Here is a 72,089-nt window from a genome sequence, read left to right as displayed (position 1 = left end):
ATGTTTGCTGGCCCTAAAGTGCTCCCCCACTGACACTTTCGTCACCTGCCCTGCCGTATTTCACAAGAGTAGGACAAGCTTCGCACCTTTTCTAGTAGGTATAACCACATAATGAAAGAGAAAAAAAAACATATTGTACACACTTGACAAATTCCTCTCCATCTAAACCCTTAACACTATGGCAGTCCCAGTCTATGCTTGGAAATGTAAAATCCGCTGCCATAGCCACCCTATTATTCTTGCAGAAAGCTGAGATCTCCTTACAAGTTTGTTTTTCAATTTCCCTCTGACTAATGGGGGGGGGGGGGGGGAGCGGTCTATAATACAATCCCAATAGGGTGATCATCCCTTTCTTATTTCTCAGTTCCACCCAAATTATTTCTCTGGATGTATTTCCGGGAACATCCTCCCTCAGCACATCTGTAACGCTATCCTTTATCAAAAACGCCACTCACCATCCTCTCTTGCCTCCCTTTCTATCCTTCCTGTAACATTTGTTTCATGGAACATTAAGCTGCAAGTCCTGCCCATTCGGGAGCCATATTTCTGTAGTTTCTGTGATCTCCCTGTCCCATATTACTTACCATGCCCTCAGTTCACCTGCCTTCCCTGTTAGGCCCCTTGCCTTGAAATAAATACAGTTTAATTTATTAGCCTACCTTGTCACTGCCTGCCCTGACTGTTTGACTCGCTTTTACTTTCAACTGTAAGAGTCTCAGATTGATCTCTTTCCTCACCATCTCCCTGGTCCCACTTCCCCCACCCCACCTTAATCGTTTAAGACCGCCCGAGTACCACCAGCAAATCTCCCTGCCAGTATATTAGTCCCCTTCCAATTTAGGTGCAATCTGTCCCTCTTGTGCAGGTCATTTGTGTCTTCCTTCACATCTGATGTTCTGATTTCCATTTGCCTGATCAGGACTGCTCGATGAAGGGATCATCAATTACAGGTGCTGGTACAAGGTGTTCTTGATGAGAACTCCTTCCTGTAAAAATCCGTATTTTTATGAGGGCTTTTTGTTGTATTAAGCTTTAATTTTCTCTTGGTTAATTCATTTTCTGTACCCTTTTGGCGTGTGACCACGGAACAGCAACTCATGTGGTTGGATGACCAAGTTCCCGTTGCCACCTGTATTGGATGATTGATTTTCATTCATTATGAGAACAAAAACCTTGTTAACTTTGAAAGTAACGCACTTATGATAGTGTACATTTGGCAACAGGTAACTTATTGACGACAGTTCAACGAGCAATGTGAGCATTACGATTGACTTGATTCTCGATTTGTTTTCGCCTGTTAGGATTTTACATATTAAATAGCTGATAAATGAGATTTCATACTGTACAACTGTTATCAGGAAAATCATGTCTTTTCAAAAGGAGCACCAATATCCAACAGTCATTATGTCGTTCACACTTTTCCTCCCAGTTCTATTCAAACTATGCTCGTAGTTCAATGAAGCAGTGAGTTATAGTGTAGTCAAGAAACAGAGGGCAAGAAGCAGAAGGACTGAAACAAAGGACGAGCAAAAGATTATTTGAAACAGAGGGGCTGAAACAGAGATTGTGAAACAGAGAGGCTGAAACAGAGAGCGAGAAACAGAGGGGCTGAAACAGAGGGGCTGAAACAGAGGGTGAGACACAGAGGGTCTGAAACAGAGGGTGAGGAAGAGAGGGGCTGAAACAGAGGGCGAGAAACAGAGGGCCTGAAACAGAGGGGCTGAAACAGAGCGCTAGAAACAGAGTCTGAGAAAGAAAGGGGATGAAACAGAGGGCGAGAAACAGACGGGCTGAAACAGAGGGGCTGAAACAGAGGGGCTTAAACAGAGGGGCTGAAACAGGGGACGAGAAACAGAGGGATTGAAACAGAGAGCGAGAAAGAAGGGGCTGAAACAGAGAGCGAGAAATAGAGGGGCTGAAACAGAGGACGAGAAACAGAGGGGCTGAAACAGAGAGGCTGAAACAGACGGACTGAAACAGAGGGCAAGAAACGTAAGGGCTGAAACAGCGTGGCTTATCAGAGGGGCTGAAATAGAGGTGCTGAAACAGAGGGCGAGAAACACAGGGACTGAATCAGAGCGGAAGAAACTGAGGGCGAGAAACAGAGGGGCTGAAACAGAGAGAAGGAAACAGATGGGCTGGAACAGAGGTGCTGAAACAGAGGGCGAGAAACAGAAGGTGAGAAACAGAGGGACTACTGGATTCGTATAACTATGAGAAGAAAGATCATCTTCATAATTGAAGAAAGATGCGAGCTGGCATTTTAGTAGAAGCACGTTATAAACTATCCCAAATCACGATTTGTTACTAATCTTATTTCCTAAATAATGTAATTTTTTTAGAATACAGAAGAATTCTTTTGTGGGACTGAAGGTCTTTGACGAGCGGTGTCCCACAGCAATCAGTTCTGGATCCACTTTTGCTTGTATTTTATATAAGTGATGTCGGTGATAATAAAGAAAGCTCAGTTGGCAACCTTACAGATAACACTAATATTGTTGGTACAGTGGACAGTGAAGAGGGTTACCTAAGATGAGAAATAGACCTAATGATCACTTAGGCCAATGGGCTGAAGTGTGACAGATTGAGTTTAGTTTGGAAAATGCGAGGTATTGCATTTTTATAACATAAAAAAGGGAAGCCATATCCAGATCAAAGTTCGGCTTTCTGTAATATTATTGAACAGAGAGACCTCAAGGATCTGGTACATAATTCTTTGAAGCCTCTATCACACACAGATAGGGTAATTAAGAAGTTTTTAGCAAGCTTGCCTGCATTGCTCAGATGTAGGGTTGGAACGTCATTTTTAGGTTGTACAGGATGTGGGGTGGGGGGCGGGGGTCCTCTTCTGAAGTACTTTATGCTGTTCTGTTATCCCGTTTTACGAAGGATTTCTCAAGCTAGAGAGTGTTAACAAGAGATTTACTCTGATGTTACCGGGAATTGGGAAATTATTATAGGTGGAGACTGGATATGCAGGCACTAATCCACTGAAACATGGGAGGCTCTGACTTGACATTAAAGAGGTTTAGAAAATCATGATGCGTATGGATGAGGGGAATTATAAATTCATTTTGCCCAGCGTGGCGGAGCTCAAGAAAAGCGTGTATATTTTTAAGGTGAGAGGAGAAAGATTTTTAAAAAGGCATTTTTAAAAATTTTAATTTACACAGAGAATGGTTCGCTTGTGGAATGAACTTCCAGAGGAAGTGGTGGGTGCGGGTTTAGAACATACCACATAGAAAAGTACAACACAGAACAGGTCCTTTGGCTCACGGGTTTAGCTACAACGTTAAAACACATTTGGCGAAGGAACAGAATTATATGGAGGGATATGGGCCAAGCAAAGGCAAGTGGGACTAGGTTAGTTCGGGATGATGGCTGAAAATGTGTTGCTGGTTAAAGCACAGCAGGTTAGGCAGCATCCAAGGAATAGGAAATTCGACGTTTCGGGTTATGGTTGGCATGATTGGCTGGACGGAAGGATCTGTTTCTCTGCTGCATGACTCTGTGACATGTGACCATGCTGTAATGCTCTGAGAGCAAACGTTCATTGAGGATAGTATCTGCATGGAAAGACGTGCGAGAATAACTGGAACTGCTCTTCCTCCACCACAAGACACTTCATTAACATATTTGGTATTCCCACAACTTCATCAGTTAAAGGCGAAAGCACACCGCAATTTCCATTGGGCAAAATGGAATGGACATTGAATATTGCCTTAGGCAGTGGCTGAAAATTAATGACATTGAATCAAAAATGAAATATTGGGATTTGCATCAAATAAACTAGCATTTTGTGTGAGAGCAAAACTTAAGGCCCATCAGATTTTCCACCATGTTGCTGCGAGCTGGAGCTATGGTTCACTGTCTAAGATGCGATAGGATATTTATGACTGAGATGATGAGAGAGATTTCATACACGGACTTTTTAAATGTCTGTCACGGAAATCGGTTGAGCTCAAATCAGTGAATGCGTTCAAGAAGTAGCAATATGTATTTCTGTGGGAATAGTCATCAGAAGAATACGGAAAATAAATGTACTGAGTTGGGCGGTCACTCTTATTTTTGATATCTCTATGAATCTATTGTTCATAAGTGTACTCATCACTTAATTTATTAGGCATCATACCTGTGTACACTGTCGGCTGATTGACAGAGGTTATTTGCTACACCTAGAACATAGAACATAGAAGGATACAGCGCAGTACAGGCCCTTCGGCCCTCGATGTTGCGCCGACCGAACCCTACCTAACCTATACTAGCCCAATAACTTCCAAATGCCTATCCAATGCCCGCTTAAATGACCATAAAGAAGGAGAGTTCACCACTGATACGGGCAGGGCATTCCATGAACTCACAACCCGCTGTGTGAAGAATCTACCCCTAACATCTGTCCTATACCTACCACCCCTTAATTTAAAGCTATGTCCCCTAGTAACACCTGACTCCATTAGCGGTAAAAGGTTCTTAGTATCTACCCTATCTAAACCCCTAATCATCTTATACACTTCTATCAGATCTCCCCTAAACCTTCTCTTCTCCAATGAGAACAGCCCCAAGTGCCTCAGCCTTTCCTCATAAGATTTTCCTACCATTCCAGGCAACATCCTGGTAAACCTCCTCTGCACTCGTTCTAAAGCTTCCACATCCTTCCTATAGTATGGCGACCAAAACTGCACACAATACTCCAGATGAGGCCTCACCAGAGTCTTATACAACTGCAACATGACCTCAGGACTCCGGAACTCAATTCCTCTGCCAATAAAGCCCAGTACACCATATGCCTTCCTCACAGCACTATTTACCTGGGTGGCAACTTTCAGAGATCTGTGTACATAGACACCAAGATCCCTCTGCTCATCCACACTACCAAGTAGCCTACCATTAGCCCAGTAATCCATCATCTTGTTATTCCTACCAAAGTGAACGACTTCGCACTTAGCTACATTGAATTCCATTTGCCACATTTCCGCCCAGCTCTGCAACTTATCTATATCCCGCTGTAACCTACCACTTCCTTCCTCACTATCCACAACTCCACCGACTTTTGTGTCATCCGCAAACTTGCTTACCCAGCTTTCAAGTCCTTCCTCTAGATCATTTATAAAGATAACAAAAAGCAATGGTCCCAAAACAGATCATTGTGGTACACCGCTAGTAACTGCGCTCCAAGATGAACATAATCCATCAACTACTACCCTCTGTCTCCTTCCAGCCAGACAATTCCTAATCCAAACCTCTAATGTATCCTCAATGCCATACCTCCGAAGTTTTAGCATTAGCCTACCATGGGGAACCTTATCGAACGCCTTACTAAAATCCATATACACAACATCTACTGCTTTACCCTCATCCACTTCCTAAGTCACCTTCTCAAAGAACTCAATAAGGTTTGTGAGGCACGACCTGCCCTTCACAAAACCATGCTGGCTATCCCTGATCACGTTATTCCTACCCAGATGTTCATAAATCTTATCCCTTACCATTCTCTCTAAGACTTTGCCCACCACTGAAGTCAGACTCACAGGCCTATAGTTACTAGGGCTATCCCTACTCCCTTTCTTGAACAATGGGACCACATTTGCTATCCTCCAGTCCTCTGGTACTATTCCCGTAGACAATGACGACATAAAAATCCAGGCCAATGGCTCTGCTATCTCCTCCCTAGCTTCCCATAGGATCCTGGGGTAAATGCCATCAGGCCCAGAAGACTTATCTATATTCATCCTTTCCAATATTCCCAAAACCTCCTCCCTGCATATTTCCAGGGCATCCATTCTAATTATTTGTGATTCCATATTCACATCAGCAACAGTGTCCTGTTCCTGAGTGAATACTGATGAAAAGTACTGATTTAATGTCTCTCCAATCTCCTCCGCCTCCACACACAACTTCCCACTACTATCCTTGACTGGACCGATACCTACCCTAGTCATCCTTTTATTCTTGACATACCTATAGAAAGCCTTTGGGTTTTCCCTAATCCTACCAGCTAAAGACTCTTCATGTCCCCTTCTCGCTTCTCTTAGCTCCCTCTTTAGCTCCTTCCTGGCTACCTTATAACTCTCAATCGCCCCAACTGAACCTTCACGCCTCATCTTTACATATGCCGCCTTCTTCCCTTTCACAAGGGACTCCAATTCCTTACTAAACCACGGCTGCCTCACAAGGCCCTTTACACCATGCCTGACTGGTACATACCTATCGAGGACACACAGTAGCTGCTCCTTGAACAATCCCCACATCTCATTAGTGTACTTCTCTTGAAGCCTGTTTTTCCAATCCACACATCCTAAGTCATGCCTCATTGCATCATAATTTCCCTGCCCCCAGCTATAGCTCTTGCCCTGCGGCACACGATTATCCCTCTCCATCACTAAAGTAAAAGTCAACGAGTTGTGGTCACTGTCCTGTTGACGAATCTTTTTTCATATCATGCAAAAACCAGGTCGGCAAGAATGGAAGTTTTCATTGTTTGATTTGTGCCTGTTGAAAGTTGCCGAGGATGGCGTTTCAGTATGTAGTCATGTCAGAGAATCAAATGTCTTTCTCGCAAAATTAGCACAAAAATAGCCAGTTTCTCATTTTGAGGCAGTAATATCTTTGATTTTCTTTTCCAGACAACGGTAGAGAGAATGACGATTTCAACCTGACGAATCTGATCACGGAATCAGTAATAGATTCATATATCTGTTTAAAATATCACAGCTCAAGACTTTTTTGTTAAACGCTGATACCTGAGTTTGAAGATGTCACCTTTTAAAGGACATGCAATTTGTACAATTCAACCATAAATCGTACGAAACAGAAATGATTGCACATGTCAAATTTCGGTTCGATAATCTAAGGAATACCTACGTCAAACATTTTGTTTATAACTGTTAGGGGATGAAGAGAACTCAAGAAAACAAGAAAACAAGATGAAATTAGGACTCAGCTAAAAAAAGATTCCCCTAAAATGCATTTCCCTTGTCCACGTTTTTAAAAAGAAATCTGAGAGTTTGTCTCAATAGCGATTTCACCACATTCTTCAGCTCTTCTCTGTATTTGTTCTGGGTTGCTGCATAAATACATGGGTTCAGGAAACAGCTCAACAACTTGAGAATATTTCCCGTTTCAGTTGCGATATATTCAGGGTCATTAAAGTCACCTCGGTAATAATTAGGGTTTGACAGCCTGGTAATGACCAAAGTAGCGGAACGTGTCAACCAAAGCAATATGAAACTGACAGATACCGAGAACAATAAAATGATTGACTTCCTCCGGTTTTCCAGCTCTGTATTGCTTTGATTCTCCTTTCTGTGTCCATGGAGTTTAATACGAGTTCTATTCGCCATTACAATACGGCGGATGGTTAAACAATTAAATGAGACAATTAAGATAAATGGAAGCCAAGCAACCCAAGTGCTGTAAACCCAGACAAACGCTATCCCTGTAGATGAAACAAGGAAATTTACGCTTGACTGGCAGCCCCATTGGATTTTATTAAGGATTTGCTCTGACTCATATGCAAACAAAAGTGGAATGTTTTTTAACAAGGTCAGGACCGAAATGGTTATTAATACCACCGTTGCGGTTCTCTCTGTACAATATAGTAATTTAAACCTCTGGCAGCAGATCACCACAAATCTGTCAAATGTGAAGGAAACGGTGAACCAAACAGTTAAATCGAGACTGGTAGCAGCTATGTATATAATGAACTTGCAAACAGGTGTGTAGGAGAAGAAGGAAAGAGGAAAATGATAATGCAAAATGCGATATGCGATAACATCATGGATAATGACCAATAAATCTGATGTTGCCATGGCTACCAGATAGGCCGAGATGCATTTAGAAAGACCACAGTTTCCTTGTAAGATAATTATAACGGTCATTGTGTTCGCTGAAAAAGAGACAGAGAAGGCCGGTAATATTGCAATGCATGTTTGAAATAGAGTAGAAGATACTTATTAAGATGATTTAAATACATTCTGAGTGATTTACGAAATAGGAAATTTACCAATAGTTTTAATGCTGTTGTCATCACTCTGTATGTTATTGTCAGACTGTCGAATGATCAACAAAAGCCATTGCATGCGACACTTTTATGGGGGTTGTTATTGGTCCAAATAAAACAGAAAAGTCAAAGTGTTCAAATACTGCTTTTGACATTGCTATGTGAACACTGACAATGGGAAATATATGGTATGTAACATTAACTCGGATAAATTAAAATCAATTCGAAAGAAGCAAGTTGAATGGCTTACCTGGAAGACAAACAGCTGCAAGAAGTGGATAGTAAATCTCCTTCAACAGCAAAACCAGTGGTTTCCCCATTTCCGAAAATGAATGACTCTGCAGGCGTTAAAGTCCTATGGCTGCAGTATGACCAACATAAGGGAGAGGAAATCTGTATTTATACATGCATCACATCTCCAGAGAGTCAATTATGTTAACTCATCGCTTACATAAGTTACAATCGTGTAGAATGTGTTATTGCCATAATACACTAAATAAAATGAGATCTGATCCTGGCATTCTAGACTTCACTTTCATTCTCTTCTCTATGCGTTGGACCCCAAGTATCATGTATTTTAACTTATTTATGCATTTAAACAATTGTCCTTTGCTAAAAAACTAAAACAATGCCTGGGGAATTATAGAATATAGAACACAGAACATTACAGAGCATTACAGGCCCTTCGGAGCCACCCTGTCATACTAATCTGAAGCCCATCCCACCTACACTATTCCATGTATGTCCATTTGCCTGTCCAATGACGACTTAAATGCACTTAAACTTGTTGAATCTACTACAGACGCAATAGTAGAATTTATTACCCTTACTACTCTCTGAGTAAAGAAACTGCCCTGACATCTGTCTTATGCCTATCTCCCCTCACTTTAAAGTTGTGCCCCCTCGTGTTTGCCGTCCCCATACTTCGAAAAAGGCTCTCCATGTCCACCCTATTTAACAGTCTGATTATGTTTTTTTTAAAAGATTAGATTACTTACAGTGTAGAAACAGGCCCTTCGGCCCAACAAGTCCACACCGACCCACACATTTGCCCCTTACCTAACACTATGGGCAATTTAGCACTGTGGGAGGAAACCGGAGCACCCAGAGGAAACCCACGCAGACACGGGGAGAATGTGCAAACTCCACACAGTCGGTCGCCTGAGTCGGGAATTGAACCCGGGTCTCAGGCGCTGTGAGGCAGCAGTGCTAACCACTGTGCCACCGTGCCGCCCACATGTTGCATGCCTCTATTAAGTCATCTCTCAACCTTCTTCTCTCGAACGAGAACAGCTTCAAGGCCCTCAGCCTTTCCTCATAAGACATTCCTTCCATACCAGGCAACATCCTAGTAAATCTCCTCTGCACCCTTTTCAAAGCTTCCACATCCTTCTTATAATGCGTAGACCAGAACTGTACTCAATACTCCAAGTGTGGCCGTACCACAGCTTTGTACAACTGCAGCATAACCTCCTGTTCCGGAACTCAATCCCTCTATTAATAAATGCCAAAACACTGTATGCCTTCTTAACAACCCTGTCAATCTGGGTGGAAACTTTCAGGGATCTGTGTACATTGACAGCGAGATCTCTCTGCTCATCTGCTCTCCCAAGAATCCTAAAATTAGCCCAGTACATTGCATTCTGATTATTCCGGCCAAAGTGTATCATCTCACACTTGTCCATATTAAACTTCATTTGCCACCTCTCAGCCCAGATCTGCGTCCTATCTATGTCTCTCTGCAACCGACTACATCCTTCACCACGATCCACAACCCCACCGACCTTAGTGTGGTCAGCAAATTTACTCACCCACCCTTCCAAGTCCTCATCCAGGTCATTTACAAAACTGATGAACAGCAGTGGACACAACATCGACCCTTGCGGTACGCTGCTAGTAAATGGACACCAGGATGAACATGTTCTATCAACTACAACCCTCTTTTTTCTTTCAACAAGCCAATGACTGCTCCAACCTGCTATGTCTCCCACTATTCCATTCCTCCGCATTTTATATAATATCCTACTGTGGGGAACCTTATCGAACGCCTTGCTGAAATATATATACACCACATCCACCGGTTTACTCTCATCTATCTGCTTGGTCAGTTTGACCAAAAACTCAATAAGATTCGTTAGGCACGACCTACCCTTCACAAAACCGTGCTGACTGTTCCTGATCAGATTATTCTTTTCTAGATGGTTATAAATCCTATCTGTTATGATCTTGTCCAACAGTTTACCAACAACTGAAGTGAGAATCACTGGTCTGTAATTACCAGGGTTGTCTCTACTAACCTTTTTGAACAAGGGAACCACATTTGCTATCATCCAGACCTTAGGCACTATTCCTGTAGACAATGATGATTTGAAGATCAATGCCAAAGGCTCGGCAATCTCTTCCCTTGCTTCCCAGAGATTCTGAGGATATATCCCATCCGGCCCAGTGGACTTGTCTATTTTCACACTCTGCAGTATTCCTAATACCTCTTCCTTATGAAACTCAATCTATTCTAGTCTAGATGCAAGTATCTCTGTATCTTCGTCGGCAACATTTTCGTTTTCTATAGTCAACACTGTCGAAAAATATTTATTTAGTGCTTCCCCTATCTCCTCTGACTCCACACTATTATCCTCGATTGGCCCTAATTTAACTCTTGTCTTTCTTTTATTCCTGATATGTGTATAGAAAGCCTTAGGGTTAATCCTGATCCTATCCACCAGCAATTTATCATGTCCCCTCCTGACTCTTCTGAGCTCTCTTTTTAGGTCTTTCCTGACTTCCTTGTAACCCTCAAGCGCCCTAACTGAGTTTTCACGTTTTGTCGTAACATAAGCCTTCTTCTTCTTCTTGACTAGGGATTCCACTTCCCTAGTAAACCACGGCTCATGCGTTCTATCTCTTCCTCCCTGTCTGACAGGTACATACTTATCTCGGACACACAGGAGCTTTTCCTTGAATAAGTCCCACATTTTTAATGAGCACATCCCCTGCAGTTTCCTTCCCCATTCTACTCTTCCTAAATCTTTCCTAATTGCACCGTAATTTCCCTTGCCCCAGCTGCAACTCTTGCTCAGTGGGGTACACCTATCCCTTTCCATCACTAAAGTAAACCTGACAGAATTGTGATCGCAGTCTCCAAAGTGCTCACCTACTTCCAAATCTAACAGCTGGACAGGCTCGTTACCCAGTACTAAATCTGAAGTGGCTTCGCCCTTGTAGATCTTTCTACATACAGTGTCAGGAAGCCCTCCTGCATACACTGGTCATAAACTGACCCACCTATAGTACTCGTACTGTAGTGATCCCAGTCAATCTTTCGATCGTTGAAGCCCTCATGACAACTACCCTACCTCTCTCACTCCTATCGAGAATTTTTTTTTTGTCATTCATCATTGTAGTCTGTAGTCTGGTCTTCCCAACTGCTAAAACTTGACTCCACACCTGTATTGTAGCTCATCACATTCGAACAATTGTCCAATTTCTGAAATTGCATACTCAGTTGCGAATAGTGGATAAAGGAACATGACTAGATTAACAACTTTGGAGAATTTTGTTTCGACATCCTACCTAATTTTACGTGGATGTTACCGTACTGCATTCCATCCTCCCAGCCAATAAAACGTTCTTGACAATCTGGAAACTTACTGTTGTTCATCTGAAAGCCTGGGAATGGACACAGCACGGAATGGTTTTTAGTTTTCATTCCAGATAAGACTAAATATCTTCAAGCAAGCTATTAAAGATAAAAAAAAGAGGGCGGGATTGAGGATTAATGCCATCGTTGGAGAAGTGGTATAAAAAATGCATTGAGTGTGTGACGATGCTGTCAGTTTGAAAGGTTATTTCGTTCTTGTTTGTGGAGCGGTCCAAACAGCAGAGGTGCTTTAGCGTCTAGTTAAATAATGGCATGGAAGTGGTCAGTTCTCCCAGTTCAAGTTTATTTCTCGACTTAATTTTAGCTATCCTGCTGGAGTGCTGACGAGTTGCAAGCTTCAGGAAAGGGTTATTCTAACTTTCTATTGAAGTCTCTTTGGATGTTGTTCCCTCCGGCTGTAAGAATCTGTATTTGAATTTACCTTTTTTTTGCCATTTATCGACTATTGCTGTATTGGAACAATTAACTATTCATTGTTACTGCGTCGGATCGGTGGAGTTTTTCCACTGTTAGGTTAATTAGCATCCTGCTTTCTTTTGATTGTGCTTCCAGTGTAGTGTTTAAATGATTTTGTTTTGCTTAAAGCTGAGAGATTTGACGAGTTGTATCAGATCGGGAAAACCCACTTCACATCTTCCTTTATAATTAGAGCCAGACCACCTTTTAAAAATATTTGGACGGCGTCTGGCCGAGTCCATAACGGTTCTTCCCATGATTGATCCTACCATTTTACCTTGGGTTTAGCGTCGTTGAACTCAAATACGAGAGGTAGGCGTCAGTGTCTTCTGCTCTGGTTGTTCAATTCGATTGATTTAAACAGTGTTTTGTGCAGTAATGGCTTTCAGTCACTGACAGATTTCTGGGGGGCAGGGGCGGGGAAGAGATATGCTGGTTTTACAAAAGGCAAGCAAGGTAAAGCTATTGGAAGTCAGACTGTGGTGCTGGAAAAAAAACACAACACAGCATGTCAGGCAGCATTCGAGGAGCAGGAAATGCAAGCTGGAATTGCCAGACAGCTGGAGTCGTGTTTACCTTCGTCTGAGAAAGGGAGAGAGAGGCAATTACAGAAATTGCCCAACATTTAAATTTGCAGCAAAACACCATCAGAATTTTTGGAACTGATGAGATTTCAATTGGATATGAAGCATTTCTAAGATAAAAAGTAACTGCAACAATTTTAGCTACAGTTAATGCAGAGGAAAAATTAAAAAGGAAAGAATAATTCTCGCAGAAAAGGAAGAAAAGGAGAGGGATGCCCTAAAAAAATATGGAAAAAGAAAGAGAGGAAAAGGAGAAAGCGATAGACTTTGATCTTCACCAATTGGCAATTAGAAGGGAAAGTCAACTTAAAAGTGTGGAGGGGAAGGTGGAGGAGGTAATCTTAGCGAGGACGATAGTGATAATGCGCAAAACCATCATAGACAGGGGCATGGTGTTAATCTGTTTAAATTTATCCGTGCACTGTCGACATTTTATGAGAAGGATGTAGATGCCTTTTTAATTTCTTTTCAGAAGCTGGCTAAGCAAACGAAGTGGCGAGTCACCATATGATCTATTTTCATTACTATCAGAAGAGGGATTATGAGCGTATGAGATGGTGAGAAAGCCATATGAAGTGTATATGAGCTTGTACCGACCACTGACAGACAATGTTTCAGGAATATAAGGATGGACCCTTGTCAACCATACATTGAGTTTGAAAAGATCAAACAAAATATTTCTGTTCAGTGGACGAAGGCGTTAAAAATAGATCCAACCTATGACGATCTAAAAGACAATAATTTATGAGGAGTTAAAAAGATTATCTCTTGAAGTCTTACGAACTTGTGTGGAAGATCAGAGAGTTAAAACTGAAAGGTTAGCAGCTGAAATGGCTGATAGTTATGGATTGGTTCATAAATAAAAAAATGGCTACCAACATCAATTTCAATTCATAACGAATAGAAATTAACCTTAAGCGAAATCCTCAGGTGACAAGGGCAAACTAGACCTCATTGAAGGTAATAAAGATAGGTTTCCACAGTTTATAATGGAAACCCATAAAAAGGAAAGAGAGGGTAAAAGACAAAGGTGAGTTTACTGCAATGAAGCACACCATCTGAATTCACAGTGTTGGTGGTTTAGTAAAATAAATGGGAAGACGGATCTAGGAAAACTGGATGAACCAGCGAATTTCATTGGAGTGATAACAAAAAGCACAATGGAGGCGAGAAAGTTGCACCAGAATGTACAGGCACATTGGAGGTTGGTTGAGAAGGAAGTGCCAGAACTTCATAAACCATTTGCTTGCAACGGTAAAGATCCTCGCAGGGCTTGTACACGTATTGGTCCGAGGGAGTGCTGCTGAACACAGAGACCTTGAAGTGTATGTTCATAACTCCTTTAAAATGGACAGAATAGCGAAGAAGGCGTTTGGTATGCTTTCCTTTATTGTTCAGAGCATTGATTACAGGAGTTCAGAGGCCATGTTGCGGTTGTACAGGACATTATTTAGACCATTTTTGCAATATTGCGTGCAATTCTGCTGTCCTTTCTATCAAAAGGATGTTGCGAAACTTGGAAGTGCTCAGAAAAGGTTTACAAGTATGTTGCCAGGGTTGGAGAATTCGAGTTATAGGGAGAGGTTGAATAGGCTGGGACTGTTTTCCCTCGAGTGTCAGAGGCTGAGGGGTGAACTTATAAATGTTTATATAATCATAACGGGCATGGGTACAGTGAATAGACAAGGTGAAAGTGGGTACTGCAACTGCTGGAGATTAGAGTCAAGATTAGAGAAGTGCTGGAAAAACACAGCAGCTCAGGCAGTATCCGAGGAGGAGGAAAATCTATATTTCAAGGAAAAGCCCTTCATCAGGAATGAGCCCTGATGTCCTTTCCCTGGAGTGGTGGAGTCCAGAACTAAAGGGAATCAGTTGATGGTGAGAAGAGAAAGATATAAAAGAGAACTAAAGGGCAACTTTTTCAAACAGAGGGTGGTGCGTGTGTGGAATGGGCTGCCAGAGGAGGTGGTGGAGGCGAGTACGTCGAAGACAGGACATAAAAAAGAACAGCACAGAACAGGCATTCTGTCCATGATCTTGTGTCGAAGATTAATCCTAACATAAAAGAAAATAACCTACGCACTCCTCAATTCACTGCTGTCAACGTGCATGTCCAGCAGTAGCTTTTTTATCCCTTATGACTTTGCTTCCACCACCATCGCTGGCAACGCATTCCATGCATTCACAACTCTCTGCATAAAGAACCCACCTCTGACATCCCCTCCAAAGTTTTCTCTTAAAATCTTTAAACTACGACCCCTCTTGCCAATCAATCCTGCCCTGGGGAATGGTCTCCGGCTATTGACTTTATCCATGCCTCTCATTACCTTGTATACCTCGATCAGGTCACCTCTCTTCCTCCTTCTCTCCTGAGAGAAAGTTCCGAGCTGAGTCTACTACTCTTCATAAGGCAAGACATCCAGTCCAGACAATGCCTTGGTAAACCTGTTTTGCACCCTCTCCAAATCTTCTGTATATTTCCGATAGTACGGCAACCAGAACTGGACACAATATTCCAAGTGTGATCTCACCAGTGACTTGTAGACCTGTAGCAAAACTTCGTTACCCTTAACCTTGAGCCCACTATTTATGAAAGCCAAAACATTATATGCTTTCTTAACAGCCCTATCCACTTGGGTGGCAACTTTGAGGATCCATGCACTTGAACATCAAGATCCTGCTGTTTCACCACACTGCCAAGAATCCTGTCTTTAACCCTTTATTCACTATGTAAGTTCGACATTCGAAATTGCATCACTTCACATTTATCCATGTTGATCTCCACCTGTAATTTCTCAGCCCAGCTCTACATCCTGTCTAAGTCGCGCTGCAGCCTGTAATAACCCTCGATATTATCAACGGCACCTCCAACCTTTGTGTCATCTGCAAATGTACTAACTCCTGTTTTCCTGTATCCCATTGTTCTTGACTTTATGAATGAGCATACCATGACAACCTTAAAAATGTCTTGCTGAAGTCCATATACACCACATCAACTGCTCAATCTTCGTCGATCTTTTTTGTCACCTTTTTCAAAGAACTCAATAAGATTCGTGAGGGAAGCCATGCTGACTGCCATTAGTCATGCTATGATTTTCCAAATAATCAAAAATTCTATCCCTCAGTATTCTTTCCAAAACCTTGGTGATCACAGACATAAGATTGACTGGTCTGTACTTGCCAGGGATTTCCCTATTGCTGTGCATGAAAAGAGGAAGAAAATCGCTTCCTTCCATTCGTCCAGTACCACTCCCACGGAGAGTATGGATGCAAAGATCTTGGCCAGTGCAATTGCAATCTTTAAAAGGCTTCTGGATGGGTAGATGTATAGGAAGGCTTTCGAGTAATATGGGCGGGGTGCTGACAGGTGTGAATAGATTGTGTTGGGATATCTGGTCGGCATGGATGTGTTGAACCAAATGGTCGGTTTCTGTGCTATATATTTCAATGACTTTAAGGCCGGACAGACCAGGAGCAGCAGGTAAAGAAGTTACATGAAGCAGGTGCAGGATCGCATCAGTCTTTGATGTTGATGAATGAAGAGATTTGTAACGTGGAAAGAATATTGCTGGGAAATGTGCGAGTCCGTGGAATTCATGGTATGACGAGAAGTGATCCATTATGAAGAGTGAGAGTGGAGTGTCAAGGGAAATGTGGAGAAGTGTTGGCATGAATACTGGAGATAATCAGCTTCAGGAATGCAATTTGCACTTTATAACGATATAGCTGTATCACAGGTAGGAGTTCTGTCTAACGTGGTTGAAACACCAGTGTAGAATCAGGCAACTGAGCTCTAAAAGGTATAATGCTTTGATTTTTTTCTTGACTGTGTGATAGCAAGGTCACAAAGTTACCAGTTTAAAAAAGAGGAGAATTCAATAAATAAAGAGAAGTATGTTAAAGTAGAGATTTCAGAAGCCATGTTTGATCGAATGTTTGAGCCAAATCATGAATAGAAGGAAGACAAAGTGGATATTTTATCTTTTATATATTTATATGTGTTACAACAGAAAGATGGAAAACTGCAGCAGTTTAATAAAAAAAAACGTACGCAGAAGAAGAATCTGCGTGTATTCCCGAATGTTACAAGCTTAAGATGATCTCTTGATGAGGAAAGGGATACCATCATACATTCAGGCGGATGAGAAATGGTCAGAAGTTCATCATAGCGTATTACCAGTGGGTTATAAAAATGCACGGTTGCAGGTAGCACATGAATGACCAGTAGGAGAAAAAACATTTTTGTACTGCATAATGATGTCTTTAATTTTTTTCTGGAAATGTCATACGTGTCAGGTAATTGGCAAACCTCAGGCAATAATAAAACCAGCATTGCTAATAAACATTTTTGAATTTGAGGAACCTTTTTCCAAGGCTCTTTATTGATTGCGTAAATGTCCCTACCTGAAAAAAATAATTGATAATATTAGCACACATGCATGCAGGTTGATGCTGAACACTGAAAGCTTCTGATTTAAATATTTGAATCGTTTCATGAGACAGCCAAGAAAGCAGCTTGATTTTCATTGTTTCAGAAACTGAGATGACAGAGCAGGCAAAACCATCAGTACCCTTCAGCTTGTCCCATAGAAATGGAAGGAGATTGCTCAGTCCCTCTGATCTGTTGTCAGTTAGACGAGATCATTATTCCACACGATCTTGAGAAACAGCAAAAGCTGACATCACCGAACTCTATTTGGACTGCAACACAGAGACAGAAGGAAAGCGTTTAACTCCTTAACAGTGACAAAATAAATCTTGACAATAACCACTTTACACTTTATCCTGTCACAAAGTAATGGGAGAATGGTCAGCAGTTCCTGAAACCTGCTCCAGACAAACAGGAGAACACTAGCCTGCTCCATTTGTTTGTCACTAAAAGGTATTGAGGAAACCATTATACCTTTTACAGAAGGACATTTGGTCTCTGTTCAGCCTGCCTGCACTGACTGCATTGGTGAAATAGGTGATGGCATGTTTATAAATTAATTGTTGATCTACTCAGAGAATACTTATTGTCTATTTGCCTTATCATTATCTTAAAAAAAAATGAACCGGCAATGTGCAATTTTCCAGCTTGAACAGCATTTATTGGTAATCTGTATTTGTGTTGGAGAAAGACATGAATTGATGCCGTCCTTATGCTTTTAGTGGACTCACACTGCTATTCCAGGATTTTAACTCAGCGAAAGAACGGTGAGAAATTCACAATCGTGTACAGAGTGCGTCGGAGAGGAATTGAAGAAGGAGGTGTTCCCATGCCCATGCTACACTGTGCTTGTTAATGATGGTGGGAACAGAAGTTGATTACTTTTGAATATAGTGATTTTCTGAAGGGCATCTTGGAGATAGTGTCTGAGTGTTTTAATTAGTGTTGCCGGGAGCCAATATGGTGCCAATAATTGGAGATGATTTATTTTGGAAGTGGGCTAGCCCATGTCAGACGTAGAGCATTTTTTATGCCTATGGTTTAATGGCCAGCATTAATCATTTCATTCCACTCACACATTGAATTCAAATTCCACCACTTGCAGTTGTGAAATTAAAGCCTAGGCCCACAGTGGATTATCTGGATCTGTGCATTTGTCATATTGTCATTGATTTCACAATGCCAGCATCACCAGATTATTCAAACATCTGGTGTAACCCTTTTGTTGAATTTCCCCATTAATCTTCCAACATTATAATTCAATCAACATGACTCAAAATGTTCTAAGACACTTCTGAGAGAGGTGAAACTTCAACTTAGACTTCCAGAGATGTTATGACTACTCCACGATTACAACGAATGCAATTACCTGGTTCAAACGGGCAGTGATGCACCTCCAGGGAAGGTGGGATTTGAAGACATGTTTTCCAGCTATAAACTACTGCTATATCAAAAGGTTTTCCACAGCCGAACTAAATGCTTATGTGTTCCATGCAACATGCCCTGAATATTCAAATTGTTTAACAACCGTCCTGCCCACTGTCATTAATCGTGATCGCTGAAATATTTAATTCACGAGGTAACCATTCAGACTAATAATGGCCATGTCCAGAGGAATCTTATCAGATTCGAACCTCCTCTGATCTTTCCAGATTTTGGCGACTGTGTGGCATCTGTCATATTTCCCAGGTTCTGCCTTATTTCCCCCGTCTCCCCCTCCTCTGTTGTATGATCAGGAAGTGACTTGGTTTTGATTTGATTTCATTTCATTTGATTCATTACAGAATTACATCTTCAGCTCCAGAGAAGTAAATCTCCATGTTCTGAAGATCTTCCAGGATAGCAGTTATTGAACCTTCATACGATGCGATAATGAGCTGGGGAAGAATGTTGTGATTGATTAACTGGGCGTGAACGAAACAGAGGTCAGCATTGACCAGCAGAGTAACAGAACAAGATTTCTTTCCTAAACGAAGATCAGTGCAGATGTGAAGATTCAGACAATAAACCAAATGATTTTAAAATCGTAACAGTAAATGTTCTTCTAACTCCACAATTCTAAGAACGTGCAGTATCTGGAATCCTTCTCACTGACTGATTACAAACTGGAAAATATCGAGAACTCCCTCTCAATATTCGGTCCCCTAGTTTTGTCAGTTAATTGCAACCTGAATCGATCCACCCTGTATAAACTCAGACGTAACTGTTCGAGTCTTTGATAATGTAATATTTCGAGGATTCTTCATTCCTGAGACAGTAGTGGTCCTCCGATCAGTTCATACCCTTCCTTCTGCAAAGACAGCATTTCACATTCAGTGACAACAATTTGTTTAGCCCAGACCCAAATTATCTGACAGTGGTTGCAAGTTTCAGGTGGTAAAGCGAAAGGGAGCAAGTAGTCATTCTCCACCCATTCTTTCTAAATGAGTTGGCACACTTCCAACCTCTTGCCATTCACCAGTATGGTGATTTTGAGACCAGGCGCTGCTACTTGAGTTGGGAGGCCCTCTCTCTAGAGGTCATTTAAGAGTGAGAAAAATCAACCGAAAATAAAAAAAAACATTTTTACTGGCCTCAACTGCCCAAAGATGTCGGTGAAGAACATTTTAAAGGGGTCTTAGTTGATTGTGTAGGGCTTCTGCATGAAACAAACAATTGGAATCAGTATTTGTTAACAATAGTGGATGTGCCCACTGTAATTCCAGAGATCATTCCATTATGCAATATCACAGCTGAAAGGATTGTCAAGGAGTCACTCAAATTTTTCACTGGATAACGTTACCACAGAGATACAATCAGATCAAGGGTGAAAGTTCATATCAAAATTATTCAAATAAGTTATGGACAGCTTAAGAATACAACAATTCAAATCTACTGCATACTGTCTACAATCACAGGAAGCGCTAGAAAGGTGGCATCCGATGTTAAAAACCCTGTCAAAGGCATGTAGTCAAGATTTCCTAGATGATTAGGATAACGGAATTCCATTTGCAATTTTTGCCATCACAAATTCACCAAATAAATCGACCAAATGCATTCCATTTGGATTAGGTTTTCGGCAGGAAGTGAGAGAACCACTAAAAATGATAAAGAAGAAATTACTAAGTTCGAATTCAGAGACTACATATTCGGACGTGGCTTCAGCTTTTAGGGAATGATCCAACAGAGTTGGGGAGCTGGCTAAACAAAATTTAAACTTATCATGGTATGTAATGAAACAAAAAGCAGACACGAAATCAAAACTTTTCAATTTAGGGTTCAGGTGGATAAGGTGTTAGTGTTAGATTTTTAGATTAGACTTAGATTAGATTAGACTTACAGTGTGGAAACAGGCCCTTCGGCCCAACAAGTCCACACCGACCCGCCGAAGCGAAACCCACCCATACCCCTACATTACCCCTTACCTAACACTACGGGCAATTTAGCATGGCCAATTCACCTGACCCGCACATCTTTGGACTGTGGGAGGAAACCGGAGCACCCGGAGGAAACCCACGCAGACACGGGGAGAACGTGCAAACTCCACACAGTCAGTCGCCTGAGTCGGGAATTGAACCCGGGTCTTCAGGCGCTGTGAGGCAGCAGTGTTACTTCCAGTGATCGGCGAATCTTTAACATCAAGTCTTAGTGGACCTTATCAAGTTGAAAAAAAGATGAGTGAGGTAAACTATTTGAAAAGGACTCGAGACAGAAAATAAATCTCATAGAGTGTGCCATACGAATATGCACAAAAGATTTTTTTTTAAAGAAAGACACCAAAATGAAACCAGGCTATCATTTGCAATGCAGAGTGAAGAGCCAAGTTCAGAGGATTCTGATTTGGACATTCCTCAAATTAAGTTGGACAATGACGACATTGTCAAAAATTGGGATAAATTATTGAGTTAAACTCCAGAGGAAAATCGAAATGACCTGAAAGAGTTATTACTATCACATGAGGAGACATGTGGAAATAATCAGCGAAATACTAACCTAATTATGCATGATGCAGGTGTTGGACATTATGTTCCGATTAAGCAGCACCCTTAGAGGCATAACCTTCCTCAATTGGCGGAGATTTAAGAGGAGATTGAACGCATGTTCGAAGATGACATAATCAAATTGAGCTACAGTGACTGGAGCTCACCCATAATAATGGCATCAAAACCAGATGTTAGACAAGGGAAATGTGGGTAATGTCGCCCAAAACGTAGTTACAAAGATTGATGCCTATCTGATTCCACATTTGGAAGACTGTGTTGAAACAATGGGACAAGCAACGTAAAGTTCTAATCTGGACTTTCTCAGAAGGATACTGGCGGCACGGTGGCACAGTGATTGACACTGCTGCCTCACAGCGCCAGAGACCCGGGTTCAATTCCCGCCTCAGGCGACTGACTGTGTGGAGTTTGCACGTTCTTCCCGTGTCTGCGTGGGTTTCCTTCAGGTGCGCCGGTTTCCTTCCACGTCCAAACATGTGCAGGTCAGGTGAATTCGCCATGCTAAATTGCCCGTAGTGTTAGGTAAGGGGTAAATGTAGGGGTATGGGTGGGTTGCGCTTCGGAGGGGCTTTGTGGACTTGTTGGGCCGAAGAGCCTGTTTCCACACTGTAAGTAATCTAATCTAATCTAAACAGATACTTGCGTCAGAAAGAGTGAAGACAATATCAGCTTTCATTGTGCTGAAGGAACTGCATCAATTTAAAGCCATGCTGTTTGCTATGAAAAGTGTGCCATCCACATTTCAAAGGCTACCCAATAACGTTATTTCTAGTTGGACAAATTGTGTAATCTGTATTGATGACCTAGTGAATTTAAATCATACGAAGAAGGAAGACTTGAATTTTTTTGTCAAATTTGTTTGATTGTCTTCTGGAAACAGGCTTGTCGATAAGTTTGGTTAAAGGTGAACTTGCCAAAGCCCAAGTCACCCTCCTGGGCCATGTTTTTGGACATAGACAGTGATAGAAAAACAGTACAATGATTCCTGGATTCTTATCGGAAATTCTAAACACGTTTTAGCAGTGTGTTTTCTCCACACACTGAGTTGAAGGGGACAAAGCAAAAAGTTTCAATAGATGGCAGTCTGCCAGAAGGCATTTGACAGCCTGAAAGTTGTGCTAAAAACTGGTTCAGTGCTACCAATGCCTAATTTCTCCAAGACATTCAATGTTGCCATCGATGCATGTGATGAATGTGTCAGTGTGGTGCACTAACATGAAGATGACAAGAAGATATGAAGACCCATCAGGTATTTCTCCAGGCACCTGGATATTGATGAGGAGAAATAGTTGACAGTTGAGAAGGAGGCTTTGAGGTAGTTGTTAACGTTACAACATTTCAATGTTTATATTACCATTAATGTGTCTGAGGCAATCATATAAACTAATCATAACCCACTGAAGTGTGTGCAGAAACTTACAGGTAAAAATAATACGAACAGCTTAGATGGAGCTTGTCGTCACAAGCATTAAATTTGAAACTTGTGCATGTGGCAGGACGAGAAACGTGATTGCGGAGACATTGTCGAGATTTGAATGAGAAATTAAAGCATTCAGCTCTCATTCAAATGTAAAGGGGAGTAAGTTGCTGCTTCTCCATTATCGAGGTTATGTCGTCCTTGGTTTGTTTTTTCAGGGGATTGTAATGATCGACTTTCTGTTATTTCTTGCAATATCTGTTTGAAAAAGATTTAAAGTGTTTTTATAAAACAAATGTACAATGAAAGGCAAGCGATTAATTTGGTCGGATCAAGGTTTTAGCAGCCTGTTGTGTTTGCAGCTGCAGGTCAAGTTTCAGATGGGAATCCAGAGAAGCTACTGGTGAACCAAAAGAATAGTTCCTTGCTGATCATCCCTCTCTCTGACATCTCCCCTGGCAGAACGTATGTTTGACGTTACCTTTTTTTGAAAAGGAGATACTTCTTTTGAGGTATTTGGAACAGCATCAATAAGTTGTGATAGACTTGATGGGATTTTCAGACTGGAAGTTATTCTGTGTTTGGTTCTCCTTTGCTTGTGTTTCATTCAATGGCTTGCAAGTAAATTCTGTTTCGTTTAAAACTGAGTTTTTGGGCCAGCTGCATCAATTCTGGAATATCCACTTTATGCCTGCTTCAAAGAACTGGTAAATTTAAGTTCTGGGCTACCTTCCTGAAAGGTTGTTGATTGGATGATGGTGGCTGCCCTAGTCTAGAACAATGTAATCATAATTCCATATCTGAAGTAACAAGAATAACTGCTGTGTTACATTTTTTTAAAAAAATGCTTTTATTAAAGCGATTTTTTTGTTCGAATATTACAAAAAATACAAGACCAAGCAAATCAAACCAATATAAAGAAATCCGTTAAGTATAGAAATAGATAATAACTAATAACTAAGCTAAAAAAGGAAAATCTTTACAACAATAATAATGATAACAATTGTAACACAACTCAGCAAAACAAAGCAACAGCCCTCGATTATCGAGTGCACAGGGTTATACATATAAATACATTCATAATTCTTCACCTCCGGATGCCAACTTCATCAGTTTTTATTATCATGGCTATGTAAAGGTTCTTATCACCACGGCGGACCAATCTGTACCCAGGTAGTCCAAAAAGGGCCGCCACATTTTATAGTAATTCTTAGTTTTATGGTGCAACATATTCGGCAGAAATCTAAAGCGGTTGTTCTCCATGACTAGCTGACGCTAGCTCGCCAGCCCCAGGGGGTTTTACAACACCAACCCACACAGAATGTTCTTTCTTGCACAAAAAGTGAGAGTGCTGAAAAGGCTTTGATGTATGCATCTAATGAAAGTGAATTAACAAAGCCAAGAAGAAGGGATACAGGGTCCATCTCCGTCTCCATTCCCAAGACCTTCTCTATTTCGCCTCTCACAGCAATCCAGAATGCCCACAGAGTGTGGCAGGACCAGAGACAATGAGTGAGCATGCCCTTGCTCACTTTGAATTTCGTACACATTGTAGATGCTACCGCTTTAAATTTGGTGAGGTGGTCTGTGGTCAGATGTACCCTGTGGAATCTGTAATTGCAAAGCGTGAAATTGCTGTCTATGCAATTCCCTCTCCCCTATCTTATAGAGCCATTCGGTCTCGTCTGGGGGACCTGCTCCCAAAAGATGATAAACGTTAATAACAGATAATATACCCTCAGCACTCAAGACCCTCTTCTCCATGTTAGACACATAATGATCAGTTCGAAGTGTGGTCTCTTTTCGTATGCAGTTTCTAATTTGAATGAAACGAAATAACTTCCGACTGGACAATTCATATTTCCGAGCCAATTGCTCAGAAGACATCAGTACGTCCCCTTCAAATAAATCATCCAGGCAAGACACGCCCCTAGCTTTCCATTGTTTAAACACAGAGTCCATCATCCCTGGCTGAAAGCCTGGCATACTAACTAAGGGTAAGAAAAATGATGTTTTGGCAATATTACCATCACTCAGACACATTGCCGTCCACGACTTGGCAGTATTGATGATTATTGGGCTATGGGTGCAGGTTTGCTCACTGAACTGCATGGTTCATTTCCAGGAGTTTTATTACATTACTATTACATAGCATCTTCAGTGGGTCTCAGGCGAAGAAATGCTGAAAGTTCCTGCTTTCTATATAAATGATTGGTTTTCCTTGCATTGGTGATATCATTTCCTGTGGTGATGTTATTTTCCTGTGGTGAAGTCATTTCTTGTTCCTTTTCTCAGACGGTGGTAGATAGGGCCTAATTCGATGTTTTTGTTGATAGAGTTCCGGTTGGAATGCAATACTTCCAGGAATTCTCATGCTTGTCATTGTTTGGCTTGTCCTAGGTTGAATGTGTTTTCCCAGTCGAAGCGTGTCCGTCCTCATCCGTATGTGAGGAGACTAGTGAGAGAGGGTCATGTCTTTATGTGGCTAGTTCGTGTTCATGCATCCTGGTGACTAGTTTTCTGCCCGTTTGTCCAACATAGTGTCTGTTACAGTCCGTGCACGGTATTTTGTAAATGATGTTAGTTCTGCTCATTGTCTGTATACTGTCGACTGCCCCTACAAATATTAAATTTGCTTGATCGTCCACCATTGGGGAGGACCGTGGCAAGAGGATCACTATACAAAACCTTCACCCGCCTAATGAAGGTCTCTCCCAGGCCAAAGTGATTCAAAGTCTAGAAAAGTATAGAATTTGACCACTCAACACTATCAAATGCCTTTTCCACATCTACGGAGATCACCAATCCGTGTACCGATTGCTGTTGACTTGGATCTTATTCAGTAATCTCCTGGCATTATGCGCTTATCTGCGACTTTTTATGAACCCCATCTGGTCCACCTTAATGATGGAGGACAGTACAGTTTCTCGCTTTAATGCCAGTTCTGGTTAGGATTTTGAAGTTGGCATTCAGGAGTCAACTGGGCCTACAGGAAGCACAGTCCTCTGCGACCTTCCTTTTTTTAAGAATGAGAGAGATGTTCGCCTCACTTGAGATGGTGGGAGGAGGCCACGACGATGTGAGTCATTAAACATGCTAAGCATCAACCCTGACAATATACTTATTAATAACTTATGGAGCTCACTGGGGAGCCAGTCAGTACCCGGCACCTTCCCATTCCGGAGCTGCCTCATGGCCTCCAGGACCTCTTGCTCTGACAATGGGGAAATAAAGAAAGATTGTTTTTCTTGGCTTACTCCTGGAAGGATCTGGGCAGGGATCAACAATATACTTTCTGAGCAACAACTGTCAATGTTTGGAAAGTCACCAGGGTAACTTCTGCCCACTCCCATAGCTCGGGAAACGTTGACATTGTAGGTAAGGAAAGGAAATCTTGATCTGCTGGGGTTTAAGTAAACGCCTCTGTCCGATTTTCCGCACTGGAAGCAGGTAAAGCTACTAGGAAGGCGAAATGTCCACTCCCATATTGGGTCACTTGGTGACCAGCAAGCCTGAGAAAACTGAAAGGGGTAAGGCCAGCGTGTGAAGCAAGGGGTGGACTTTGGATTAAACTTTCTCTTTGCGGTGTCAGTGGGTCCAGGTTGAGATGTGTTACTTGGAACATTGCCTCCCATATTAGAAAATATATAAAACTCTCGAATTCACATACTCGCAGGGGAATGTCAATGTTCATGTGCTGTTTTTCCTTTTCCCCAGTATTGTAGTAAATTCTGGGACCACAAACTTTGGCTGACATTTTTAAAGAGGGAGCTAGGTCAACAATGTGATAGTGAAAAATGCAGAGATAAATGGACATAACCACAGTGGGAAAAAATCAAGTGATTACATATGAGGAAAGAGAGAAAATAAAGAGAAAAAAATAATGAAGTGTGTGAGAGATATTGTGTGAAAAATAAGAGATGTAACCTAATCAGATACGCCTCGTTTCCTGTTTGCTGCCCTGTCACTGTCTCCACCGATTCTTCTGCTGATCACGCATCTAACTAACTCAGTCTTAAACATACACTCTATGTTCTCTATGGCAAAGTCATTTAAAAAAAAAACGTCTTGAAGAAGGAATTCCTCCTAACCTTCAACTTAACTTGTCAGACAACTGGATGGAATGATTGTGTGCTCCATTAGCATCAAGAGAGGGATGGAACCACCAACCCAGAGAAGAAGACACAGAGCGAACATGTGTACATCGAAAATTAGAGGACTATTCAAGTATAGGGGGCCCTGGAGCTATATTTTGCACCATAAAATCATGCCTTCTCAGTGTTTCCAATTCCATTATCCCATTTTACCCTGGTTATCTTCTCGAACAAATTCGAATACTACATTCGGTGACACTGCAATCTTGTTGCTGTGCATTCGGTGTCGTATGATTCAGCTCCAAAACCACCTCGTGAAGTAGCAGCGCAATGAAAGCTAATAATTCCAAATAAAGATGTTGGACTATAACCTGGTGTGTTTACTTTGTTCGCCACACCCCCCCCCCCCAACCCAATCGTGCAGCTCCAAATATTGACTGGTGGACTACTCGGTGGCCCATACCATATGTGATCATTATAAATAGAGAGAAACACAGAGAGAGAAAGAGAGAGAGAGAGAGAAAGAAAGAGAGAGAGAGAGAGAGAGAGAGAGAGATAGATAGATAGATAGATAGATAGATAGATAGAGAGAGAGAGCTACGGAAGCAGTTAGCGGGAGTTTGAGGTAAAGAAAATCCTGGAAGAAATCTAAAACACAAAGAGATTGGAGGATAAGATCAAGGTGTAGGGTAACTATAAAGCGAAGGAACTGAAAAGAGAAACAGAGAGAGGAAAACTTATGGACAGGCGGGAAATGTGTATATTAGAGAAGGAGACAGATGGAGCTAGATAGATGAAGGCAAACTGTGAGGTGAGTTAAATGATTCAGTAAACAGGAAAGTGTTGGCTGTGTGTGGGATTTGGGTATCTTCTTCAAACATCACTGACGTATTTCGCTCTCTTATTTGTTTCAGGCTCAGTGGATACTTTCTACTCTTGCTGCTATGACCCCTGGCAAACTGGCAATTATTATATTGGAAGTTCCTTCTTTAGTCAACAAGCAAAGTCCTAGGTAGTGGGCTGAAACTTATTTCCTACAGCGACAGAACACTCTCCATTTATTACCGGCCTTCTACAGGCAAGGGAACACCAATTTCACCGAGCATTGAGCGTTTACAGAGCAAGTGAGGCAAGATCTGTTTCAATTACACTCAGTGGTGAAAAATGTGAGCTTGGAAATCCTTACCCAATTCAATCTTATCTGGCATGGGGACCATAAGTAGCAACAACAGAACACATAACCTTTTCACATGGATTGTGACTTGCATGTGGACTCAACTGCCAGAGGAAGTGGTAGGCTCAGATATTTTTTCAACATTTAAAAGATGTTTGGACAGGCACAAGAATAAGAAAGATTTAGAGGTGCATGTGCCAAACCTTGGCAAAAGGTAATAGTTTTGTTTGAAATGGATGAGTTGGACTGAAGGATCTGTTTCCGTGCTATATGACCCTAAGAGTCTATGGATGCCCTTGTACAGTGGTTATTGAAATCAGAAGTAAGAGCAGATATTAGGCCATTCAGCCCATCGATTATGGCTGAATGTTTCTCAACTCCATTCTCCCGCTTTCTCCTTGATCGCCTTGATACTCAAGAACCTACCTGTCTTAGTCTGAATATACTGAATTACATGGCCTCCCCCGCCTTCTTTGAAAATGAATTCCATCGATTTACCACTCTCTGGTTGAAGTAGTTTCTCATTAACTCCGTTCGAAAAGGTCTTCCCTTTACTCTAAGGCTGTGCCCTTGAGTCCTCATCTCTCCTATCAATGAAGACATCTTCCCACCATCTACTCTGCCCTGGAATAATCACAATTCTCTAAGTTTTTATTTGATCTCCCTTCATCCAATAAACTCCATTGAGTATAAACGCTGTTTTCTCAGACGTTCCTCATATGTTAAGTCTTTCATTCCTATGACTACTCTCGTGAACCTCATTTGAACACAATCCAGGATCAGTACATCCTTCCCGAGATATGAGGCCTAAAACTGCGCACAATACTCCAAATGTGGACTGACCAGACCCTCATAGAGCTTTGGAAACACATCCCTGCTCTTAAAGTCCTCTCAACATAAATGCCATGATTGTGTTTGCCTTCCTAATTGTTGACTCCATCTGTGAGTTAACCATGAGAGAAACCTGGACTAGAACTCCAAAGTCTCTTTTCACTTTAGAGTTCTGAAATTTCTCCTCGTTTAGAGAATATTCCGTGCCTTTATTCTTCCCACCAAAGTGCATGACCTCAGAGTTCCCCCATTGCACTCCATTTGCCACTTACTTGCCCAATCTCCTAACCTGCCCAAATCCTTCTGCAGCCTCCCTGTCTCATCAATGCAACAGGTCACTCTATCTATCTTTGTATCATCTGCAATCTTAGTCAGAATGCCTTCAGTTTCTTCATCTAGATGGTTAATTTATAAATTGAAATGGTGTGGTCCCAACTCTCAACATTATGGAATTCCACTTGTCACCATCTTCCAGCCTGAGAATGACCCTTTAATACCTAAATTTACCAGACAGCCAATCTTCTATGCATGGTAGCATCTTTTGCTGTGAGCCTTTTTTTTAATTCAGTAGCCTTCTATGCAACACCATTGCAAAGGATTACTTGAAGTGAAGTTTGATAACATCCATTTGCTCTCCTTGGTTTAACCTGTTCGTTACTTCCTCAAAGAATTCTAGCAAACTCATCGGTCATGACCTCCCCTTGATCAAACCATGCTGACTTTGCCTTATTTTCTCATGCACTTATAAGTATTCAGAAACCTCAGTCTTCGCATGGATTCCAGGATCTTACCCACAACTGAGGTTAGGCTGATAGATCTCTAATATTCTGTCTTTTGCCTTAATCCCTGTTTAAACAGGGGTGTCACTTTAGCAATTTTCTAGCCCTCTGCAGCCCTGAAAATTCTAACGATTCGTGGTAGATCACCACTAACGCCTCCGCAATCTCTTCAGCTATCTCTTTTCGAAATCTGGTATTCCATCTGGTTCAGGCGATTTATCAACCTTCAGGTTTTTTAGTATACCAGCTTAGCAAAGCGTTAGAAATGTTGGCCTTCATTTCCTAAGGATTTCAGTACAGCTTCAAAGCTTGTACATTTGCCGTTACAACAGCTGCATTCTTAATCCAGGTACCTCGGAAAATTGATACCTTCTGTGAAGAGATAGCAGTCAGGTGTTAGCAGTACCAGGTTGGTTTGATGAGGAGAGGCGGGATTGTTTGGGCGTCCATTCACTGAATAATATACGAATGTGCAGCGTCTCACTGATGTGTCTACAATTCTGACGGGGCTCAAGATGCAATCATGATGACCTCCCTGGCCTGGGAGTCGAGAGAAAGTTGCCACGGATCTCAGGATACAACCAAGATACCATTTCCAACTGAGATTATGACAAACGTGTTCACTCAGACAATCGTGACCACGTGGAGGTGAAATCACTGCTTTTCCTCGAAAAAAGACTTCGATGGATTTCCTAAAGATGAAAGTGTCAGTGGGTATCGGAAAAGAACAGTTATGTGATTGCATGAAAAAGGATCAGCCAGGATCATATCTGTTAATGGAGCAGGGCTGATGGGAAAGTCATTTATTCCCCCATTCCCGTCTATTCTTCAAAGTTTATTGTCACATATTCAGCTTCTGTTCTGTCCCTGCCTGCTCCCAATTATCTCGTTGCCTACCCACCCCTTGCATATATGATGGACCAGGCCAAGGTTCTGCATTCCAGATGTGAATTAATTGGTCAAAGTGTTAGGCGTAAGTAAAATACAATTTATTCTTCTACCACAGTAATATCACAGAAAAAATATGTTAGCATAACTTTAGCTCTCTCAAAATATTCATCAAAACAATATATGTTGCAGTTGTATAAGACTCTGGTGAGGCCTCATCTGGAGTATTGTGTGCAGTTTTGGTCGCCATACTATAGGAAGGATGTGGAAGCTTTAGAACGAGTGCAGAGGAGGTTTACCAGGATGTTGCCTGGAATGGTAGGAAAATCTTATGAGGAAAGGCTGAGGCACTTGGGGCTGTTCTCATTGGAGAAGAGAAGGTTTAGGGGAGATCTGATAGAAGTGTATAAGATGATTAGGGGTTTAGATAGGGTAGATACTAAGAACCTTTTACCGCTAATGGAGTCAGGTGTTACTAGGGGACATAGCTTTAAATTAAGGGGTGGTAGGTATAGGACAGATGTTAGGGGTAGATTCTTCACACAGCGGGTTGTGAGTTCATGGAATGCCCTGCCCGTATCAGTGGTGAACTCTCCTTCTTTATGTTCATTTAAGCGGGCATTGGATAGGCATTTGGAAGTTATTGGACTAGTATAGGTTAGGTAGGACTCGGTCGGCGCAACATCGAGGGCCGAAGGGCCTGTACTGCACTGTATCCTTCTATGTTCTATGTTCTATGTTCTATGATTTAACTCCCTACTCGTCAACTGTTCCAATACAACAGCATCCCGTAAACACACCCTTGGCGGAGGCAAATCCTGAAATTCAGCGTATTTCCCTCACTTGCTGCTTCCTACAATCTGGGAGAAGCAACACGGGCAGGAGGAATTTATCAGCAAGGAGAGAGAGAAACCTGTATCAAGTAGCTTCAACTCCATAATCCCAACTTCAACATCTCCAAACACAAACTAAATCCCTGGGTCTGTGTGTGAGACTAACTCTACCCATTCATGCCTCTTTTGTTTACTTTAAACAAAACGACTACTTCCTCTGCTTTCCGTGGAGCAGACACCACAGTGCCTGGTTTACAACGCCCCTCTTGAAGAGAAACAGAACAGAACAAATCAAATCCATCTGAAAGGTACTTATTGTCACACATCTCTCCGTCTGGGCTCCATCTTCACCTTTCCACACACCTCCCCCCTTCCCCCTTACCACCCTAATCTAGCCGTCACTGTACATACTACTTATTCCCTGCTGCTGTGAGTTCTGATCAAGTGTCACCAGACCCGAAGCCTTAACTGTGTTTTCTTCCTACAGATGCAGCCAGACCTACTGAATTTCATGGTTCACCGTATACATTTCAACGATAGTTAGTGATGGACAATGGTGGTGGTTGATTTAACTAGAGAATACACAAAGAGCAAAAGCTGACCTATCTCCATTGCTCCCTGGCAGATTCGAAAACTGCACTCCCCTCCACACACAGTACTAACTCTGATCATGGAATGAATCCAAATGGCAAAACCAAGCCTGTGCCTATGCCCCTGGAACACAATAACCACATAATCACCCGGTCCGAGCGACATCGGATTGCACATAGTTGGAAATTCATTGCGTTAACACTAAGCTGCCTTTCATCGAACTGCAGGCATTTGTTCTGACTTTTGCCTATGTAGATGACAAAGGCATGTACCAATCTACTCACAGCACAGCTGTAAACTCTCATTTACCCTCCATTCAAATAATACTGAGCTTCCAGAATTGGAATACTATGTACGTTTTCCACATTTCCACTTAACATTATCTTTCTGATAAGGTACTTATAGATGTAATGTTCTGAATTCAACTACCTGCTTTTGATAGAAAGGGAGATGGTGGGAGCGATAAAAACTGGTGGGCATCGACAGTGAGAGGGCAGAGAGACAGACAGTGACAGAGACAGAGAGAGAGAGAGTCATAAAAAAGACAATGAGAGACATAGAGAGGGAAAGAGTGAGAGAGGGACAGAGTGAAAGAAGGTCAGGGAGTGAGCGATGGAGAGAGAGAGAGAGAGAGCACATGTTTGTGCGAGAGAGGGAGATAATGATGTAGAAAGAGCTTGAGAGAGTGAGACAATGAGAGTCTGAGACAGACCAAGGGAAAGAGAGAGAGAGAGAAAGAAAGAAGTAGTAAGAGACACAGAGAGAGTTGCAGTGGATATAGGAAGACCAAGAAAAAGGAATTGAAAGAAATTGAAAGTGTGAGAGAGAGAGAGAGAGATGATGTAAGAGAGAGTAAAAAGAGAGCTGGAGATACTGTGAAGGACAGACAGAGAAAGATTGAGTCAAAGACTGAGTAGAAGCAGAGACAGCGAGTGAGAAAGAGAAAGAGAGACAGTGGGGGCAAGAGCAAGGAAGGAACAGAAAGAGTCAGAGAGGGAGAGAGAGTCAGTGAAAGAGATAGGGGAAGAGTAACGAAGGAGCAGAGAGAGTCAGTGAGGGAGAGAGTGAGATGGGGCAAGAGCAGGGAATGAGCAATTATGCAAGAATCATGAGCAAAGAGATTCAGTGAGGGGGCAAGAGAAAGGAAGGAACAGAGAGAGTCAGTGAGAGAGATTCAGTGGGAGAGAGAGGGTCAAGAGCAAAGAAGGCGCAGAGAGAGTCAATGAGAGAGAGAAACATGACAGAGAGAGAGGGCGTGGGGGCAAGAGCAAGGAAGGAACAGGGTGATTCAGTGAGAAAGTGAGAGAGACATACAGTGTGTGAGAGAGAGGGAGAGAGATTTAGTGAAAGAGAGCGGAAAGAACAATAAAGAAACAGAGTGAGTGAGAGACAGTGAGAGAAAGAAAGAAAGGGGGCAACAGCAAGTAAGGAACAGAGAGATTCAGCGAGGGAGGGGCACGAGCAAGGAATGAAGAAACAGATTCAGTGAGAGAGGGAGGGGAGAGAGAGAGTCAACGAGAGAGAGGAGCAAGAGCAAGGAGCGAACAGAGAGAGTCTGAGAGCGTGAGAGAGGGAGCGGCAAGAGCATGTAAGGAACAGAGCGAGTCAATGAGAGAGATTAGATTAGATTAGATTACTTACAGTGTGGAAACAGGCCCTTCGGCCCAACAAGTCCACACTGACCCGCCGAAGCGCAACCCACCCATACATTTTACCCCTTACCTAACACTACGGACAATTTAGCATGGCCAATCCACCTGACCCACACATTTTTGGACTGTGGGATGAAACCGGAGCACCCGGAGGAAACCCACGCAGACACGGGGAGAACGTGCAAACTCCACACAGTCAGTCGCCTGAGTCGGGAATTGAACCCGGGTCTCCGGCGCTGTGAGGCAGCAGTGCTAACCACTGTGCCACTGTGCCGCCCACATGGGGCAAGAGCAAGGAAGGAGCAGAGAGAGTCAGTGAGAGAGAAGGGCAGGAGCAAGGAAGGTGCTGAGAGAGTCAGGGAGAGATATAGAAATTAAGAGACAGAGAATAGACACAGAATGACACACAAGGAGAGACAGAGACACGAGGCAGTGTGGTAGAAAGAGCAAGAAAGAGGAACAGGGAGAGAGAGAGAGACACCGTGTGTGAGTGTGTGTGAGAGATGCTGTTAGGAAGAGAGCAAGGGCAAGATAGTGAATGACAGGAGGAGTAATGACAAATAGTGGGACTCACAGATGAAAGAGAGTGACAATGCGAGAGAGACAGAGCAAGAGAGAGAGAGAGATTGAGAGAAAGGCAACGAGAGAGAAAGATAGAGTCTTTACTTTGATGAATAACTCCTCCCAAGATTTCGTACACGTCCAGAAACCTGAGCCACTCTCCCTTATGTCAGAGACACCTCGGAAATGACTGCCAGACTACGCAGACCGCTTGGTAGCTCACAAATCCACCAGCACACTAAAACAGCAGACAATGAACGTGAAAGACCCTGTACAGACAATAACGAAAACTAATGTCATTTACAAAATACCGTGCATGGAGTGTAACAAACACAACATTTGGCAGACAGGAAGAAAATTAGTCACCAGGATACATGAACACCAACTAGACACAAAAAGACATGACCCCCTCTCACTGCTGTCCTTACATATGGATGACGAAGGATATCACTTCGACTGGGGCAACACATCCATCCTCGGACAAGCCAAACGAAGACAGGCACGAGAATCCCTCGAAACATGGCATTCTAACCGGAATTCTATCTACAACCACATCGAGTTACACCCGATCTACAAGACACTGAGAAAAATGACAGGCAGTAAATTCACCACTGGAAATGACATCGCCATAGGAAATGACATCACCAACCCAAAGAAACCAAACATATAAATAGAAAGGGATGGCTTATCAGCAATGCTTCGCCTGAGGCCCACTGAAGATGATACCTAGTTGGGTGATGAAACATCTGGAAATGAAACTTCCAGCTCAGCGAGAAAACCAACATCTAGAACCTCAGCATGAGTTACCAATTTTCACAAAGCTCGCTAGGACGATCAGGTAGTAAAGACAGCCTATGGCATGCTTGCCTTCATTGGAAGGGGCATTGAGTATAAGGATAGACATGTAATGCTGCAGCTTTAGAGAGCTTTCGTGCCATGTGAAGTTTTGATCTCCTTACTTGAGAAAGGATGTACTGGCACTGGAGGTGGTGCAGAGGAGGTTCACTAGGTTGATTCTGGAGTTGAGGGGGTTGACTTATCAGGATAGACCGAGTAGACTGGGATTATAATCATCAGAATTCAGAAGAATGAGGGACGATCTCATACAATCATACAAAATTATGAAGGGAATCAAGAAGATAGAAGTAAAAATAACGTTTCCACTGGCAGGTGAAGCTGGGAGAAGAGAGTATGGCCTCAAGATTAGATGGAGTAGATTTAGGACTGAGTTGAGAATGAACTCTTCAACCACAGGATCAGGAGAAAGTGAGGAATGTGGTTACTCGAGATCAGAGTTGCGAGTGTGGTACTGGAAAAGCACAGGAGGTCAGCCAGCATTTACGGAGCAGGAGAACTGACGTTTCGGCCATAAGCCCTTCATCAGTAATAAGAGCTCAGTACAAAAAAAAACAAACAAGACAGGAGAGAGTGGGCAGTTCTACCTGGCTCTAGATCTGATCTGGAAGCTTTCAGTTTCCCATCCTCATTGACACTGCATTAACAATGTGGGTGTCGAGCAGTCGGATCTGATGATGGGCTTATGCAAGAATCATTGATTCCCCTGCTCCTCGAATACTGCCTGACATGCTGTGATTTTCCAGTGACAATTCTCAAATCACCCAGTGCGTTGTTAATCTATGTTACTCCATGCACAGTGAAGTAGTTCATGCTACTTCAGTAAACGTTTTTAAAGCTAAGATAGATTTGTGTTTGACCAGTAAAGGGATACAGTGAAAGCGCGGGTAAGAGGAGCTGAATCCATTAAAAGATCAGCCATGATCTTATTAAATGGAGGATCAGACTCAAAGGGCTATACTGCCGACTCCTCGCTATTAGTTCTTATATTGTTTGGCCACACTTAGAATATCGTGTATGGTTCTGGTCACCACACGGCCAGAAGAATGTGGATGCTTTAGAATAGGTACAGAAAAGGTTGACCTGAACGTTGACTGGGAGGGTTTAGCTATGAAGAAAGTTTGGATAGACCGGGTTTGTTTTCACTGGAATACATAAGGTGGAGAGGTGACCTGATGGAAGTTTATAAAATTGTGAACAGCAACGGTGGAATGGAAAGTACCAGGATGCAAGTGTCAATTACCAGGGTACACAGGCGCAAGGTGTGAGTGATGGGGGGAGGGATTAATTGAAAGGAGATATGTGGGGCTGTTTTTTCACGTTGCCAGAGGAGGTGGTGGAACCACACACAATAGCAGCTTGCAGGAAGGGAACGGAAAATAAAGAGATACAGATCCTGTAATTGAAGACAGTTTCAGTATGGAATGAGAAAATATGTTGCTGCAGGCTTGGAGGGCCGAAGGGCCTGTTCATTTAGGTACCAACGACATGCGTAGAAGGAGGGATAGGGATGTACGGCAGGATTTCAGGGAGCTAGGATGGAAGCTGAGAGCTGGAACAAACAGCGTTATTATCTTTGGTTTGTTTCCCATGCCACGTGATAGCGAGGCAAGGAATAGGGAACAATATCAGCTGAAAACGTGGCTCCAAGGATAGTGCAGGAGGGATGGTTTCATGCACTTGGAAAATTGGGGCTCATTCTGGTGAAGGTGGGACCTGTGCAAACAAGGCGGTGTTCATTTGAACTAGAGGGGACTCATAGCCTGGGTGGACAATTTGCTGGTGCTATTCAGGTAGATTTAAACTAACTCAGCAGGGCGATGGGAACCTGAGCTGTAGTTTCAGTGCACAGGAGGACGAGAGTAGGAAGGACAGGGACAGGATTTCTGGTCAAAGGAATGTGCTGGCAGTCAACAAGCTGGTTTGAATTGTGTCTGCTTCAAAACCAGAGTATCCAGAGTAAGATAGGTGGGCTTGAAGGATGGATAGATACCTGGGAATTCAATGTTGTGGCCATTTCAGGGACATGAATAGAGTAGGGTGAGGAATGCATGTTGCAGGTTCCAGGGTTTGGATCGTCCATTAAGAGGACACAAGGCTGTAAAAGTGGGGGAGGTGTGGTAGTGTTAATCAAGAATAGTATAACGGTGGCTGAAAGAACTTTTGATGAGGACCAGACTGTTGAGGTAGTGTGGGCTGAGGTTAGAAACAGGAGAGGAAATGTTAAACTGTTCAGAGTTTTTACAGGCCTCCGCAGAGTTCCAGTGAGGTGGAAGAGAGGATTAGCAAAATTACTCTGAGTAGGAGTGAAAGGAACAGAATGGTCATTGTGAGGGACTTTAACGTCGCCACTATTGACTGTAAATGCTAGAACTCTCGTACGTTGGTTGGATCAGTTTTTGTCCAATGTGTACAGGACGGTTTACTGATATAGTATATCGAAGGGCCGACGGGGGAGGGAGTGTGCACACTGGATCTGGTGCACAAGGCCAGGTGTTTCATGTTGTTGTAGGTTAGCACATTGGAGAGACCAACCATCATTCAGTTACATTTATTTTAGCCACGGAAAGGGCCAGGTCCATCACACAGGTCAAGATTTATCAATGGGGAAAGGGCAATTATAATGCGATTAGGCAAGAATTAGGATGCGTAGAATGGGGTAGCAAAATGCAGGGGTTGCAGACAATGGAAATGTGGAGCTGGTTTAAGGAGCAGATATTGCGAGTCCTGTTGCAGGAAAGGTTTTGGAAGGGCTTATAAGAGATAAGATATATTATCATCTAGCAAGCAAGAATTTGATTTCAGATAGTCAACATGTTTTCGTCAAGGGTAGGCCGTGCCTCACAAAACTCACTGAGTTTCTTTGAGTAGGTGACCAAGCATGTGGGTGATGGTAAGGCAGTTGACGTAGTATACATCGACTTCAATAAAATGTTTGATAAAGTTCGATATGGTAGGCAGTTGGAGAAAATGCAGAGGCATGGAATTGAGGGTGATTCAACAGTTCGGATTAGAAACTGGCTTCCTGAAAGAAGGCAGTGAGTGGTGGTTCATGGATAATATTCAGCATGGAGTCCGGTTGCTAGTGGTGTGTCACAAGGATCTGTTATGGGACCAGTGCTGTTTGCCACTTTTATAAACTTAGACGCAGGCATAGGTGGATGGATTAGTAAATTTGCAGATGACATGAAAGTCGGTGGAGTAGTGGGCAGTTTGGAAGAATGTTACAACTTGCAGGGGACTTGGATAAACTGCAAAATAGAGCTGAGAGGTGGCAAATGGAGTTCAATGCAGTTATATGTCAGGTAATGCATTTTTGAAAGAATAACAGGAAGACAGCGTACTGGGTCAATGGAAAGACTCTTAGTAGTGTGGATGTGCAGAGGGATCTTACAGTCCATGTAAACAGATCCCTGAAAGTTACCACCCAGGTTGATAGTGCTACAAAGAAGGCATATGGTGTGTTCGGTTTCAGTGGTAGATGGTTTGAGTTCTGCAGCCGCAGTATAATGCAACTATTATACAAAATGTTAGTGCAGCCAGACTTGGAATATCGTGTACAGTTCTGGTCGCCATATTTCGAGAAGGATGCGGAAGCATTGAAAAGGTGCAGAGGAAATTTTCCAGGATGTTGCCTGGTCTTATGAGGAACGTCTGAGAGATTTGGGTCGGTTCTCATTGGAAAAACAAAGACGAAGAGGGGAGTTGACAGAGACATACAAGATGACCAGAGGATTAGATAGGGCAGACTTTGAAAGTCTTTTCCTCGGGTGATGACGTTAGCTTGTACGACGGGGGCATAACTACAAATTGAGGTGTAGTTGAGATTTAAGTCAGATGTCAGAGGCAGATTCTTTACTCAGAGAGTGGTAAGGGCGTGGAATGCCCTACCTGCAAATGTAGTTAACACAGCTACATTAGAGAGATTTAAACAATCCTTAGATAAGCACATGGATGATGATGGAAAAGTGTAGGAGGACAAGTTGAGAATAGTTCACGGGTGGGCGCAACATAAAGGGCCATGGAGCCTATTCTGTGCTGTATTATTCTATGTTGTATATCCCATCAGATACTCAGGCCTAAAACAGTCGGAAATTGTGAGATAGATCATAGAACATAGCAAAGTACAGCACGGAACGGGCCCTTTGGCCCAAGATTTGTGCCGAGGTTTAATCCTAGTGTAATATACAGTAACTTAACCTATGCACCTCTCGACTCATTGTTATCCATGTGCATGTCTAGCAGTCGCTTAAATGTCAACAGTGACTCTGCTTCCAACACCACAGCTGGCAACGCATTCTATGCATTCACAATTCTCTGGTTAAAGAACCTATCTCTGACGTTTCCTTTACACGGTCCCCCTAATATCTTCAAACTATGTCTCCTCATACCAGTCAATTGTGCCATGGGGAGAAATCTCTGGCTATTGACTCTATTTATTCCACTCATTATTTTGTACACCTCGATCAGGTCTCCTCTCTTCCTCCTTCTCTCCAGAGAGAAAAGTCCGAGCTCATTCAACCTTTCTTCATAAGGCAAGCCCTCCAGGTCAGGCAGTGTCCTGGTAAACCTTCTTTGCACCCTTCTTATGGTAGGGCGACCAGAACTGGAAACAATATTGTTAGTGTGGTCTCACCAGTGACTTGTAGAGCTGCAACAAAACCTTGCAACTCTTGAACTCGATTCCCCTGTTAATGAAAGACAAAACACCATATGCTTTATAATAGTCCTATCCACTTGGGTGGCAACTTTGAGGGATCAATGTACTTGCACACACAGATCCCTCTGTTGCTCCAGACTGCTAAGAATCCTGTCTTTAATGTTATATTCAGCATTCAAGTTGGACTTTCCAAAATGCATTATTTCGCGTTTGAACTCCAGGTTGAACTCCATCTGCCATTCATCAGCCCAGTTCTGCATTCTGTCGATGTCGCACTGCAGCCTGCAGTAGACCTCTATACTATCGACAACACCTCCAAACTTTGTGTTATCTGCAAATTTACTAACTCACCCCTCAACATCCTCATCCAAGTCATTTATAAAAACTACAAAGAGCAGAGGCCTAAGAACTGAGCCCTGCGGGACCCCACTCAACACTGTCCTCCAGGTAGAATACTTTCCATCTACAACCACTCTCTGCCTTCTGTCAGCCAGCCAATTTTAAATACAGATAGCCAAATCTCCCTATATCCCATACCTCTTGACTTTATGAATGAGGCGACCATGGGTAACCTTATCAAATGCCTTGCTAAAGTCTGTATACACCACATCCACTGCTCATTTGTCATCGACCTGCCTTGACACCTACTCAAAGAACTCAATAGATTTGTCAGGCATGACTTGCCCCTCACAAAGGCATGCTGACTGCCTTTAATTACACTATGCTTTGGCTAATAATCATAAATCGTATTCCTCAGATTTCTTTCCAAAACTTTGCTGACCACAGACGGAAGACTAAATGGTCTTTAATTGCCAGGGTTTCCTTATTACCCTTCTTGAAAAGAGGAACAACATTCTCCCCATTCCAATCCTCCAACATGACTCATGTGGAGAGGGAGGAGGGAAATATCCTTGCCAGTGCCTTATCAACCTCCTTTCTCATTTTCCGGAGCCGCCTAGGATAAATCTGGTCTGGCCCTGGGTGCTTATCAATCTTAATATTTTCCAAAATTTCCAGCACATCAACTTCATCAATCTTGATCGTGTTCAGACTGTATTCCAGCATCTCTAAGTTTTCACTTACAACAGGTTCCCTTTCCTTGTTGAAAACCTAAGCAAAAAACTCATTTAGGGCTTCCCCTATCTGCTCGGACTCCATCACAAGTACCCTCCGCTATCCCTGATCGGCCCTACCTTTTCCCTGATCATTCTCACATTCCTCACTTACGAGCAAAATACCTTTGGGTTCTCCTTAATTCTTCTTGCCAAGCCTTTTCGTGCCCCACCATGGCTTGCCTCAGTCCATTTCTGAGATCCTTTCTGCCAAGCCTGTAATCCTCTGAAGCTATGCTAGATTCTTGATTCCTACACCTTACGTAAGCTGCCTTCTTCCTTTTGCCGAGAAATTCCGCTGTTCTCGTCATTCAAAGCTCCTTAATCTTACCCCTTCTTACCTACCTGAGAGAATCAAATTCGTGCGTCATACGAAACAACTACTCCTTAAATAGTCTCCAGCTGTCCGCTGTGCCCTTTCTGTGGAACAATTGCTCCCAGTCTGTACTTTCCAACTCCTGTCTGATGGCATCATAATTTCCTATTCCACAATTAAATATCTTCCCTCGGTAAATGCTCCTTTCCCACTCCAATGCTAAATGTTAGGCAGTTGTGTTCACTTTCACCAAAGTGCTCTCCACCGCGAGATCTGACACATGTCCTGACTCGTTGCCAAGCACAAAACCCCAAATGGTCTCACCCTCCCCCGCCCTCCCCCGTCAGTCTGTCTACATACTGAGCAACGAATCCCTCCTGAACTTACCTTGCAAAAATGGCACCATCCAAACCATCTGCACTTCGGAGGTTTATGTCGATATTGGGAAATTTGAAATTTTCCAGAAACTGCCCGCCTATGTGATCTTAAATCTCTCTACTGCTATTAGGTGGTCTGTCGAAAACGTCCAATGCGGTGGCTGTTCCCTTGCTCCTCCTCACTTCCACCCATACTGACTCAGTTGACAAAGCTTCGTGTCTGTAGCGGTGATGCACTCTCTGATTAGCAATGCTGCACCCCCTCCGCTTAGTCCTCCCTTCCTGTTCTTTTTAAACGTTCTAAACCCGAGGTCTGAGTATGTGGAATTCATATTTGATCTAAGAGTCACTGAGCGCTCTGGCTGAGACAGATTAGGCAATATGCATACCTAGGAGCAGCTGTCTGGAACAGGTGTTCAACTTGTAAAGCCAAAGGAAGACCCCACAAATGCCTCAGCAAAACAAATGAAGGAGAAAATGACGACTGCAGACGATGGAGATCAGATTCGAGAGTGTGGCGCTCGAAAATCTGAACAGGTCATGCAGCATCCGAGGAGGAGGAGACTTGACTGTTCGGGCATAAATACATCATCAGAAATGTGAAGGGGGAAGAGAGCTGGAAGATAACTAAGAGGGCGTGGAGCTGGCCGGGAGGTAACTAGAAAGTCCATAGTTAGGCGCAGGTAGGGGAGGATGATGGTGATATGTTGGAGGGGAGGGTGGAGCGGATAGAGGAAAAGGTCAATGGACAGGTCATGAGGCCAGAGCTGTTGCAGTATTGTATTTGGAAGGGGGTAGTGAGAGGAGAGATTTGGAAATTAGTGAAGTCAATATTGATGCGAGGTGTCATTGCTCCAGGAGTCAGGTGGCTCGGATTTGGGGGCTTGAGGAGATCTAGAGCATGAGGTCCTTGGTGGAAAGAGAGGGGAGTTGAAGTGTTCAGTCACGGAGTGTTGGGGTTGGTTGGTGTATATGACCCAGAGATGTTCACTGAAACATTCCGCGATTTGGTGTCTTGTCTCGCTGATGCAAAAGAAAGACATTGAGAGCAATGGACACAGTAGATGGGGGTGGGGGGTGGGGTTAGGATTGCAGTGGTGCTGGAAAAGCACAGCAGGTCAGGCAGCTTCCAATTAGCAGGAAAATTGACATTTTGGGCAAAAGTCCTTCAGTAGGATTTCCGGATTCCTGACGAAGAGCTTTTGCCCGAAATGTTGATTTTCCTGCTCCTCTGATGCTGCCTGACATTCTGTACTTTTGCAGCACCATTCCAATCTTGACTCTAATTTCCAGCATCTGCAGTACTAACTTTTGCACTGTCTATGGTGTATTTGGTTGTGTAGGAAAATCTCTGCCGCATGTGAGAAGATCCTTTTCGATCTCCCATGAAGCTGAGGGTGTGGTTTTTGGTGCAGCTTTTACACTTGGTACAACAGCAAGGCAAGTTGTCAAGAGTGGAGGGTGGATTCGTGTGATGAAGAGAGTGGTATGGACCTAACCAGAGAGTCATGGAGGGAATGTTCCTTGCGGAATGCTTCCACATTCCCTCCACCACCAACTGAAATATTTTGGAACATAGAAAATTGTGAAACCATTCAAGTTTTAATCATTTGCACAGACTCAGAGATATTGAACATTCCACGACTTTATACGACATGCAAACCTGATCATCTTTGAATGGTAAGGCCATCACACTGTCAGCAACATTTTAACCTAGACCCATCAAAGAGAAATAATGGATATTCAAAACTATGGGAAATTCAGTCCCACTAATTGGACAGCCATTCACATCTCATCTCATATTCAGAATGCTCATTCAGTCCTGAGAGCGGAACAACACTTCTTTACTCTTAGACCAGTCGGGGCGTGGAACGCCCTGCCTGCAAAAGTAGTAGACCCACCAACTCGAAGGGCATTTAGATGGTCATTAGATAAACATATGGATGAAAATGGAATAGTTTCGGTTAGCTGGTCTTCAGATTGGTACCGCAGGTCGGCGCAACATCGAGGACCGAAGGGCCTGTGCTGCGCTATAATGTTCTATGTTCTATGTAACAGCTCAGTGATCCAATCCAGATTTGCCGGGACCTAAGGGAAATCTCCAGCCAGTCTAATGCGGAAACCCAGACCTCTGGGGTTTGTTCAATAAGAGGTTCGGACAGCATCCAAGACAATCAGCCAAAGCCAGGTACAGACTCTGGAAAACATACTGACAAGCAGTGACTGGCGAGCCGAGAGACCGACTGGGGCAGTGCCAGTGACTCTACCACTGTCCAAGACAACAGAACCTCCTCTGGGGATGAGAAAAACGTCATTGAGACCCTCTATCCCAGCTCAGAGGGGAGAAGGGTGAGCTTCAGCGCTTATGGATAGGGGTCTCTCCAGGGAAGGGAAACACGAGAGGGCCCCGGGCTAATAGTTCTGTGTAATTCAAACCGCAATGCACATAGCAGGGTTGTAAGAGTTAACTGTGAAGTTAGCAGCTGTCAGACCAGTTGATTAAGGATAGTAAACACGGTTTTGTGAAGGGTAGGGCGTGCCTAATTAACCTTATTGAGTTCTTTGAGAAGGTGACCAAGCAGGTGGGTGAGGATAAAGCAGTTGATGTGGCATATATAGATTTCAGTCAGGCGTTTGATAAGTTTCTCCACAGGAGACTATTGCACAAAATACGCAAGCATGAGATTGAGGGTAATTCAGCGATTTGAGTCAGAAATTGGCTTGCTGAAAGAAGGCAGATGGTGGTGGTTGATGGGAAATATTTATCCTGGATTTCAGTTACTAGTGGTGTACGGAAAGGATCACTTTTGCCATTTTATAAATAACCTGGATGAGGGCAGAGAAGGATGCGTTAGTAAATTTGAGGACAACACTAAGATCAGTGGACTTGTGGATAGTGCAGAAGGGCATAGATGAGCTGCAGAGCTGGGCTAAGAGCTGGCAAATGGAGTTTGATGCAGAAAAGTGTGAGGTGATTCACTTTAGGTGGAGGAACAGGAATGCAGAGTACTGGGCTAATGGTAAGATTCGTGTTAGTGTAAATGAGCAGAGAGACCTTGGTGTTTGATAGGACTGTTAAGAAGGCACACAGCGTGTTGCCTTTTAGTGGTAGAGGGTTTGAGTTTTTGGAGCCATGCCGTAATGCTGCAGCTGTACAAAATTCTGGTGCGGTAGCATTTGGTGCATTCTGTACTGTTCTGGTTACCGCACTATAGGAACGATGTGGAACGTTTGGAAAGGGTTCAGAGGAGATTTACAGGTATGTTTCCTGGTATGGAAGGAAGGTTTACTAGGAAAGATTAGATTACTTACAGTGTGGAAACAGGCCCTTCGGCCCAATAAGTCCACACCGACCCGCCGAAGCGCAACCCACCCATACCCCTACATATACCCCTTACCTAACACTACGGGCAATTTAGCATGGCCAATTCACCTGACCCGCACATCTTTGGACTGTGGGAGGAAACCGGAGCACCCGGAGGAAACCCACGCAGACACGGGGAGAACGTGCAAACTCCACACAGTCAGTCGCCTGAGGCGGGAATTGAACCCAGGTCCCTGGCGCTGTGAGGCAGCAATGCTAACCACTGTGCCACCGTGCCGCCCTTGATGGTTGATGGACTTGAGGCTGTTTTCGTTAGAGAGAAGGAGGTTAAAAGGTGAATTAATTGAGACATATAAGATAATCAGAGGATTCGATAGGGTGGATGGTGAGCGCCTTTTTCCTCAGATAGTGATGGCTATCACGTAGTGACATAACTTTAAATTGAGACGTGGAACATACAGGACAGATGTGAGAGGTAGTTTCTTTACCCAGACAATAATAGGGGCGTGGAATGCCCTACCTGCAACCGTGGTAGAATCGCCCACTCTAAGGGCATTTAAATTGTCACTGGATAAGCATATGGACTAGAATGGAATAGTGCAGGTTAGATAGATTTCAGGTTGGTTCCACAGGCTGGAACAAAATCGAGGGCCAGAGGGCCTGTACTGCATTATAATGTTCTATTTTCTAAGTCTAATTTCCTTTCATGTATCACATTCATTTTTTTTCTAAATATTCAGATTCTCGGGGATTATATATACATATGTTGGACTGTTGCTTATTTTTTAAAAAAATCAGAGATTACTTTGCTTCTGAAGCATCTGCCTCCTGCATTTTTCACCGCACCACATCTCACTACTTAAATCCAATGTCAGAACCAGGGAGCTGTTGTACAATAAACTGACAGCTCATCCTATATAAGTGGGGATGACTAGGGAAATTGAGGTTTTAGTCATGAAAAAGAAGACAGCATATATCAGGAATAGACAGCAGAGATCGAGTGCATCCCTGGAAGAGTATAAAGGCAGTACACGTATCGTTAAAAGGAAAACAGGAGGAAAAAAGGGTACATGAGATAGCTTTGGAAAATAGGGTTGAGGATAATCCAAAGGGATATTGCAAATGCATTCAGATCAGAAAAGTGACTCGGACGGTAATAGGGCCTCTGTAAGATCAGTCTGTGTGAGGAATTGCAGAGATGGGGGAGTTACTAAGTGAGTATTTTGCTTCAGAGTTGAAATTGGAGAAGGAAATGGAAGCTCAAGAACTCGGAGAAACAAATAGCAACATCTTGAACAATGTAAGTAATCTAATCTAATCTAAAAGGTTACCACTCAGATGCTTTTCAAATGTCTCCCCTCTCGCCTTAAACCTGTGCAGTCTAGTTCTGGACTCCCCCACCCAGGAAAGAGACTTTGTCTATTTATCCTATCCATTCCGCTCATGATTTTATGAATCTCAATAAGGTCACCCCTCAGCTTCCGACGCTCCAGGGCAAACAGCTCCTAACTATTCAATGTCTCCCTATAGCTCAAATCCTCCAACCCTGTCGACATCTTTTCAAATCTTTTCTGTTTCAAAGCATCCTTCCGATGGGAAGGATATCAGAATTGCACACAAAATTCCAAAAGTGTCCTAACCAATGTCCTGTGCACCCACAACATGACCTCCCAACTCCTGAACTCAGTACTCTGACCAATAAATGAAACCATACCAAACACCTTCTTCACTATACTATCTACTTCCTACTCCACTTTCAAAGAGCGATGAAACACACTCCAGGGTCACTTTGTTCAGCAACTTTCCCGTGGACCTGACCAAGTGTATAAGTTCTGCTCAGATTTGCTTTCTCAAAATGCAGCACCGCACATTTATCTAAATTAAACTCCATCTGCCACGTTCAGCTCATTGGCAAATCTGATCAAGATCCCATTGGAATCTGAGGTAAGCTTCTTCGCTGTCCACTATACTTCCAATTTTGTTACATCTGTAAACGTACGAAATATACCTAATGTGCTCTCATCCAAATCAGTCTATAAACGTCATAATTCAATGTACTCAGATACAGTCCTTCTTGGGCACTACTGGTCTCAGGCCTCCAGTCTGAAGAGCAATCCTCTACCAAGACCTTCTCTCTTCTACTTTGAGAGAATTCTGCATCAAAATAGCTAGTTCTCTCTGTATAGGTAAAAACAATGACTGCAGATGCTGGAAACCAAATTCTGGAGTAGAGTGGTGCTGGAAAATCACAGCAGTTCAGGGAGCATCCCAGGAGCAAGAAAATCGACGTTTCCAGACAAAAGCCCTTCATCAGGAATTCCTACTTCTCCCTGTATTCCAAACGATCTAACCTTGATAACCAGTGTCCCTTGGGAACCTTGTGAAACACATTACTAAAGTCCATATCGATCACATGGTCCCTTCTGTTTTCATCAATCCTCTTCAACAATTTTTCAGGTCAGTGAGACACAAACTTCCACGTACAAAGCCATAGCGACTATCCATAACCACTCGTTGCCTTTACAAATGTAGGTAAGTGTTGTCTGTCGGGTACCCCTCCAACAACCTGCCCACCACCGATGTCAGGCACACCAGCCTATAGTTCCCTGGCTTATCATTACCACCTTTCTTAAACACGTTACTCACCCTCCAGTCTTCTGGCACCTCACCTGTGACTGTCGATGATACAAGTATCTCAGCAAAAGGCCCAAACTGTCATATGCCTCTCGCAGGTCTTGTCCAATCAAATTCCACAGAGTCCAATATATCTCCACCTATAACCTGTCACTCCTGGGTGTTTCATTCTTTTCGAAAGATTCGAGGCCTTTGTCAGCTCATCCAGAGATAGCGTTGGTCTAGCTTATCCCACGTGTGGACATCTAAAGTCTCCGTGAAAGAGGGCAGGAGCCATTGGGTGGCCGTGCTCTCAGTGGACTTCATGTCATACCGATTGGTATTGAAGGATTGGCTGATCGTCAGGATTTCAGCCTGAGATGACGTTACTGAAAGATCTTTTTCTTTCAGGCTGCTGAGCACAGAGCTCTCCTTGTGCACCATCTGGAAGGAGAAATATGAACATGTCTTTTGATGACTGTGCAGAAAACGTTGAGGTCATGTGGTGGCTGTACCTGGTATTGATTAGTCCGATATTGGAATACTCATGCAATTCCACTCTCACTGGTCTAGGATGGATGTTATGAAACTCGAAATTATTCGAAAACCTCGAAGGGCAACGTTTTTAAACAGAGAGTGGTGCGTGTATGGAATAAGCTGCCAGAGGAAAAGGTGGTGGTCGGTACAATGATGTTGCTCTTTTAACAAGGTTATGTTGTCCTTAGTTTTTGTTTCAGCAGCTCATTAAGACCAAAATTTCTGTGACTGATCTACTAAACGAAGCTTTTAAGTTTAGAAAAAAAAACCCTTGTAAAACGAAAAGGGAGCGGCCAGTTCTCCCAGCTCAGCCTATCTCTAGTTTGGGTTTGCTTTCGTTTCAGGTGACAGTCAGTTGTGATGCTCATTACCCAGAGAAGCTTCTCCATGCTGAACTTCCCTCTCTCTGACAATTCTCGTCTCAGATTGTGGGAGGGATTTCTCTTTTTTTCCCAAGGGGTTTTTGTGGCATTTGTTAAAAGTTTGTGGAACAGCGTCATTAAGTTGGGATAGTCTGTTTAGTTTTTGGAGATGTAAATACATTCAGCAGTTCAGTTTTGTTTGTGTTTCATTCGGTAATCCTGTAAATAAATTCTGTTTTGATTAAAAGTATGTGGTTTGACAAGCTGCATACTCCTGCAATATCGATAGCACACTTGCTAACACCAATTAGCAATGTAATGGTCCGGACTTCTTGAAAGTCTGAGTGGCTCTGGACAAGTCCGTAACAAAGGGTATATGGATAAGAAGTGAATGGGTCATTTGCTGGCAAATGGGACTAGATTTATTTCGGATATCTGGTTGGCAACGACGAGTTGGGCTGAAGGGTCCGTTTCTGTGCTGTACATCTCTTTGACACTATGATTCTATCCTGCTGTACAGAACAAACACTGGAACGCAAGATTATCTTGGAGGACTCTGAGACAAAGATTGAGGTTTGCTGGCCCTTCACTTCCTGGAGATCCTCTGTGAAATCGACCACCATCATAAGCAGCAGCATTAGGCTCTGCATGGTTTTCGGGTGTTTGGACAGTTTTACCCGGCTCTCTTCCCCGCCTTCTGAACACCTTTGAGGATTAAGAGCCTCCTGATGTTACCTTTGCCTGTTTTTCAACATCCGCTGGAGACTCAAAGGAAGGCCTTCACTGTTCTCCAACCTGTGGAATCCCTTTTCAGCTCCTCAATGTTTTCTGCGGTCAGACGTTTCACGTTCAGCTTCTACTTTGCCAGCCCGTGGTCGTCCTGTATGTGTCAGTCAACAGTAGGAGGCGGTGGGCAGAAAGGAACACCAGCTTGACGTCGGTGGATCTGACTGAGAATGTGTGCAGCACAGCAGGGAATCTATCCTTGAATAAATAGAACCGTCTGCCCGTTACCAGTTGTATTAACGCTGCGCTCTGACTATAGTGGGTACTGAAGATGTTCTGCAGCTTGCTGACTTTATCTACTTCAATCAGAAATCTTTTGTGAAGTGCAGTTCACTGTCAGCCCCTCTGGATTGTCCATCTACATTGATGATCGAGTTGGGGTCTGCAAGCTGAATGCTCGGCCTGGAGTTTGACAGGAGCAGAGAGAGCTGCTGCAGGAAGGCCAGTTGCTCCCTCATTACCCCCGGGGCTACACGTTCATTAGTCTCAGGGGAGTGTAAGCCTTCTACAATGAGGTGCACGCTCACCAACTCCTTAACATTGGATATGGTGAATTTGCATCCTCACAACAGATTACCCCGAAGTTTCATTTCCCCCGACCAAATCCAACACCCATAGGTCTATAAAAGCAACCACCTCCTGGAGCCGCTGATATGTGATATCCCACACTCCTGCAGAAACAGCAGGTCTGGTTTGACATTGGTCAGGTAAGCCAATGGTGAAACACATGTTTCAGTAGATTTAACACTGTGCACATTTATACTGACGAGTTAATCACCCAGTTTAACATTTTATAGAATGACCCAATGCCCACTCACCAATGGTCTTATCCCTGGGGTTTCCTTGCATTCCCGTGGTGTGGCTGAACTGTTGGATACTCTCTGCATTGAGGTAGCCCCTATGTTCCACCCTGAAGGAGGATTTCCCTGTTTTGGTGATGTCAGGGAGAGATGGAAGCCGGCAGTGTCCAATTCTGAGACTGACAGAGGGGCTGTAAGATCGTCGCTGCACCCAGTTACCTGAAACTGTAGGTGTGGTGTGTAGGCCGTGAAGCCTGATGGCTGGAAGGTGGGCTTGACTGGGCCCCTCATGGAGTCCGGTGTTTCCGGGTTAGGGTGATGCTCCTCTCCTTCGTTCCCCGTGGTAGTCTGTCTCATTTTTTTGTTTCTGATCACCCTCCTACAGATCAGAATGGTCAGCAGAGCTGCCCGTGTGGCCATCAGGTAGCTGCCTCTTTCCATTTTACTGTGGGGCTTTGCGGTTCTGACATGTCTTCCTTTCTCACCGGTACCCATACCCCTCCTCCTTAAATTCCTCCTCCTCCATTGACACTATGTTTTCAGGTGCAGCTTTTATTACTTTTGTGCTTCCATGCTGGCGACCTTTTCCTGTTCTCCAGCCTGTCCTCCATCCTGGGTGCCCCTCCTTTCAATTTTCCTACTGGAAGGGGTATCTTACAGAACTTTGAGGGCTCCACGGTTCATGTTGCCCACTTCCTGCTATCTGAGTCTGTGTGGTACCACCAACCTCCCCGGTCTTGCTGCCCAACACAAGTTATAGCTCTTGGACCCCTCCAGTCCTTAGTCAGGGTGACCTCCTGTTTGCAGTTCCTGCAGAGGGTAACAGCTATGGGTGCTGTTCTTCTACAGAGTTGATGCATTCTAGCCTGCTCGTGTATGGCATGTAGCCTCGAATCCCTCGATTCACAAAGCTGGAGGCTGGGTGGAGAATGTTCCCATGAGCATCCACCCCTCTGGGTTACCTTGACCTGCACTTGCTGGTCTAGATTCCTAAGGGGTCCACTACATCGGTACTACATCCTTGAAGCTGCACGTACCTTCCCAGAAAGTTCAGGACAGCAGTTGTTGGGACGTTGAGGTTGTACAAATGGATTGTCACAACCAATCTCCCCTGTGTAGGGAGAGACATAGAGTCGCACAGTACAGAAACAGACACTTCGATCCAACTCGTCCCTGCCTAGCATTCTCCTAAACTAAACTATTCCCACCTGCTTACTCCTGGCCCATATAACTCCAGACCTTCCCAATTCATGTCCTTATCCAAATATCGATCAAACATTGTAATTGTATCCACATCCAACACTTCTCAGGAAGGTCATCCAACACATGAACCACCCTCTCTGTAAATAATTTGCTATCGATGTCTTTTTAAAATCTTTACTCTTTCACTGTGAAAATATGCCTCCTTATCTTGAAATCCTCCATTCTCAGACAAGGACAACTAACCTTCATACCCCCTTTTCGTCATTTATTTGATAAATTTTCATAATGTCACCTCTATTGTCACCCTCCTTTGCTCCAGTTTAGAAGTCTCAGCCTATCCAGCCTTTCTTTATAACTCGCAAGTTTCATACCCAACATCATCGTGGTAAAATTCTTCCAAACCTCTTAAGCTGATTAATATCCCTCCTATACGGGTGACCAGAACTGGGCAGAGTATTTCGGGGGTGGGAGTGAGGAGATAGTGACGAGGTGGGGGTGAAGCTGTCAGGATAGGAGCAATAATGCACAACCCATACACACCTCTTGCCCCATTCAGACCCCTATTCCCTCCCCCCACAGCCAATTAAAGTTGGGACAAGGCCGGGCCGGTATCATTTATGTAGAATCTACGTCAAATATTGAAAGGAATCGCCTGGAGTGAGAGACAGTGATCAACAGGGGTGTGGGATGGGCGTGGAGGGGGGAGTCCTGCTCTTCTTTCCAATCACCACTGATTGATGATAGACTGCATTTGCCTGGCATCTGTATCATTCCTTGTGCTCTCACCAAACTGTGGCTCCATCTAAAAGCATAAAACATGACTCTCCATGAATTCACACAGGGATCCCTCACAGTCTGCTGACCCCTTTCCATATCACAACCACTCCCCTTCCCCAGTCCCTGTGCTACTGTTGGATTGTAGGAGAAACTGCAGTACATTAGGAATAAAAACCATACGCTGGAAATATTGAGACACTGTAACCCACATCTTTGTGTAGCACTCTCTCTCTCTCTCTCTCTCTGTTCCCTTCTCTGTCTCAAATGGACGAGATAGAGTACTTGTACAACATAATCTGCTGCACGAGGCTGATGGCATGAACAGTTGAGAGAGAAACATCTCCAGAGATAACCGGAAAAAGTACAAATGGATCAACTGTTCGAGAGCAGGATTTACCAACGAAATTGCATATCTGCAAGTATGGGATCAGGGACTGGAAAAACATCATTGTTACAAAAGATCGCGTGTAACTGGACAACTGGGAAAATATAATCACAGTTTCAGTGTTTTATGTTTTGAATTCTGGGATCGGTACACTATTAACTGTTGAATAAATTTGAGGAATCTTATACTGGATCAGTATCCTTTCTTAGGGAAATGCTCTGATGGAGCTCTGGAAAAATTCAAAGGCGTCTCTGTCTGTATTCAATAGTTTGCAGAGGTTCGAGATTTCTAACAGTGGAGAAAAAACAGAAACTCAGTTTGTGTACAGAGATCCTGAATGCTGGTGTTAACTGTCTGACATTGTTGACAGTTTAGTCTATCCAAGCTGCTCTCAGGACGTTCAATGCGAAAGACCACTCAGCCCACTGCATTATATTTATTAGAAAAGACGGAGATTAGTGCCTGGGCTGAAAGCCTGTGGTTTGTTAGTGATGAAAGGAAGGAATAGTTAGACAGACTGTTGTAAGATTACTCAGTGGTAGCTGTTGTTTATGAACACGTGTGGGAAAACGAGATCATGTGCTATATCTATTCATACTGCTGGATCCATAGTCTGTCATTGCTTCCCTTTATCACACAATGTGACAGGGAGTTCCCAAGACCATCACTCAATCTATTCCAACTGTATTTACAATATTCTGAGACACCATGCCTGAGAGGCGGAACTCCACTCCGCCCCAAATTGTTGGACTGGCATACAGGCGATAGTAAAATGAAGGATATGTAGGTTAGTTTGATCTGAGAGTAGAATGGCAGAAGGAATTGTACTGTACTGTCGTGTTCAGTGATATTGAAGTTTGGCAAGATGGCCATTACAGGAGTCTCACAGAAACAGATTGCGTTTAGTGATGGAGATTTGATCCAGTGCGATCTGCAACCTTCCCACTTCCTGTCTGGGTGCAGGGTGGTACTTTTGAAGCATACAATCCCAATGCGGACGCAGACCATTCCCATCGAGTCCTTGCAGACCCTCCAAAGAGCATTTTGCCACAATACATTTCCCTGTAAATATAAATTTCCTATGGCTAACCGACCTTGCCTACATATCCTTGAACACGATGGGTAATTTCGCATGGCCAATTGACCTAATTTGCACATCTTTGGATTCTGGAAGGAAACCCCTGCAGACACAGGGCGAATGTGCCAACTCCACACAGTCGAGGCTGGAATCGAACTGGGTCCCTGGTACTGCGAGGCAGCAGCGCTACCACTAAGCTGGACCAAGGAGAGAAATGATCCTACCCAGAGTGCGGTTTACACATTCCAACATTTCATCAGCTTGTAGCTGCACTCGCACAATTCCTGTCTCTGGATCCTGGGGATATTCGAGATTCTAAATGTGGACGATGGTTTGTTTGAGACATTTCACTGCTTTATTGACGCTCTCTCCTCCACACAGGCAGCTTGGCCTTTGGAGAATTTCTGGGCCTTTTTTTTACAAGAAACAACATGCTGAGAGATTTTTTTTCAAATTTATTCATTAATAGGATAATGGAATTGTTGGCCAAACCTGTATTTATTGCCCATCCAGAATTGTCCATAGGGCAGTTAAGAACCAATCATTTTGCCGTTAGCCTGGAATCACACGTAAAAAATGGCAGTTTCCTACTTTAAAGGACATAACTGCACCAGATGGGTTTATCACCAAAAATCGACAATGGATTCACGGTTATCGTTCGACTCTTACTTCCAGAATTTATTGAGGTCACATTTGACAACTGCGCGATTTAAATTCAGTTTCCCAAAGCATTACCCAAGTCCCTCGATTAATAGTCTAGTATTAACACCATTGACCATGGGCTCCCATTCACTGCGTGCAGGAGGAGTTGAAATTCAGGTTGCAAACACATCAAGTCAAGATTACAAAAGCAACTTTTTTGATATGTTACACGATGTATTTGAGACACAGAATAAAGAACGGGCTCGAATCACATTCAGTTCTGCAGAAATCCTTATGTTTCGTAAGTTGGGCCTGAAACCAGTTGACTATGCATTTCTGTCTCATCTCATTGGACAATGTGATAAAAATAAGTTTACTTGGAATCTTGAGTGTGAAAGTCTTCAGCAGCTGATGCCTTTAATTCACAAATCTCTTGTGTTGCAATAATTCTTTCTCATCTCTAACTGGAAAACAGGTCGTAGAACTGTCACAGATTGAGGCGTTCGTCCACGAGAAAATGAAACGAACTATTCACTTCATTCAGAGACATAGATTCAAAACCAACATTACCAATAATAAAATGATCAGTTCTTAGTTCAACAACAAATGAATTTTAAATCGGTTCTCTGAACGAATAGGATTATACTGTGGGTATTAGATCTGTCAAAATATGTCAATGAAATAATCTGATAATTATACTGAAATTAATCATGGGACAAATCTTTGTGTCTACATCATCAAAAGTGTATGATACTACTCTATCAAAGTCCCAGTGTCTGGTCCTTCATGAGAATTTCCTGGGAAGTCTTAAAGTGGTAATTGCACAGCCATACCCGCTAGACTTTACAAATATTCCCGATTCAGATCGAGGATTGGAGGTTTTGGGCAGTTGTTTCCTGGGTAGGTGCCCTGGAAATGTTAAGACCCAGGTTAAATGATAGCCTCTGATTATTGCTGACAATTTTCCCCCACTCCTCCCCAAACATTCTGATTAAAACACAACGCTTCACACCTGAGGCAACTATCTCCTGTCCCAACCATCAAAGCAGCCTCCTGACCTGACTTTCCACTCAGCTACCTGCTCCAATTCACCCATGTTCGCCTACCTCCTTATTCATTTTCAAATCAACACTTCAGCAGAGACGCCTGTTTTCTTCTCACCAAGTTCCATCATTGTTTCCTGATGAAGACTGCACCGCATATTTCCTGGAAATGGGCGATTGAACATTCCCAAACGAAATGTTCAGTGGTGTCGGCTTTGGAGAATTTAGAGCACAGCAGTAAGCCACTTACCATTGGAGCTGCTTGAAGATTCAAGACCATACTTCTTGCTTTCTAGCTCACAGCTTGAAACCTGCCTAGTGGAGAATACTCTTCGCTGTGACATTCACTGGCTCGGCACCAATGGTAACAGTCCCTTTATCAAAGCATCCTAACCTCTGGCTGAAGTGTGGATTGGAGCATGAACACAAAATATTCAGTGACAAGAATCAAAGACCAACTCCAGGATGGTGATCCACAAATGAAGGAGATTAGCTCGTCCTGCAGCATGGTATTATATGAGCTCATTCCATGAATGATAGCAAATACCGGTTACTAAATGATATCTTTTATTCAGAATTCCTGTTGCTTTGTCAAAAAGTTGAAAGTGGATGCATCATTCATGATTTCATTCAAACCTTTCATTAAATTGCAAGCCGAAATCATCTGTAATAAATGTTCTGATTTAATAGTTTGTTGGGTATTCTCAATGTTCTGCAGAAATACACCAGTCAGGACTCCTGTGTGAACCCGCAGCAAATAACTTACGAATTTCCAATAATCCACACATGCGTGAGTCTTTGTTCTAGGATGACCTCCCAAAATTCCCCCAAAACTATCAAGTCAGCTTAAATAAATATAGGCTCAATTTAATATGGAATAAAGTCAAAAGACTACTTCTCTACGGACTAATGCGTCAAGATTTAGGAATTTTTAACAGGACAGAATATTGCTTCAAATGCTCCTGAGAGATGGAGTTTACAGCAAATCCCCAAAAAAGACACAGCCTGGTTATTTAACTGTTGGTAAATCACCCTTTGCCAAAATTCCTGAGCAGTCTACTGTGGGGACATGCACCACAGACATGACAAGGATGGCCAGTGGCTACACAAAGATTAATTCTGATAATCGGAATGAGACCAGCTGGACGAGCATTTCAAAGCTTTACACATATGGTATTTAGTTACCAAACACATTTACTGACTGATGCAAGGGTGTATAGAGTTGGATAGGTCGAAATCCATTGTCAGTTGGAGAAAATTTGAATATTAATTTGCTGATTTGTTTTCAGAACTCTCCCTACCATTTGCACTGGTGCTCAATCTCTTCATTTTCTATTTCATCGTTAATGATTTTAGGTTGATGGAGAACTCCGTCAGCACACCTGGACAACTGAAGTTGCTGCAGGATGCAAGACCTGGAGTGAAAGTGGCAGTGTAATTTATAAATATCATTCCTCTCATTTTTGGGACATTGTCTGTCCCTCCCTTTAAATTGCTGCAATCCAGGTTGAAATCTTATCGGCTGTTTCCCTGATTTCAGCTCAAGCTGATTGAGGCTGTGAGTGATTGTTACATTCAGTGTCTCTGAAGTTTCCTACTATTTCCCTCGCCTATCAGAAAGTTACATAAACAATTCAAGCAGACAGACAAAGAACAACTTCTCGGGGCAAGTCGAGTTGACAATTACAATGATTTTACCAGCGACAGCCACAGGAGAGAAACTTGTCACTCAGTGTAAAACTGGTGTTTCAGATTCTTAAAATAGAAAGGATTATATGAGGCTGCTGATTTGTAACATTCATTTCTCAACACAGTAGCAATTTGATGGTTATGTGGAGTACAAATTCAGATTTGCCTTCGGTGAAGACAAATCGGTTGCCTGAGCACAAAAAAGCATAGCCGACTGTTTGATTGATTTGTCTCACAGAAATGTGCATGGCTGCCTTTGACGCTACTTATTCCTGGTTGCCTTTGAGAAGGTTGTAAGCTGCCCTTCTTGAATCGTTGCAGTCCATTTGATGCAGGTGGGCCAAGACTGCTTTTGGTGAGGTAATTCGCGGGTTTTGGACCAATGATAAACTAAGGATACTGATCTATTTGCTAGCTTGGATGGTGACTGACTTAGAGGAGAACTTGCAGGTGATTAGCATTATCTGTTGCCTTTATCCTTCTCGAGAGTGATCATGGGTTCTGGATGGATACAATGAATTTTTGCAGTGTATCCTGAAGATGCAAAACTGCATCAAATTACCAAGACTGCTTCGACGAAACCTTCCAATTTAATGTCATCTACTTAAATTGTATTCCCAGGGCAATGCTATCCTTTAGCCAACAGTACACCCATAGAGAAATTGCAACGGATCAATTAGATTTTTAAATATTTGATATTAGCTCAATTCCCCCAATCTGCAGCAAGTTCAGTCACTGATCTAGGTTATAATTTGATGTAATTGATGATCTCTTGAATATTTCCTGATGGTGCTGACCAACCCTCTCATTCATTGTCTTACTTACCTGTGTATTAATTGAGCATATTCCCGAAGTTACTGGATAGCTCTGTCTTTAAGTATTGTTTGTTATTAATCATTGGTATACTTGATGTTTAAGTTATGAGGTTTATGTTAACGAGTTTTTACCGCTAATGGAGTCAGGTGTTACTAGGGGACATAGCTTTAAATTAAGGGGTGGTAGGTATAGGACCGATGTTAGGGGTAGATTCTTCACACAGCGGGTTGTGAGTTCATGGAATGCCCTGCCCGTATCAGTGGTGAACTCTCCTTCTTTATGGTCATTTAAGCGGGCATTGGATAGGCATTTGGAAGTTATTGGGCTAGTATAGGTTAGGTAGGATTCGGTTGGCGCAACATCGAGGGCCGAAGGGCCTGTACTGCGCTGTATCCTTCTATGTTCTATGTTCTATGTTCTATGAGTTAATTAAACATTGCCATTGGATAAATTGCTCTCTCACTCGTTCTTCAGAAACATCGACAAGAAAAGGTCAATTAATTTGCGTAGGTTGTAGAAGGATATTGCATTTTCCACACCGAAACTGAGCACTCAGTCCAATACTCTCTGTTCTGGTGTTTATCATTTGCGTGAGTTGGCATCCACCTTATATCATTGAATCCCATCAGGATGATCTATTCCATTCTCCTACAAGTTCTTACCCTGCTTCCACAAACAAAAAGAGGTCCTCACGTCACCTATTCCTCATGGGGCAAATTCCACATTGTGACCCTCTCTTAGTAAATCAACTTACTCCTTAACATCTCATTGTGTTTACTGGTTAGAGTTTCATATTTGTACCGTGAGATCCTGTCAATCTCAGAAACAGAAACATTTCGTTTACATCTACAGTCAGACCAAATTGGCTGCTGGTAAAAATGGCCAACTCTGATGAGTTAAGTGGCTCTAACCAAACATTGACGCAACAAACTACAGGCTCAACAACAGCCAAACACTTGATTAAATGTAGTAACGGCATCTTGCCTGGTGCGCTCGATATCAGAACATAACCTGACCACTGCAATAATGAAATGGGATGGATTTGTTCGCTGAATACATGTAGAAATTCAAGTATCGAGCCTCATTTGTCGAGAATTACGTTGAAATATAATGGCAAACAGAGCACTGAAAGTGACAACCTGGGAACTACACTCGTGTTGGGATATGCTCCACTTCCCTGGAAAAGTGCAGTCCCAACAATATGCAAGAAACCTGACACTATCCAGGACAAAGCCGCTGCCTGATTGGCACCGCAATCACTCCTTCCACCACCGGCACTCGGTCGCAACACTGCACGATCGAGAAGACTGCAAAATAATCACCAATGGTCGTCAGACAGTACCTTCTACACCCACGACAACTTCCATCTTGGACAAGGGCAGCAGACACATGGGAAAACTACCACATTCAAGTTCTCTTCCAAGCAACTCACCGTCTTGACTTGGAAACATAGTGCCATTTCCTCAGTGTCATTTGGCCAAAATCTTGGAATTCCTTCCCTAATAGCATGGCGGACATACGTCCAGTATAAGGCATACTGCAGGTCAAGAGGGATGCTTTTGAACACGTTCCCAAAAACTACTAAGAATAGAAAATAAGAAATGTTGGCCTAGTCAGCAAGACACACATCATATGAAACAATAAAATGAGCAAAACTGAGGAAGATAGACAGCGAAACAAACAGACGTTAACTAAACCCATGTCGGGAAGATAAAAAAAAAACAGATTAGGAAATAGTAAAGACTGCAGACGTTGGAAGTAAAATGTGGAGCACAGTAGATCAGACAACATCTGCAAAAGGCGTCCAGCCTGAAATACTGACTTTCCTGCTCCTCCGATGCTGTCTGACCTGCTGTCCTTTTCCACCTCGGCATTTTACCAACTAAAACACAGATTATCTGGTTGTCATTACACTGTTATTTGTAGGAAGTGTTTTTTGGGAACTTGCCTGCCAGATTTTTCTCGCAGTTTAAGCAGTAACATGACTTCATTCAACATCAAGTGTTCTGAGATATCCATCCATCATGAAAAGTTCCTTAGAAATTCATATTTTAATTTTACTTTTCTCCTTGTGTCCTCCCATGGCCTTCCATCCCCGTCTCCAACTACCTTCAGCCCCATATGTTTAATTTCCCCACTTCACATTCCTCAATTGCCTATGCTGTCCCAATCTTTACAATGTTATGCAGCCTGATAACCCTTTGAGATCACTGCATTTCTTTAAATCTGGCCTCTATTTTATTTGCCCTCACCACTGGATTTTGCGTCTTCTACAGCTATCTACCTAAGCTTTCAACCACAGATAAAAACCTTGTTTTTTTTGACAATCATCTCCTCCTTAACATAGGAATCCGATCCAGTGTACTCATCCAAATATCCTGAAAATTTGCCATTGAGAAAATACTATGATATATTTCATCAGAACAAACTGCATGATCACACATTTGCTCATAATAAATTCAATTTGCTGTAGTTGCCCTACTTGATCTGTTGCATTCAGGATTTATTGGGACAAAGTGAGGTCAGATTCTGATTGCATCAAAGAATAGGTAAGAAAACTGAGCCTTCTGTTGGGAATGGTAACAAGATGAGATATAGATTCGAAAGGATCTCATTGATTGCTGGAAGTGTTTCAAAATCATAAATTATTGATGGGTCAGATCTAGATGGACTGCAGTACGGCATTCGATAATGGTCCCCATGAGATACTGGGTAGCAAGGTTTGATCTCGTGTAATACAGGGAGATTTGTATCATTTGGATATAGAGCTGGTTCAAAGGTAGAAGACAGAGAGTGGTGGTGGAGTGTTATTTTTCAGACTGGATTCCTGTGAATAGTGGAGTGCCACAAGGGTCGGTGCTGTGTCCACTGCTTTTCGTCATTTACATAAATGATTTGGATGAGAACATAAGAGTTACAATTAGTAAGTTTGCAGATGACAACAAAATTGTTGGTGTCGTCGACAGCGAGCATCTTACTTCAAAGTACCCATTGATCAGATGGGCAAATGCACTGAGGAGTGGTAGATGGAGTGAAATTTAGATACATTCGAGGTGCTACATTTTGGGGAAGCAAATCTTAGCAGGACATATGCATTTAATAGTAAGGTCCTCTAGAGTATTGTCGAACAAAGAGACCTTGGAGTGCAGATTTATGAATTCTTAAAAGTGTAGTGAAAGGTAGATAGGAATCTGAAGAAGGCATTTGATACACTTTCCTTTATTGGTCAGAGCGTTGAGGACAGGAGTGGTAAGGTCAGGTTGCGGATGTACAAGACATTGGTTAGGCCATTTTTGGAAGATTGCTTGCAAGTCTGGTCTCCTCCCTATCGGAAGGATGTTGGGAAATTGAAAGGATTTAGAAAATATTTACAAGCAAACCATTTACAAGTTTGTGGATTTGCGCTATAGGGACAGGTTGAATAAACAGGAGCTGTTTTCCCTGGAGGGTCATCGGCTGAGGGATGACTTTTTGAGGTTAATAAAATCATGAAGGGTATAGGTTCGATAAATAGACAAAGTCTCTTCTCTGGAGTTAGGGATTACTGTACTAGAGGGCATAAGTTGATGGTGAGAGGGGTGAAATATGAAAGAGACCTAAGGGGCAATTGTTTTCACGCAGAGGGTGGTGCGTGTGTCGAAGGTACTGCCAGAGGAAGCTTTGGAGGCACGTACGATTGTAACATTTAGAAGGCATCTGGATGGATATATGAACAGGAAGGCTTTGGATGGATATGGGCCGGGTGCTGGCAGTTGGGAATAGATTGTGGGTTGGGCTATCTGGTTGGCATGGACGTGTTGGATAGAACGTTCTGATTCCGTGCTGTACATCCCTTTGACTCTATGACTCGCAATTCAAGGTGTGTTGGAATAGGGGATGATTCAGTAAACGATCAAAAGATACTGACAGTTCACCGCCCAACAGACTCGAAGAGAAGAAGTGTAAATCAATTGAATCCAGCAGCACAGACTGCAGATGCCACCAATCAGGCCACAGGCACAAGTGGGGCCAGCTGGAACAAGTGAGAGAAAGTTCTGACAACAGAGTACGGACAGACTGAAAAACTACCCACCCACCCCGCACCCCCGCCCCCCCCCCCCCCACTCCTTTCCTGTCTAAATCTGCTGTGTTACTGACGCACTGAGGCTTTTAGGTGAAACTCAAGAAAAAAATCTGAAAGACTGTGAACTAGGAATGGATCCAAACACATCCACATTGAGAAAGAGACTCAATGTGTATATCATATTCTATGCTTTATTTCTGACTGTGGGGAAGGAAGTGTGTGCAGAGAATGTCAGAGAGTTCCCAAAGATCCAGTATTACCTGAAACGATTTATACCTGATATGTGATCCAGAAACAGGGCTGACTTTATTGGGAGACCAGCTTACTCTCAGAGACTTTTAGTGGAGCTATTAGTCTTAAATATTCCAGACCAGGTAGTCCCAACTTGGGTTACTCATGCATTTTGAATTACAACATTTCAGGCCATTTTCAAATATCCAGCTGCTGTCAAGACGAGGCAACCCTCCAAGGTCAGATATCACCAAGGACTAATGCTTACACAACCTATCCTGCATGGTCAGATTGCACCACAGGCTAATATTTTCACAATCAATCCTGCATGCTCAGATAGCACCAGGGTGAATATTTCCCCAAACAATCCTGCAAGCTTAGATAGCACCACGGACTAATGCTTACACAACACATCCTGCATGGTCAGATAGCACCAGGGACTAATATACACTCAATCACTCCCGCACGCTCAGATTGCACCTGGGACTAATATTTACACCAACAGCCCCGCACGCTCAGGTAGCACCTAGGACGCATATTTACACAATCAGTCCTGCACGGTCAGAGAGCACCAGCAACTAATGTTTACACAATCTGCACGCTCAGATAGCGCTAGGGAGTAATATTTACACAAAAAACCTGCACACTTGGATATTATCAGGGACTAATGTTTACACCCTCAATCCTTCACGCTCAGTTGGCACAAGGGAAATATATTCACATGATTAACCTTGTACTCTCAGAGAGCACCAGGGACAAGTATTACACCATCAATCTTGCATGCTCAGATGGCACTCGGACTAATGACTAAACAACCAAACCTGCACACTCAGATAGGACCAGGGACTAATATTCACACCATCAATCCTGCACATTCAGATAATACAAGAAACTAACATTTACAGCATCAACTCTACAAACTCAAATATCACCAGGGAATAATGTTTACATATTCAATCGTGCATAATCAGATAGTACCAGGGACGAATGTGTATACATCATACTGGCACAATCAGATAGCGCCAGGGACTAATATTTAAACAATCAATAATCAACACTCAGGTAGCGTCAGGGACTAATATTTACACCATCAATCCTGCATGCTCAGATATCACCAGTGACTAATGCTTACATAATCAGACTTGCACACAGATAACAACATGGACTAATATTTACACAATCAATCCTGCACGATCAGAGAGCACCAGGGACTAATATTTACACAATCAATCCTGCACCCTCAGATAGCACCAGGGACTGATGTTTACACAATCAATCGCTCACGCTCTGATAGCACCAGGGACTGATGTTTACACAATCAATCCCTCACGCTCAGATAGCACCAGGGACTGATGTTTACACAATCAATCCCTCACGCTCTGATAGCAACAGGGACAAATATGTACACAATCAACCCCGCACGCTCAGAGAGCAATAGGGATGAACACTTACACAATCAACCCTGCAAGCTCAGTAAGAAACTATGCACAAGTATTTATGCAATCGATCCTGAATGTTCCCCAAGCATTAGGAACTGATGTTTACACAAACAGTCCTGCATGCTCAGACAGTACCAGGGACTAATATTTACACAATCAATTCTGGATTCTCAGATAACACAAGAGACGAATATTCACAACATCCATCCTGCACGCTCAAATAATATTTACACAGCTGAACATGTGTAGCTGGTAAAAGCACAGTAGGTCAGGCAGCATCCAAGGAACAGGAAATTCGACGTTTCGGGAACCCTCCAACTACAAGGGATGAACTCGAATTTCTCCAGTTTTCTCATTTCCCCTCCCCCCACCTTGTCTCAGTCGATTCCCTCGAACTCACCACCGCCTTCCTAACCTGCAATCTTCTTCCTGACCTCTCCGCCCCCACCCCACTCCAGCCTATCACCCTCATCTTGACCTCCTTCCACCTATCACATCTCCATCTCCCTCCTCCAAGTCCCTCCTCACTACCTTTTATCTTAGCCTGCCTGGCACACTCTCCTCATTCCTGATGAAGGGCTCTGGCCCGAAACATCGAATTTCCTGTTCCTTGGATGCTGCCTGACCTGCTGTGCTTTAACCAGCAACACATGTTCAGCTCTGATCTCCAGCATCTGCAGACCTCACTTTGTACTCTAATATTTACATAATCAATACTGCACTGCAAGATAGCTCCAGAGAATAATCTTTACAGAATCTGTCCCACACACGCAGATAATATCAGGGATTAATATTTAAACATTCAAAGCTGTATGTTCAGATAATACCGAGGACAATTATTTACACAATCACAACCGCTCACCAAGATGGCACCAGGTACTAATATTTACACAAGCAAACCCGCGCTGAAAAGCACCAGTGCCTAATGTTTACTCAATCAATCTGGCATGCTCAGATAGTCCCAGGGATTAATGTTTAAAAATCAATCTGGCACGCTCAGATAGGACCGGCGATTAATATTTACACAATCAATCCCGCACGTTCAGAGAGCACCAGGGACGAATATTTGCACAACCATTTCCTGCAAGCTCATAGAATACGACGGACTAATGTTTACACAATCAATCCTGCACGTTCAGATAGCCCCAGGGGAAAAAAATCACGCAATCAATATCGCACAATCAGATAGTACAATTGACGAAGACTTATGCAATCAATCCTGCCCGCACAGAAGGCACCAGGTGCCAATATTTACACAATCAATCCTGCACATCTGAGAGCACAAGCGACTACTATTTACACCACTAATCCTGCACACTCAGATAGCATCAGTGACAAATATTCTATCATCGATCCTGCATCATATAGCATGGAGTAATGCTTGCACAATCAATCTTGCCCATTCAGATAACACCAGGGACTAATATTTACACCATTCACCCTGAACGGCTAGAGATCATCAGGAACTAATATTTACGCCATCAATCCTGCAAGCTCAGGTAGCACCAGGGATTAATGTTTACGCAAACAATCGCGCACGTTCTGACAGCACCAGGGACTAAAACTTACACAATCATCCCCACATGCTCATAGAGACCAGGGTCTATAATTTACACAATCAATCCAACACACTCAGATAGCACCAGGGATTAATATTCAAAGAATCAAAACTGTGTGTTCGAATAGTACCAGGGTCAAATATTTTCACAATCAGTCCCGATCACACAGATGGCACCAGGGGCTAATGATTACACAACCAAACCTGCACGCTCAAAAGCACCAGTGTTTACCAGTGCCTCATCAATCCGGCATGCTCAGATAGTACCAGGGATGAATGCTTAAAACTCAATCCGGCACGCTCAGATGGCACCAGCGACTAATATTTACACAATTCATCCCGCACATTCAGAGAGCACCAGGGAATAATATTGACACAATCATTTGCTTCACGCTCAGAGAGCACCAGGGACTAATGTTTACACAATCAATGCTGCAAGCTAAAATGACACCAGGGAGAAATATTTACACCAACAATCATGCACGTTCAGATAGCCCCAGGGATAAATATTCACTTAATCAATACCGCACAATCAGATAGTGAAGAAGACTTCCATAATCAATTCTCTTTGCAACAGTGCCTAACATTTACACAATCAAACCTGTACGTCAAAAAGCACCAGGACTATTGTTTACACCATCAATCCTGCACACTCAGATTGCTCCAAGGACTGAGGTTTATACAATCAACCCAGCACCCTCAGATAGGACCAGGGACAAATCATTGCACAGTCAATCCCGCACATTCAGAGACCACCAGGGATTAGTATTTGGATAATAAATCCTGCAAGCTCAGTTAACACCAGGAACTAATACTTACACCATCAATCCTGCACGCTCAGATTGCTCCAGGGACTGAGGTTTATACAATCAACCCAGAATCCTCAGATAGGACCAGGGACAAATCATTGCACAGTTAATCCCGCACATTCAGAGACCACCAAGGATTAGTATTTGGATAATAAATCCTGCAAGTTCAGTTAGCACCAGGAATTAATATTTACACCATCAATCCTGCACCTATAGATGGCACCAGGGACTAATGTTTACACAGCCAAACTTGCACGCTCAGATAACCCCAGGAACTAATGTTTACATAATCAATCCGGCGTGCTCAAATCGTACCAGGGACTAATGTTTAAAAATCAATCAGGCACGCTCAGATAGCACCAGCGAGTAATATTTACACAAATAATCCCACACATTCGGAGAGCACCAGGGATTAATGTTTTCACAATCAATCTTATACGCTCAGATAGCACCAGGGAGAAATATTTACACTAGCAATCCTACATGTTCAGATAGCCCCAGGACAAAACATTCACAAAAACAATGCTGCATAGTCAGATAGTACAATTGATGAAAACTTACAACATAAATCCTGCCCGCACAGACAGCACTATGGACTAATATTTACGCAATCAAACCTGCACATCAGAGTGCACTAGCGACTACTATTTACAAAATCAATCCTGCACACTCAGATGGCACGAGGGACAAATATTCTATCATCAATCCTGCAGGTTCATATAGCACCAGGGACTAATGCTTATGGACACTCAGATAGCAAGAGAGTGTAATGTTTACATAATCAAACTTGCCCACTCAGATAATACCAGGGACGAATATATACACAATGAATCCGGCACACTCAGATAGCACCAGGGACTAATTTTTACACAATCAAACCTGCACGCTCAGATAGCACCAGGGACTAGTATTTATGACATCAATTCTGCACGCTCAGATAGCTCCAGGGACTGATGTTTACACAAAAAATCGCACATGCTCAGAGAGCAGCATGCACAAATGCTTACACAATCAACCCTGCAAGCTCAGTAAGAACCAAGGACCAAAATTTACACAATCAATCTTGCATGCTCAGATAGAATTAGCGACTGATGTTTACACAATCAATACTGCATGCTCAGATAGTATCAGGGACTAATATGCACACAAACAGTCCTGCACATTCGGATAGCACCAGGGACTAATATTTACACAATAAATATTGCACGGCCAGATAGCTCCAGGGACTAATGTTTACATAATCAGTCCCGCATATTCGGATAGCAGTAAGACTCAATAATTACACATCAGAACTGCACTTCAGATGGTACCGGAGACAAGTATTTACACAATCAGTCCCGCTCACTCAGATCGCAAAAGGGACTAATGTTTCCACAACCAAACCTGCACGTTCAAATGGCACCAGGGCCCAGTCTTTACACTGTCAATCTGGCATGCTCAGATAGTACTAGGGATTAGTGTTCAAAAAAATCTGGCACACTTAGATATCACCAGCGACTAATATTTACACAATCAATCTCTCATATTCAGAGAGCACCAGGGACTAATATTTACACAAACATTTCCTGCACGCTCAGACAGCACAAGCGACTAATGTTTAGACAATCAATCCTGCAGGCTCAGGCGGCACCAGGGAAAAATAGTTACACCACCAAACCTGCATATTCATATAGCACCAGAGAGTAGTACTTGGACAATCAATCCTGTAAGCTCAGTGAGCACTCGGAACTAATATTTACACAATCAATCCTGCACACTAAGGTAGTATTAGGGACTGATGTTTACATAATCATTCCTGCATTCCTGAATACTCAAGGGACGAATATTCACACTATACATCCTTCAAGCTCACATAGTTCCCAGCACTCATATTTACACAATCAATACTGCATGGCCAGCATAACGCCAGGAAATAATGTTTGCATAATATGTCCTGCACACTCAGATAACACCAGTGATTAAAACTTACTCAATCAAAACTGCATGTCCAGATAGTACCGCCGACAAACATTGAAGCAATCAATCCCGCTTACTTAGATAGCACCAGGGACTAATGTTCGCACAATCAAACCTGCCCACTCCAATAGTACAAGGGTCTAATATTTCCACCATCTATTCCGCAAGCTCAGATAGAACCAGACACTGTTGTTTACACAATCAATCGGACATGCTCAGATAGAGCCAGGGACTAATGATTAATAATCAATCCGGCATGCTCAGATAGCGCCTGGGACAAATATTTGCGCAATGCAGAGTGAGGACTGCAGATGCTGGAAACCAAAGCTTAGCTCAGAGTGGTGCTGGAAAAGCACAACAGGTCAGGCAGCATCCGAAAAGCAGGAAAATCGATGTTTCAGGCAAAAAACATTCATTAGGGCAGTTGCTCTAATGTCGAAGTTCCTGTTCATAGAACATAGAACAGTACAGCACAGAACAGACTCTTCAGCCCACGATGTTGTGCCGACCACTGATCCTCATGTATGCACCCGCAAATTTCTGTGACCATATGCATGTCCAGTAGTCTCTTAAATGTCCGTAATGACCTTGCTTCCACAACTGCTGCTGTCAACACATTCCATGCCCTCACAACTCTCTGTGTCAAGAACCCGCCTCTGACATCCCCTCTATACTTTCCTCCAACCAGCTTAAAACTATGATTCCTCGTGTTAGTCATTTCTGCCCCGGGTAAAAAGTGAGGTCTGCAGATGCTGGAGATCACAGCTGAAAATGTGTTGCTGGTTAAAGCACAGCAGGTCAGGCAGCATCCAAGGAACAGGAAATTCGACGTTTTGGACCAGAACCCTTCATCAGGAAGCCGGGAAATAGTGTCTGGCTTTAAACTCTATCTATGCTTCTCATTATCTTGTATACCTCAATTGGGTCCCCACTCCTCCTTTCCTCCAATGAAAAAAGTGCGAGCTCAGTCAACATCTCTTCATAAGACAAGCCCTCCAGTCCAGGCAGCATCTTGGTAAACCTTCTCTGAAACGTTTCCAAAGCATCCACATCTTTACTATAGTAGGGCGACCAGAACTGGACGCAGTATTCCAAGTGCGGCTAACCAAAAATTTATAGAGATGCAACAAGATCTCACGACTCTTGAACTCAATCCCACTGTTAATGAAATCCAAAACACCTTATGCTTTCTTAACAACCCTGTCCACTTGGGTGGCCATTTTAAGGGATCTATGTACCTGCATACCAAGATCCCTCTGTTCCCCCACACTGCCAAGAATCCTATCCTTAACCCTGTACCCAGCTTTCAAATTCGACCTTCTAAAATGTATCACCTTTCATTTATCCAGGTTGGACATCATCTGCCACCTCTCAGCCCATCTCTGCATCCTGTCAATGTCAGCCTACAACAACACTCTATACTGTCAACGATACCTCCAAACTTTATGTCATCTGCAAACTTGCGGACCCATCCTTCAATCCCCTCATCCAATTAATTTATAAAAATTACAAACAGTAGAGGCACAGGGACAGATCCCTGTGGAACACCACTCACCACAGACCTCCAGGCAGAATATTTTCCTTTTACTACCACTCGCTGTCTTCTGTTGGCCAGCCAATTCTGTACCCAGACAGCTAAGTTCCCTTGTATCCCATTCCTCCTGACCTTCTGAATGAGCCTACAATGGGGAACCTTATCAAATGCCTTGCTGAAGTCCATATACTCCACATCCACAACTCGACCCTCATAAACTTTTCTAGTCACATCCTCAAAGAACTCGATAAGATTCGTGAGGCATGATCTGCATCTCATAAAGCCGTGTTAGATGCATTTAATTAAGCCATGCTCTTCCAGATGGTCATAAATCCTATCCCTCAGAATCCTTTCTAACACCTTGCAGACGACAGACGTGAGACTTACTAGTCTGTAATTTCCGGGGATTTCCCTATTTCCTTTCTTGAAGAGAGGAATTGCATTTGCCTCTCTCCAGTCCTCAGGTACGACTCCAGTGGAGAACGAGGATGCAAAGATCTTCGCAAGTGGTGAAGCAATTGCATTTCTCATTTCCCAAAGCAGCCGAGGACAAATGTGGTTCAGGCCTGAGTTTAGCTCACAGTGGTGCTGGAAAAGCACAGCAGGTCAGGCAACATCCGAAGAGCAGGAAAATGGACATTTCAGGCAAATGGCCTTCATTCGGGCTTTTGCCCGAAACGTCGATTTTCATGCTGCTCGAAAGCTGCTTGCCTTGCTTTGTTTTTCCCGCACCAGTCTGATCTAAGCACTAATATTTTCGCAATAAATGCCACACAATCAGATTGTACATGGGACGAATGTTTACACAATCAAACCTGCACGTTCAGATAGCACCAGCGACTAATATTTTTACAATCAAACCTGCACGCTCTGATGGCACGAGTGACTAATATTTATACAATCAAACCTGCACGTTCAGATAGCACCAGTGACTAATATTTACACAATCATTTCCTGCAAGCTCAGACATCACCAGGGACGAACGTTACACAATCAGTCCTGCACGCTCAGACAGGTGCAGGGAGAAATATTTTCATCATCAATCGTGCACGTTCAGATAGGACCTGGGACGAATGTTTACATAATCAAACCTTCACGCTCTGATAGTCCCAGCAAATTGAATTTATACAATCAACCCTGCACGCTCAGACTGCACCAGCGACTAATATTTATACAATCAAACCTGCATGCTTAGATAACATCAGTGACTAATAGTTAGACAATCAATCCTGCACGCTCAGATAGCACGAGGGACTAATATTTACACCATCAATCCTGCACAGTCGGGTATCACCAGAGGCTGATGCTTACACAATGCTATCACACTCTGATAGTACCAGGGACAAGTATTTACACAATCAATGCCGCACGCTCAGAGAGCACAAGGGGCTTATATTTACACAATCAATCCAACACACTCAGTGCCAGGGACTAATGTTTACACAATCAATCCTGCACGCTCAGGTAGCACCAGATGCTGATGTTTGCACAATCAATCCCGCACGCTCTGATAGCACGAGCGACAAGTATTTACGCAATCAATCCAACACACTCATATCACACTGGGGGCTAATGTTTACACAATCAATCCTGCACGCTCACATAGCACCAGGGGCTAATATTTACGCCATAATTCCTGCACACCCAGATTTCAGCAGGGACTAATATTTACATGATTATGCTCAGGTAGCTCCATGGGCTGATTTTTACACAGTCTAACCCGAATGCACTGATAGCGGCTGGGAGTAATAAATACGCAATCAAACCCACTGGCTCAGAGAGCACCAGTGTCTGATATTTATACCATCAAACCTGCATGCTCAGATAGATCCAGAGGCTGATGTTTCTACAATCAAACCTGTATGCTCAGTTAGCACCAGGGGCAAATAGTTACACAATCAATCCCACACACTCAGAGACCACCAGTACTAAGACAATCCATCAGGCAAGTTCAGTAAGCACTCAGAACTAATATTTATGCAATTAATCCTGCACACTGAGATAGCATTAGGGACTGATATTCATACAATCAAACCTGCACACTCAGATAGCACAAGGGTCTAATATTCAGACCATCAATCCTGCACGCTCAGATAGCACAAAGGACTCAAATTTATCAATCAACACTGCAAGGCCAGATATCTCCTGTGACTGATGTTCACACAATCTGTCCCGCACATGCAGATATCACCAGCAATTAACATTTGCACAATCAAAACTGCACGTTCAGAAAGTACTACGGACAAATATTTACACAAACAATCCCGCTCACTCAGATAGCACCAGGGACTAATGTTTACACAATTAAATCTGCCCACTCTGATAGTACAAGGGCCTAATATTTACAACATCTAGCCTGCAAGCTCAGATCGCACCAGGGACTATTGTTTATAAAATCAATCCAGCATGCTCGGATAGTGCCAGGGATTAATGAGTAAAAATCAGTCCGCCACGCTCAGATAGCGCCAGGGACTAATATTTACACAATCAATCCCAAACAATCAGTTAGCACGTGGGACGAATGTTTAAAGAATCAAACCTGCACGCTCAGATAGCACCAGCGACTAATATTTATCCAGTCAAAACAGCACATTCAGATAGCACCACCGACAATCAAACCTGCACGCTCAGATATCACCAAGGACTAATATTTATACAATCCAACCTGCACGCTTAGATAGCAACAGGGACAAATAGTTACACAATCAATCCTGCACGCTCAGATAGCACCAGCGACTAATGCATCTACAATCAAACTTGCACCCTCAGATAGCACCTGTGACGAATAGTTACACCGTCAATCCTGCACGCTCAGATTATACCACAGACTAATATTTACACAATCAAACCTGCACATTCAGTTAGCACCAGGGACAAATATTTACACCTCCAATAGGGCATGCTCAGCGAGCACCAGGGAGTAATATTTATACTATCAATCCTGCACGCTCAGATAGCTCCAGGGACTGATGTTTATACAAACAAACCCGCAGGCTCAGAGGGCACCAGGGGAAAATGCTTATACAATAAAACCTGCAAGCTCAGTAAGAATTAGGCACTGATACTTACAGAATCAATCCTGCATGCCCATATACCACTAGTGACTGAGCTTTGCACAATCAATCCTGCATGCTCAGATAGTACCAGGGAATAATATGCACACAATGAATTCTGGACGCTCAGATATGACAAGGGAT

Source organism: Hemiscyllium ocellatum, chromosome 20 (genome assembly GCF_020745735.1).
Source record: "Hemiscyllium ocellatum isolate sHemOce1 chromosome 20, sHemOce1.pat.X.cur, whole genome shotgun sequence".
NCBI lineage: Eukaryota > Metazoa > Chordata > Chondrichthyes > Orectolobiformes > Hemiscylliidae > Hemiscyllium > Hemiscyllium ocellatum.
Note: the sequence above shows the minus strand (reverse complement) of the source record.